The 51,285-nt window shown below is 36.6% G+C and overlaps 3 protein-coding genes, 1 non-coding gene and 2 pseudogenes across 5 annotated transcripts; 4 read left to right on the top strand and 2 right to left on the bottom strand.

The window, feature by feature from the left end:
- Positions 1-18,470: 18,470 nt before the first annotated feature.
- Positions 18,471-23,068, top strand: PPH (pheophytinase). The gene is made up of 6 exons (XM_021976774.2): positions 18,471-18,633; positions 18,984-19,752; positions 21,073-21,299; positions 21,450-21,641; positions 21,745-21,901; positions 22,717-23,068. Exons 2-6 carry the CDS (start codon positions 19,000-19,002, stop codon positions 22,954-22,956), a joined length of 1,569 nt encoding a protein of 522 aa, XP_021832466.1. The 5' UTR covers positions 18,471-18,633; positions 18,984-18,999; the 3' UTR covers positions 22,957-23,068.
- A 3,547-nt stretch (positions 23,069-26,615) lies between these two features.
- LOC110772328 (Excinuclease ABC, C subunit, N-terminal) lies at positions 26,616-29,007 on the top strand. The gene is made up of 3 exons (XM_021976759.2): positions 26,616-26,960; positions 27,361-27,467; positions 28,728-29,007. The coding sequence occupies exons 1-3, from the start codon at positions 26,743-26,745 to the stop codon at positions 28,919-28,921; spliced, it is 519 nt and encodes a 172-aa protein (XP_021832451.1). The 5' UTR covers positions 26,616-26,742; the 3' UTR covers positions 28,922-29,007.
- On the top strand, positions 27,597-27,773 carry LOC148296254 (small nucleolar RNA snoR137). The gene has a single exon (XR_015834241.1). It is a non-coding gene; the product is annotated as a small nucleolar RNA snoR137 (small nucleolar RNA).
- A 3,462-nt stretch (positions 29,008-32,469) lies between the features above and the next one.
- On the bottom strand, positions 32,470-33,683 carry LOC110772338 (acyl-CoA--sterol O-acyltransferase 1 pseudogene; annotated as a pseudogene).
- Positions 33,684-37,568: 3,885 nt separating this feature from the next.
- Positions 37,569-39,648, bottom strand: LOC110772326 (acyl-CoA--sterol O-acyltransferase 1 pseudogene; annotated as a pseudogene). Its single transcript, XR_015833821.1, has 2 exons — positions 39,585-39,648; positions 37,569-39,466 (listed from the first exon to the last, which is right to left on the bottom strand). The product of XR_015833821.1 is annotated as an acyl-CoA--sterol O-acyltransferase 1 pseudogene (transcript).
- A 5,704-nt stretch (positions 39,649-45,352) lies between these two features.
- Positions 45,353-47,340, top strand: LOC110772330 (Protein kinase superfamily protein). Its single transcript, XM_021947913.2, has one exon. It carries the CDS (start codon positions 45,625-45,627, stop codon positions 47,119-47,121), a length of 1,497 nt encoding a protein of 498 aa, XP_021803605.2. The 5' UTR covers positions 45,353-45,624; the 3' UTR covers positions 47,122-47,340.
- The last annotated feature ends 3,945 nt before the right edge of the window (positions 47,341-51,285 follow it).

Raw genomic sequence — 51,285 nt, 5'->3', positions numbered from 1 at the left:
CTGTCAACCAAATTAACATCCATAAATGCAAATCCCTCAATCCAGAAAACAGCAAAAATAAACAAACTAGTAAAATATCATAATGGGAACAAGACTCCCACTAGATTGCAGCATCAAAACTAGGAATAATCTCATGCCCTCAACATGTCTCAGAAAAGCCTCTAAAGGCAAAAACTTTGTGAATGGATCTGCAATCATATCTTGAGTTCTGATATGATCAAACCTGACTAGTTTGTTCACCACCTTCTCCCTCACTATTAAATATTTTCTGTCAATATGCTGAAGTCCAGACGACATCTTGTTGTTCATGCATCGAAAAACAACCGCAGTGTTGTCATTATATATCTGTATTGTTCTAGAGATCGAGTCCACCACCTTAATGTCTTTAATAAAATTCCTTAGCCATACTGCATGAGAAGTGGCTTCATAGCAAGCTATGTATTCTGAAAACATGGTTGAACTCGAAACACCAGTTTGTTTAGCACTCTTCCAAGAACCAGCTGCTCCTGCCATCTTGAAAAGAAAACCTGAAGTATAGATGTAATCATCCTCTGCTTTTCCAAGAATAGCATCAGCATAATCAACAAGCTCTAAATTCTCTATGCGTCTGTAAATCAACATATAAGCCTTTATTCTCTGTAGGTACCTCAGAATCTTCTTTCCAGCTATCCAATGTTGCATTCCCGGATTGACTAAAATCTCCCCATCTTGCTAATGCACAAGGTTAGGTCTGGCCTTGTACATACTTGTGCATACATAATGCTTCCAACAAGAGAAGCATACGGCTTCTTCCTCATCTCATCTTCTTCTTCTTTATTCTTGGGGCAATGCTCCTTCTTTAAATCTCCTTTAGCTAACGAAACTTTCTGTCCAGAACACATACTCATGTCAAAACGCTTGAGTATCCTTTCAATGTATGTTTTCTGTGATAAGCCTAGGAGGCCTCGAGCTCGGTCTCTCTGAATTTCAATGCCTAACACAAAGGCAGCTTCTCCCAAATCCTTCATCTCAAAATTGTTTGAAAGTAATTCCTTACTGTCCTTCAATAAATTGTGGTCATTTGTAGCCAAAAGTATATGGTCAACATATAGCACCAGAAAAATAAATCGACTCCCACACTTCTTCAGATAAATGCATTGGTCGGCTATGTTCTCTTCAAAACCATAAGATGAAACAGTTTGATGGAATTCGAAATACCACCTCCTGCTTGCTTGCTTCAGTCCACAAATTGCCTTGCCAAGTTTGCAAACCATATGCTCTTTTCCCTCCTTTGCAAACTCTTCAGGTTGCCTCATATAATTTTCTTCTTTGAGTTCACCATTCAGGAAGGTAGTTTTGACATCCATTTGATGCAAAAGTAGGTCATAGTGCGCCACCAAAGCCATAATGATGCGAAAAGAATTTTTGGTGGAAACTGGAGAAAACGTGTCAGTGTAGTCAATTCCCTCCCTTTGGGTGAATCCTTTGGCTACCAATCTAGCATTAAATCTTTCAATTTTTCCATCCTTATCCTTCTTTGTTTTAAATACTCATTTCAAGCCTACCAATTTCTGGCTCTTGTGAGGTTCAACTAATTCCCATACTTGATTATTCTTCATGCTTTCGAGTTCATTCAACATCGCTTCCCTCCACTTGTCTGCATTCTGACTCTCCATAGCTTCTTTAAAACTTATTGGATTAGCCTAATCTCCAATGTCAAAATATGCTTCTTGTAAGTACACATAATCTGAATATGCTGTGGATCTTCTTAGTCTCTCAGATCTCCTCGGTTGTACTGGTTCTTGTGGATTATCCAACGCAGGATTCTCGACAGCTTGTTCTTGTGGATCAACAAGTTCTTCAAACTAAAGATTTTCCAATACAGTTTCACTTAAAGGAATCAAGGCTGTAACATCTTGTTCAGCATCCTCAATCACAGCTACATCACCTTCTTCTTCAAAAATAAAATCTTCATTCCCAGTGGCATTCTCCTCATGCTCTATAAACTTTTCACAACCAGTCTCAACAATTCGGGTACCATAATTTGGACAATAAAATCTAAAACCCTTTGACCTTGCGGGATAACCTATAAAATGGCAGCTAATCGTTTTAGGATCAAGCTTCTTCTCTTGAAGGTTATAGATTCTAGCTTCAGCCTCGCAACCCCATACATGAAGATGTCTCATGCTAGGCTTTTTGGTAGTCCAAATTTCGAAAGGTGTCTTAGGCACAGACTTGCTAGGCATTCTATTAAGTACGTAGTTTGCTGTTTTGATTGCCCCATAGACTTTTAGGCAAATCAGTTTTCGAAATCATGCTGCGAACCATATCCTTCAAAGTTCGATTTCTTCACTCAACCACACCATTCTGTTGCGGAGTTCCTGATGTTGTGAACTGAGCAACTATTCCATTATCTTGTAGATACCTAGAAAACGGTCTAGCACGTCGTCCTCCTTCATCAAAACGTCCATAATATTCACCCCCTCTGTCTGACCTCACAATTTTGATCTTTTTCTCAAGCTGCCTTTCTCCTTTAGTTTGGAAAATCTTAAACATTTCAAAAGCTTGAGACTTTTCTACTATGAGATACAGATAACCAAAACGAGAATGGTCATCTATAAAGGTGATGAAATAACGATTTCCATAAATTGTTTGATGAGGGAACGGTCCACAAATATCTGTGTGGATGATTTCTAAGAGATCATTACTGCGAGTTGCACCTTTCTTCTTAGTCTTTGTGAGCTTTCCTTTAACACATTCAATATAAATTTCGTCATCACCGAAAGTCAGTGATGGCAAGATTTGTTCCTTAACAAGAATTTTCATTCTTTCTTTTGAAATGAGCCCTAAACGTCGATGTCATAACCTAGTGGATGTTCCTTCACTTCTAATCCATTTCTCACTCGATTCAGCCATTAAAACCTCACCATCTTTATTGTAATTGAGACAATATAATCCATTTGAGAGAAAACCAGTAGCAAGAACATTTGAATTCCGAGATAATGCAAATCCATCTTTATTGAATTGAAAAACAAAACCAAGTCTTGATAATCTTGAAACATAAATCAAATTCCTCTTCATTGAGGGTACTAAAAATACATCATCCAACTCTAAAATAAAACCATAATCCAATTTTAGCTGCACTACTCCAATGGCTTCCACATCTACTTGCTCTCCATTCCCCACGAACACTTTAACTTCATGCTTTCTTGGTTCCCTCCTTCTTGTGAATTCCTGCATATTATGAGCTATATGAATTGATGCACCCGTATCTAACGACCAAGAATCAGAAGGAACATCAACTAAATTAGATTCAAAACTCACTAAGGCTAATTCTTTATTACCTTTGTTCTTGTTCTTCTCAAACCACTTCTTGAAGTTGTTGCAGTTCTTCTTCATTTGACCTTCCTTCTGGCAGAAATAGCACTTGAATTCAGTGGTAGGGGTCACGCCAAGAGGGTTGTTCTTCTGAAACTGACTTTGCTTCTTTACTCCACATTTTGCAGCACCCTTATTCTCATACTTCCTGGCAATAAACACGTTAACCACACCTGTTGCGTCGATTCAGCTGCACCAAAATGGATTCAACTGCATCCTCAACTTGTGATACTCGCAAGTGCACGAGCCGTTCGGTAGTATAGCATATGTAAGTGCGAGGTCGATTCCACAGGGATTGGTGATTGAATAATCCAATTTAATTTTCCTACACAAAACAAAAAAACAAGAAAGAAAATAAATAAAACAAGAAAGAAAGAAAATAAAATAACTCAAGCAGATAAATTCCCAAATTCAATTAGATTAACGGATTGATTCTAGCTAAAGTATGATTAAGCCATGGTGTTTGGTCCTAACCTTGTATTCCTAATTCCCTAATTTGATCATTTGTTGTCTAACCTAAACTAAGCATTAGGAATCCATTAAGCATAGAAGAACATTTTAAACAACCAAGTATGTATCTAATCCTTGTTGTCGAATGTCCATACATACTCTTCCTATTCATAGTTCAATTCGAATTAAAGCATGGTGTCTACTCTTAATTCAAACAAAGATAGCTAACATGCAAGCCTAAATGGTGATCAATCATTCAAACTAGCATATTAACTTATAAGCATAATGAATAAGAACAAAAACCATAATTGAAACTTGGAAACTAATCAAACTTGAAACTAAAGAAAAGAATTTACATAACAATGAAAAGTAAAGTGGAGCTAAGAAAAACTTAAGGAGAATTTCAGCACAAAGATTTCATTACAACAATTGAAAACTAGAAAGAGAAACTAAGAGAATTTGAGGGAGAGAAGGGAAGGGAGCTCTAGAGAAGTGTTTGAGAGCTCCCCCCTTTGGGGGTGTTTTATGAAGCTTGAAGACTTCTCTATTTATAGGGCTAAGAGGGAGGAACATCATGATGAATTTCAACACCACCATTCCTCTTTTAATACAATCCATAACTCCCACTTCATCTTGTCTATGTTAGTGTGGTTGGAATCAATTCCATCCCATACTTCTTTTGCTGCACCTCAAGCTTTCTTCACATGGGAATTTCAAAGGTGTTCAATTGTGGCTGCCTTTTTCTGCCAACCCATGTGGGTTTTCTTTTGGTTGCTGGAAAAAACGATTCTTCTAAACCAGGCTTGGTGTAGGAAGGTCTGAGGTTTCAATATGTATCCAATGGGGCTCAAATTTGGATATGTCATAATAGACACCCATTGGAACAACCTTTATGAAGAATGTATTCCCATCTGAGCAGCACAAGTATACGTTTTGGGCCTTACATGTTGACTGCCGAAATAGACTGGAATTGACTCATGGTGTGCATTTTGAAGGGCCCACGGATTGGGTTTGGCTTCATCAATTGATACATTTGAGTAGTCCATCTTGCAGTTCAGAATCTCTTCTTTCCAACCACATATTAATTGGGCCAATACAAGTTGGGAGGAGGAAGCTAAGGCCAAAACAAGTTGCTAACTCAGTCTGCTCGTTTTTGCACCATTTTGCATCTTTTCCTATCCAAAGCCACCATTGCTACCTAAGACCCAAAGAACTGAATGATAAACATAAAAGGGATTAAAAGCACAAGTTTAACTCAATAACATAACCAAATCATAAGCTAGAGGGGTACAAAATGATATACAATTATGAACTGATCAACACCACCACGAGTTTTTATCTTATTCTCCTTAAGAACAACAATTGTAATCAGGTCATCCATTGTCCAATCTTCCTTCAAGGTGTTGTAGGTGGATTTCATCTTATCGAAAGGTAGGGATTCTAGCGCAATATGCACTAGATAATTTGGGGCAATAGGTACTTTCAACTTGTTCAAATTGGCAGCAATATCCATAAGTCCCATGAGATGTTCTCTTACGCTGCCTCTTTCATACTTCGTATTAGCCAGCCTAGACATGAGGTTCTTCGTTTCAGCCTTACCATATTCCTTAAATTTCGTTTCAATGAATTCCATAAATTGCTTGGCACTTTCTGTTTCTGGAACTCCACCAAAAAAAGCTTCTGTCATAGTCTTCTTCAAAACCAACAGACAAACCTTATTTGCCATCCTCCAAGCTTCATGCACCCTTTTAACTTCAGCAGGGGAATTTGCAACAGGTCTAGTCGGTTCGTCTTGGGTGATAGCATAATCAATATCACTCATGCCTAGTGAAATATCAAGACTGAACTTCCATCGTTTGAAATTCGATCCGATGAGAGTTTAAATTTGCAAGAAATTGATTAAGGGAGTGTTCAAAGCTATAAGGATTTGCAAACGAAAGCATATTACTTTCCTAGAAACCGATTCTCAATTTGTTAAGAGAAAACAGTTTAACTTCATTCACAAAACAAACAAATAACACATGCAAGCGTCCTTAATTAAGTATCACACCTTTGTGGCATGAGATTACTTATAGCTTACACAAATTACATGTTATCTTGTGCCATCACAAATAAATTACAAGATAGATTCTATTTGTTGAAGAAACGTATCAAGTAATTTATGTATGATGCAATTTTCGGTTATTTCTTTAGGGTTTGAGTATTTAGGTTTGGTTTTGTTATGAAAATTTTGTTGATTCTTAGAACAATGGCAAACACAATCTAGCTCAAAAAATAACCAAACAAAACACAGTTCAAGAAAGAAAACCCTAAATTCCAGTGAATAGTAAAAAAGTGCCATGAACAGTGTTTTGGTGTCCGTTTTTGACACAAAATACCTTTCTGAATAGGGAATGACCTAATTTACACAACTCACAGTTTTCTGTGAAATATAGACATTTTTAGGGTTTTAACGTGATCTGCTAGGACAAAAACGTGTTTAAAGTTTTGAAAATATGAAAAATAAATCAAAAACATGTTTTTCCATATTCTTTAAAAAATTCTTGATATTTTAAAAACATGTTTAATCCAACATCAAAAAATTTAAACATAACCAAAAAATTTAAACATAACCAAAAACATCACGGCATGAACAGATATGAAAACATAGTAGGCATGCTTGAACAACGATTACAGATTGTGTGAACAACCTTAAGCTATGATACCAACTGTTAGATTACTTTATTATATGTTTAATATCTTTCACACAATCTGTTTGTGCCTAATAAATCACGGTCATAAAGATGACTGAAGGGGCTTCCTCTCGGCCCTAGCACTTATTCATGAACTAGAACGTGGCGTTTTCTCTTCCCAAAGTCAAAAGAAAAGCCGCGAAGGCATAATCATCTCGGCCTCGACCGCGGCATTAAGGGCCGAGGCCGAAGGACGAAAGAGTCACGGCCGAAGGAATTAGAGTCAAATCGTCACGTGGCAACAGGGTCCCACGCTTCATTTAATGAAGTAACGCCTCTGACTAGCAAACCCACTAGCCGCAAAAAGACATTTAATGCACGAGGGAAGAAGGGAAGTGACTAAAGTCAGGATTTGGTGATAGAAATCAGAGTGGTTAGGCACAAACATACTTACAAATATTCTTACAACTTGAGGTCAGATCACCAACCACCAGACCAGGGCATTAAATGCGTCCCCACGGCTAGAAGCGCAGAGCCCACGATCAGGGCGGCAGCCGAGATTTACCATGATTTATGGGGTCACACCACCATGCTTCACGATCCCAAATGTCGATTGGACTACCCACTTGTTCTGATCAGGCTCCACCATGCAGATTTTCAGCCTCGATTACTCCTCCAAGAGCTCTTCCTATAAATACCAAACTCGAGCTACATTCAAAGGGTTCAAACACCAAACCAAAAGCCTCCCACGGAGCAAATTATATTTTCCTGTAATGCACTTTCAATACATTTACTTGTTTTCTTAGGAGTAGTGATAGATTGTAAGGAAAATCCATTCATCAATATATCATACGACCCTTGACTTTCAAGGTGCCGGAGCACCATCTCTGTTACTCTCTCATTCACCCCATATATCATACGACTGTCGCTCTCTGAGCAACGCGCCGGAGCACCGCCCAAAACCCGCCATCAACACCACCACTAAACGGCCTTGTAGCTCAGGCCGTGAACCTGACGGCCGAGATCAGTTCCTCTCTCGGCCACAATCGTTTGATTATGAGTCAAACTCAAAACAGGCGCACCACTTAACCATTTTATCCAAACCACATCACCATCTCGACGCACGGTAGACCGTGCTGGCACGCCCGCGCACAACCGCACCGCATCCAAAAGAAGGACGTCACGTGTTAACGCTTATCCCCTCGGCCCGGAGCACCAGGCCGTGAGATTTGCGCCGCCAACACAATCTGAAAGACGTATAAACATAAAGACATACCTAGAGCCATCTTCCTTGAGTACACGACCTCTGAACTCATGCAATCCGTAGCAGCAGCAATCCTATCAAGAACACGAATGGCTCAAGACTTCTGCTCTCTCTCAGAATCTGTTTCAGTTCTCTCTTTATGATGAGAATAGGGTTAGAGAACGTTTCTGATGAGAGCAGGGCCTTAAGCTTATATAGGGCTAGGTCAAGTCGTCTCTACTCATCACCGAGGGCCGACTTAACTAATCTTCCAAGCCCACCAAATCGATTCACGCATACAAGGAAATAAATAGGACCCCTTAATAGGCCTCAAAACCCTTCCTTATTTCACAAGGTTTTGGGCCTCAAGGTACAACTTAATTTAAACTCTTATCAAAACCTAATATAACTTAGTATCTAGTGCACCGATCTAAATAGGAAAACATAACAAACAAGTTGGGTTTTTGTAGCTTGAGTTGGCGTATAATTTATATTTGCTTTTTGCATGTGAGTGTTTTAATGGATTGGATCTTCTACTTGTATGTTTGTCAAATCTCAATCATGTTTCTGAGATGAGTTGTGCAATAGTGTTGGTTGAAATTAATATGTTATTTATTCATTGAAAGCATATTGTTTCCCGACAGTGAGTACTTGACCAAGTTATAATTTGTTGTAGTTTTGTCTTGATAATTTATGTTTCTTTCTCTTTTTCTTTTCAAATTGCACAAGGAAAATAAAAGCCGCACCCAACTCGTTTCCCTATGAAGAACAAATTTGAGGTTAACAGTTACACAATGTGTTTTAGCTGGTTTGTGCAGGCACTGATGTGCAAGTCATACACTGGCGTTGGAGACCATTTTGTGCATAATGTAATGTGTAGACAAGGAGTTCTTTGAGATGCCTTTTGAAGACAAAAGCAAAGCTTCTATTATGAAAATGCTAAGCAAACTTGCAGCAAACTGTACACATCACTGATTATGCTTGTTATTATTAGGCCCCAAGAATTAGTAAGGACATCTAAGACATTATGTATTCTTCTTGTGGAGCCGTATGTTTCTAATATTTGTGTAATGTACTTGATACTGTTTTTGAGGTCATTATTATAATGATATGAAATTTTCATACATGGTTATTATTTTTTATGTACTATTTATTATCTGTAGCAACTGAATATTGTAATAGTTCAACAATTAGAACATTATATAATATGGGAAAGAGAGTACAAAGACATCCATAAGGTACTTGTTTATTGCCATTTTATTTCTTTTGCATTGGTTGTCTATTGCTTGTTTATTGCTTTCATATTGCTTTTGTTTGCATGTCTATTGCCACTTTATAATCTACATGACATTATAATGGAGTGGAAGCAACTATGGATATCGTCAAAATTAACCATTCTAACATTGTCATCTTTTATGTTTCAAAACTGTCGTATACGTGACTGCCGTCTCTTGCTCAAGATCCCAAAGTTTTCAAGTAAATTGGACTAAAATTTCAGTTAATGGTATCAAAATAATTACATGGTCTCCTATACAATAATATTCAATACAAGTTTTTTATTTCACGTAATCTTAAAAAATGACAAAGTATCTCAAGAATTAACAAATTGAAAACATAAATCTCCTATTTAATTGTTGAATTTACATGAAGCATCATCCCTTTTACTCTTGCAGCTGCTCAAGCCTAGTCCCCCCTCAAAAGTCATGATTCAAAATCCACTAGCTGACTAGTCTCTCCAATCTACCAAAATATTTCATTCATTTATAGAATATAAGATACTTGATAAACCAGACCAAAAAACATGAAGCTCTCAAAGGCAAATATTTCATTCATTGATAGAATTTAAGATATTTAATGAGTATACTTCCATACAAAGTCATCAATTATTTTCATCAAATGCAAAATGACATGTCAACCATTGTGCTTTCACCCCACAAATTTGCTAATTTGAAGCACAATGACATCTTTCTAGATATACACTCTAGCTATGTTCAACTATATGTCTGTTATGTATAAGCTTTTCATAATTTCTTATCATTTAAAAACTTTTGTTGGTATTGAACTCAAGACACCAATGAAAACATTTTGAGGCAGTTTGAATATGTTGAGGCCCAAAAAATCCAGGGTTGGGGCCAAATAAATTCCCGGCCCAGTGCGACACCTTAGTAAGAAGAAACCCGGTTCATAGCATGCGAAATTCTTCATGCACGCTTGCACGAGCCACAATCCACGTGCCATGCCAAATAAATATGCAATCTACCACGCTATAGCCTATAAAATGCACTAGCTCTACAAGCCCATGCTAATTATCCTGTCAAGCATCATATCCCTTTTAAAGGCGACAAAATTCAAGCACGCCAAGCAACATGCCATGCCAAGCGAAAATCATTATTATTACACCTAGCCACGCTACAAGCTTAAGCGGGCCCAAGCCATGCAAATGCCCGGGGCTTGCTTGAGTGGGTTGTGGTATGGATGGTAATGAGCTTTCATGAGGCCCATTGATGAGCCGAGAAATGGAAGTTTTGGGCTGCTTGGGAGCCCCAAAACTCAAGCCCATTTCTTGAGCCCAAATATGTGGGCAAGCATAAAAGAGAGAGAGAAGGGAGCCAAATACCCTAGGAAATAAGCCCATCACCATAATAAGATAGCCCATCATTTAAGGAAATTAGCCCATTCTCTTAATGGGCTAACCTATCACATTAGCAAAAACCCAAGCAGCCAAGAAAATATCTATAGTCTCCAGCACTTAGCTGGAAACGTGAACCACGATGAAAGCCAAAGTGTATGTCGGTGAGCTGCTGAGAGGCTCCAGCACATGGGCATAGCAAACTTCAAAGAAGAACATGCAAAGATCCAGAGGATAATGGCGTGCACAGGTTGCTAGAGGGAGGGGCACTCTTCAAACCAACGCCCTTACCAATTTCTTTCTCCTACCAGCTCCTACCATTGAAGAGGGAAGGAAAGAAGGTGTGGAGGTGTTCAAAAAATAAGAGTTCAACGCTGGAGCCACTGCAGGAAGGCCTTAGAGCTCTCAAAAACCTTGTCTTGGTGTGTTTGGACTGAGGAAAATTGCATGAAAGATGATGAATCGAAAGGAGAGAAGAAAAAGGGAAGGGGAGACTTGGCAAAATTGGAGAAAAGCCATTAGGGTTTCTTGGGAAGGAGGAGCTTCCATCGGCTATAAAAGGGAGTGTTTTCTACCCATTAAGAACAACTCAATCGAAGGCAAGCAAACCAGACCCAGAGATCAAGCATCATCTCTCACCTCTGGAACCCTTCAATTTCGAGCCATATTCCTCCATCTCCTCCAATTTTCTCTTCTGGCAAGCTATTCCAGATCTTGACAGACTTTTCGTCAAGCTGCTGGAAATTACTCGAACCACTTCCTCCTCATCTCTCTCCCCCCTTAGCCAACCTTCTTAGAGTCACTTCCCTTTCCTTAGAACCCCTGTTTATCATAGGAACTCACAGCTCTCTCTCTCTGTTTATGCTAAACTCATGACGGTTTTGCTCCCATGCCACAAGCTTCTCATGCCAAGCTAAGAATCTACCTGTAAACAAACGTTGCTTTTGTTGGTGAAGGTAACCGAGGTGTTTCCTAAGGCTTCACTGTCCTTTTGAAGCATTCGTGGGGCTTGCTCTTTGAACTCAGACACAGGGGGTAATTTCACCCATTTTCGCTCCTTACGGCAGCCCAGCCCATTCGTTAGGCTGCTGGAACAAAAAGACCCTCACAGAATACATACAACAGAGCAAACTTTCACAATTGAAGAATACCTCTTACCCAAGATGTGAGACATAGATACACTGTTGGCATACAAGACTTTTCAAATTTTAGACAGCCAAAGTTTAAGTGCAAAAGTAGTAAACTGACACACATAAAGTCTGGATCTTGCTGATCAGAAAACACTCACCAAGAGTACCTAGTCTTTTAGATTACAAAAATAGAGTTCTTTTTCTCCAAACAAAAATATCTTAAAAGAAAGAAAAGAAGAAAATGGAGTAATAATTTCACAACAATCTTTTAAAGAAACAATGAGATTGACAATGATTATGGTTCCAAAATAATACCAGGCATTAAATTAACACACAAATATTGAGAAAAATACGAAAAGCAGAGAGAGAGAGAGAGATCGTAAATAATACTTCAGCCAAGAATAATCTCAACTCCTACACAAATCACAAGCAGATAAAGAAAAATGATATCAACATATATTCTTATTAAATTACAGTAACATATCAATAAAACACCAACAAAAAAAATCAATATAACAGCAATACCATAGCAATACAAAAGCAATACGACTACAATACAATCGCAATAAAATCACAATACAATTGCAATAGCAAATCAACGATGCTACCTCACTACAATATAATCATAAGTTCATAGAAAATTCCAATACCAAATGCAAGAATCAATCGACAAAGAACAAACACATTTGTTGTTTCAGACAAACAAAATCAATCCCAATACTTCACTTTCTATGCAAAATACAGACGAAATCAATCACAATTCCAATTTCAGTAATCAAATTCAATTTAACATCAAAACTTACATATTCCCAAAAATTCATTTTCTGGAGAGCTGTTCTTGAAGAGGGCATGTAAACCCAGACTTCAAAACCCCCCAAAATTGGACCAAAATGCTCAAACAATGGCCACCTAATGCCAAGACATGCTGTCATATTCAGAAAAGATGGTTTTGTTTGGGTTTGTTTAGGTTGCAGAAGGGATTCAAAGAGAGACGAAGTTTGGGTTTGGATTTGGGTAGAGAAGAAAACAGAGAGGAAGAGGAAGAACTGAGTTTTGAGGGCAAAGTTGTGGGTTTTGTAGGTTGTTCTTGATCTTCTTCTTCGTGAGAAGATGCATAGTTAGCTAGATGGAGAGAGAGAGAGAGAGAGCTAAGAGAGAAACCAAAAACTGACCAAAAGTGTTATCTGGCCAATAAGTGAGCAATAAGTATGTATTTATATGTGATATTTGCAAAATTTTGGGGAGATGTGGTATTTTTAGTTGAAATTATAAAAAGAGTGGCATTTAAAGCTATTTCCCTAAATTCTTATCATAAAGGCTCCAAAAGAAAAACAAAAGTAATTAGCACAGATTGCTTAATTTAATTTCCTCCGGGCTAGTCAACATCAATAGCAAGCCAGTGGTCTATGTTCTACTGAAATTGACTTGCATAACTTACAATTGGCTTACCTTCAAACAACAAGCTTCAATCCTCCCCATCCCCCATGATTGACCTCCCTTTAATCCTCAGTCATGGTTTATTGTTACCCATGGAGTATTGAGTAAGACTTCTGAAGCTGAAGGGTGTTAGAATATGTATGTGATAATTGGCTGTTTTTTCTCCTTAGTGATTTGATAAATTGCGGTTGTTTTACTCGTGGATTTTGTCATTTCTATCACACAATTGTCCTCTGAAACGAATGGCCCAAGCCTTGGTCGAGTGGATCCAATACGCCGACGGAGTTGTCGTGTCGCTGGGAGATTTCTCCGACGGTGCAGAAACAACAGCCAACTTTTATGACACTGTTTCCCATTCGAAATGAGAAAATAAGTGAAGGAATGTGTTTGTACCACAATCAACCAAGTGTATTCGGCATCAAGCGACCGGCACTCAGCAAGGGAGATACGCTAAAAACACACAAGCAAGCACTTAAAAGACAAATGATACCATCTCCTTCTTGGCCTACCGATGGAAGGCCCCCCCCTTCGGAAGCGGTAAAACACCTGCCGAAGCTCCCAACTACAGAACCTAGAGCTATGACACGTGTCACCTCCACAACAGTTTGCACAAAGTCCCACATTGAAACTTTGTGCGAAACTTCCATTTTCACTTCCCTATAAATAGGGAACAGTGCCCAAGTAAAAAGGGTAACTATTTTCCCACCTTTACTATTACTCTGCCAAAATTACCACAAATAGTTGACTTAAGCATCGGAGAGCCTTCAGCAGGCACCACACCGATGTCCGAAGCTTGACGACTGCTTCTTCCCATTGTCTTCTGCAGGTTCCTCAGTTGTCGAAAGTCTGCACCTTCTCCCTTACTGAAGACCCAAGACTTCCCTACCGAAGTTGATCCTCCCCAAAAAGAGCATCAACAGAATGAATTGAGTTTTGTTGATTGGAGTGCTTGAAAGTGTTAAATTTGATTGTTCATAGCTCTCGGCGCAATTAGCATCTCAAACAGAGGAGGGGATGAGGGAAGTCAGTAATAAATGGGTTTTGTTCAGGGAGAGAGAGAGAGAGAGAGAGAGAGAGAGAAGAAAGGGTAGGCAGGAGAGAGAGAGAGAAAGAGTTGACTTTTTTAATGGGGGCTTTCTTTCTTTTTTTTCTCTACTTATTTATTATTTTTCTAAAATGAATATGTAGGTTTTTTCCAAGTCCTTAGAAGTCATTTTTATAAAAGGGTAAATTTGTTTTTAAAATTTTGAAAATGAAGTGGGTGGGGAAATAGGATAGGAGGTGGAAATAGCAGCACTCTTATAAAATTATCTTATCATTATTAAAGGGAGCTGATTTCCCCACTCCCCTTTTCTCCACTTACACTCCGTTTTTCTTTTTAATACTTTTTAATCAATTTTGTTCTTTCTCTTTCCTATTCTATCCTTACCCTACATTAATTTCTTTTTTACTTCACTTTTATATTATTTCTTTTTCTTTATTCTTAATTTTCCAACTTACACTCCATTTTCAATATTAAAGGGGAAAAAAATTTAATTTCTTACTCAATTAAAGGAAAAAAAATACTGAAAATGGAGCGCAAGTTGGAAAATTAAGTATAAAGAAAAAGAACTAATATAAAGGTGAAGTAAAAAGAAATTAATGTAGGATAAGGGTAGAATAGGAAAGAGAAAGAACAAAATTGATTATATAAAAAAAAGGAGTGTAAGTGAAGAAAATGGGAGTGGAGAAATCAGATCCCTTATTAAAAAGTAACAAGTAAGTTGGTTGTATTTATCCCTATATTCGAGGTCCTAAGTTTGATTCCTCCCTCCCCAATATCACAAATGTTAGAAAGCAATAAAAAAAAGTTAAATACTTTGATTGTATTATCTTGACCTGGAATATATCTCTTTGCTATTGTTTTTATGTCGTATACTTTGACTGTTTGAGGGGGATTGTTAAAACTCGTTATCATGAATTAATTAAAGCATATTTTTAGTCTTAATTGATGATACTCCTACTATAAATTTTTAGCTTACAGTTTGCTTGTGTAAGAGTATATGATTTGCATGGCTTTTAACTAATTGTTTTTCTTCTCAGTGATCAAATTGAAATTTTATGCATAAATCAATGACCAAAAGAGTATTTAACCCAGCCAGTTAATGGAAAACTAAAGACATGTCTATAAATTGTAAACTTTAAATAATACAATGACTAATTTGGCTAAAAAAAATTCAATGACTAAATTGAAATTTTGTGTAAAACTCAATAACCAAAAAGGTATTTAAACCCAAAAAAAGAGTAACGAACAATTTTTCTCGAAAACAAAAAGAGTAACAAGTAATTGGCCTGTACAATTTTTTCCTACTTAGTTATTAAGAAATTAAGGGAAACTTTTCAACCAATAAAATCAACTCTCAGTTGATCATTCGTTATTCAATCCTAAACCAATATGGAAACCCACCATCCCTATATAAATATATGTGTTTGTTTGTTAGAACTATATCGATGCTATATATTACTTCTTCAGAATAACCAAAGCAATTCTGAAATTGAGTTTCCAGCCTTGACTAACTTCCATGGGAGACTTCCCTGCCATCCATCACGACCAACAACGCTTTGGCTTTCGCATCCAAGACATTACCGCAAAATTAGACAACCCTAATCATGTTCATAATCAGAGCCGTTCATCAGTACAGCCGGTTCAGTTTCATGTTAAGCTTGTGCATCAATCCCATTACAAATACGTCAATCATTCCTTAAACACTGAAACTGTTGAGAGTATTTGTCCCACATTGAAAAGTTAAGGGACCAAGCCTGGGTTTATAAGGAGTTGGGCTACTCCCCCCATTACCAATTGGTTTTGGGGTGGAACCTCAACTTCCTTCATGGTATCAGAGCAAGGCTTCACGTGTTGGGCCCAACGGCCACACGTGCTCCCACGTCACCCAATTTGTGTTGTCCACGTGTTAGGCTTGAAAGTTTGCCACACGTGCGGGGGTGTGTTGAGAGTATTTGTCCCACATTGAAAAGTTAAGGGACCAAGCCTGGGTTTATAAGGAGTTGGGCTACTCCCCCCATTGCCAATTGGTTTTGGGGTGGAACCTCAACTCAGAAACCACCGTCATAGAATTTGCAAAAACAAAGACAGCGAACCGCCGATTCGACATGGACATGTTAAAGAATTACCGCAAGGCGCACTTGATTCTTTGTAGCATGCTGGAGGTAGTTGGAATCAATAGAAGGGATGCGTTTAGTAGACATATTGTGGAGCAGATTATGGAACAGGGTCTCATAATTGGCAATAGGGTTAGCAACATGGGTCGTAAGGTATTGGGGTTGTGCGTTCACATGAAAAAAGTGCACCTCAAGCATCGTTATGAGCCGTGTATGCAACTAATAGAAAGAATATTAATGAGCAATGGTATTAACGAGGGCATGGTCCTGGCGAGCGATTCAGCGATTGAGAAGGTTTTAAAGAGGGTTAGAGTGGGTGATGGGGATGAGGAGGAGGAGGATGATGAGGAAGAGGGGCGTCGAGAGAGAAAAAGAAGGCAAATTTGTGCAAGTGAAAGTGATAGTTGCACTGTTTGCATGGAAGAGTTTAATGGAGGATCAGAAATCGCTTGCATGCCTTGCTCACATTTGTTTCATGAAAAGTGCATAGTGACATGGCTCAAACAAAGCCACTATTGTCCTGTTTGCCGATTTGAAGTGCCTACTGATGGATGAAATATTCTTGATGTTCCTTTAAAGTTCATCATTCTAATAAGAGATCTTTGTTGGATGAAAGTTGTTGTAATTGAATTACATATTATATATTTAAGAAAAAAATTTATTTTATGATTTAATTTCTTTGACTGTTCATGCATATTAATTTGTTAATTTTTTGTTTCCCTATTGGCTTGTTGTTATTTATTTTTAATGATCTGCACTTTTCTCAATTAATCCATTATATCATTGATCAAATTGCACCGTTGCGGAAGGAACTTGTAGCTCAAGTGGTTAAGAGTATTTACCATTGCACCAAGATCTTAGGTTCAACTCCCCTTTCCCTCAATATCGATTCTGAGTGCCAAGCAGGAGGGGAGAAGGAGGGCCACGACCACTATGGTGACCTCTTATTAGCATACTATACCCAATTTTATTCTTATGCTAGAAATAGGGTTTATTATAAATTTCCCTTATGGGAGATAGTACTTGATATATAATATGCCATATTTTCGAAAATAATAATTTCAAAAAATAATTGCAATCGTTTCGTTTTCCTAGACCAACATGAAGACAACGTTGAACACTCGATTTTCAAGCATTAACGTGTGAAGCAATACAGCGCAGGATAGCTCCATCCCATTTCCGTAAAGAGGTGGCTTGTTTCTGTTTCCACGCCACTGCAAGTGACTGGTCCCATCTGCGCTACACCCGGACACGTGTTTACAGTTCCACATGCCAATTCATCATACAAGCAATTAAACCTTGGATCTTCTGAAATAACCTTCCAATGTGGCCCACTACATAACTGATTGAGGCTGCCGCCCAAGTGCAGCAGGTAGAATCTAATCTCGGTTCCAGACAAGCCTAGCTCGGAAAAATCTAGTTGAGCCAATGACATTGACGTTAGCTTTTCACTTCCATGTGGTGAGAGTGCAGCTCCGTGGAAAAGGACAAACAAGTTCTCGGAGTCTTTCCACACACTTGTCTTTGTCAGGTTTTTATTTTCCTTCCTTTGTTTTTTTTTTTTTTTAAATTTAAATTTTGCTTTTTCTTCCCAACCTTGTTCGGGCATTCATATTTTCTAAAGTCAATATCTATTTATTTGTACATTTGTTTTAAATTATTAAGGGCTTATTTAGGATTACTTTTTATAAGAAGCACTCATAAACGCTTTTATTATAAGCGTTTTTCTTAGCAAAAGCCGAAATATAAATGCTTTTGAAGAAGCACCTACTAGGGAAATACTTTTATTATTGATAGGCATTTTAAAATTTTGGTATTGAATTTCATCGTAAGTGTTTTTGGTGGTTAAAAATCACTTTTAACCATTGCAAAAGTATTCTCAAACATTCCCTTACAGCAACATGTAAGAATTCACGTTGGCCACCACAAGTTAAAGACTGAATGCCATTAGATCAAATAACTAGGACTAGAAATTATCATTCTAAAATGAGAAGCACACCATTTAGATTTGGAATTATTAGAAACAGTATGAGGTGAGAAACGTAAAATAAATAAATAAGGGTACTAATTTTCTCACTCCCCTTTTATCCACTTACATTTCATTTTTTTTAAATTGTATGTTCTCACTCGTTTTTTGTTCATTTACACTCCCTTTAATTTTATAGTAAAAAGTATTAAAAAAAATATAAAAGAGTGTAGGTGGATAAAAAGGGAGTGGAAAAATCAACACCCATAAAAAAATAGCAAAACGCTTGGTACAAGCATTTACATCAGCAGGTACAAGACCTTGACAGCGTGCAAGCCTCAACTAATGTTTTGTCGTGTTTTTGGTCGGTTGATTGATATTTAGCAAAAGGATATGAAACACAAATTTAAAAGTTCGTTTTTTTTCCTTGGTTATTAAAGCAAGAAGAAGCGTGTAATCAACTGCCCAACTCTCTCTCTCTCTCTCTCTCTCTCTCTCTCTAGATTTTGCAAGCAGCTAAATACTTGGAGAAGACTGAGGATTCCACAAAGCATCGCAACTCTAATGACACTACGCTGCTCACTTTAGAGGTAACCCAGAACAATAAAGAAATCATTTTTTCTATAGTTCTTCTTTTGCTATAAATCTGTGTGTTTCTTTTAAAGTTGTGCAGCAAAGCTACTGGTTGCTAATTTTGTTTAATCTTTTTTTCTCAAATTAACTGAAGTTCAGGATTGGTAATTGATATTAAGTTCTGTTCATATCAGTTGTGGGTTATTATTTTTTTTTTTTTTGTTGGGGAAAATTTGGAAGCATGAGATGAAAGTTACATACAACATGTGATTTGAAAATTATTCTTTTTCATTTACTCAATTCGTCTCATGCAATAAAGGGTAAAGTCAGATTGTTGTTGAATTGTTGTTTTGATTGATCATTGCAGAATTCAGTTTCTGGGTATGGAACTACTCTCATACAATTCTGTATCATGCTGTGATGCTGTTAATTTAAGGTGGAAATTGATTGTGAAAAGCACAAGTTCACATCAATTCAGTCTCCCAGGTTTTAGAAAAAACAGAGTTTTCGGTGCTAAATTTGATGTCAGAAGGAAGTTTTTGAGCTGTTACAATTTAGATCAGCCTTTCTTGAAGCAACTAAATCACCAAGGAGGTTTTAGGTCATTAAACACCAGTGAAAACTTCAAACATGTTGGTCCAATTTTATCAAATGGAAGCTCTGATGGCTATGTAATTGGAGGGAAAGAGGATGCAAGTATTTCAGAAACAGGGGAACCAGTAACTAAAGTTTTGATTCCTGGTCTACCAGATGAATCCAAAGGAGAATCAGGTGCCACAGTAAGTAGTTGCTTTTGGGAATGGAAGCCCAAATTCAATGTGCATTATGAGAAAGCTGGATGTGAAAACTTAGGCTCCCCTCCAGTGCTGTTTCTGCCTGGTTTTGGGGTTGGTTCCTTTCACTATGAGAAGCAACTAAAGGATTTGGGGCTTGATTTTAGAGTATGGGCAATTGATTTCCTCGGGCAGGGTAGGTCATTGCCATTTGAAGACCCTGCCCCTCGTAATGAGGAAGAAGGTGTGTCGGACACGAAAGATTTGTTGTGGGGTTTTGGAGAGAAATCTGAACCATGGGCAAGTGAGCTCGTATACTCTATTGATTTATGGCAAGATCAAGTTCGTTACTTCATAGAAGAGGTACACAATAGCACTTAACTTTTTTCCTTGTTCCATTATCTGATGAAAGCACAGAGAATCATGTTTTATATGTTCATTTTGGTGGATACTGATATTCTAGCTCGGGTTACCTCTGCCTACCTCCGTGACTTGATCTATGTGTTCCCTTTCTTCACTTTGCATTGTTGTTGTGCTAATTTGAGCAAAATACATGGTTCATTTGGTATGGGATCGCTATGACTTCTACTTTGTTTTCCAGTGATATGCTGCCAAAATAACACCTTGCAGTTATGGCAGATCTTATGGTTTTCTAGATCCTGTTGAATTTCTTATGATGGCTCGTGTTATCATAATATTCTTCCTAAAAGTTAATATGTTCTTGAATCTCTGGGAAAGAAACTATCAAGTACGGCACTTAGATTCCACTATCGCACTCTTTCATATAGTTCTAGCCATGCTGACCCTCCTTTTCCCACAATTTGTATTATCATGGATAATCAGCATTTAGGTAGAAATTTAAATCATTCATGCATATTACTCCAGCCATTTTGACTCCTTATATCGTTTTCCTTCTTTATGCGTCACAGAAATCAGCATTATGACAAATGCTTCATGCACTGATATACTTTCTTGGTTGAAAGCTCTTATGAAACAAATAATATTCTTTCTTATTGTATATATTCTGATTTTATCATATGAAATGATGAGTTTTGAATTTACCTCAATGCTTTATTGCAAGTGAAGAAGTAACTACAAGTAATTAGATGACAGGTCTGCACATTGGGATAAGTCGAGAAGGGACTTAAACCAGTGTTTTACTTTGTTTTTCTGCAAGAAAATGTGATTTTGATAGAGGTTGGAGCATGGCTATGAGATGCAAGTTGCAATAATTGTCTTATTGTCCATTCTTATGCTAGTTCTAGTGTTAGACAGAAGTAAGCCTCTATGCTAATAATCTGTTTGGTACTGTATAATATAGTTATTGTAATTTGTGAACATCTTTCTGTGTGATCTTAGGTCCCATTAGTATGAGTCTATTCACCCGGTTAGTGATATACTGAAAGTTGGATTTAGAGATCAAAGATGTATGGAATACTGTTAAGCACTAACAAGAAAGATTGAAGTTTTATACACGATTTCTACATTATGTGTAACATGAATTGTTCTCAGGCATTGCTTATTGTTGTTGCATTTTGTTTCTTGCATGAAGATTGTTATCAAAGGGCATTGTTTGCAAGGAAACAACATGTGATTTTAGTTTATTTCTTAATGATGAGTAGCTTTCTCCATCACATCCTTGACACTAATGAGCAATATAAATGCAACCATCTTTCCATGCAGGTAATCGGTGAACCTGTCTATATTGCAGGGAACTCACTAGGAGGATTTGTTGCTTTATATTTTGCCGCATGTAACCCTCATTTGGTGAAAGGTGTCACATTGTTAAATGCAACTCCTTTCTGGGGATTTCTACCTAATCCCACAAGATCTCCAAGATTATCAAAAATATTCCCATCGGCAGGATCCTTTCCTTTACCTCCCCCTGTGAGAAAGCTCACAGAAATAGTGTAAGCATTATCCTTATGGATATATTTTACATTTCAGATTGTAATTTAGTAATGTAGTTAGGAGATTTGGATATGGCTGCTGCAATTTCTCTTTCCTTATTTACTGTTGATTGAGTTAAAACTGTTTGAGTTTGTTTCATTGCTTTTCAGTTGGCAGAAAATAAGTGATCCTAGGAGTATAGCGGAGGTACTTAAACAAGTTTATGCAGATCATTCAACAAATGTCGACAAAGTATTTTCTCGTATACTTGAGACATCAGAGCATCCAGCTGCTGCTGCATCTTTTGCCTCAATTATGTTGGCGCCTCAAGGACAACTATCATTTAGGGATGCTTTATCCAGGTAGGAAATATTAAGGGATTATATTCATGAAGACAATTTTGTATCTGCCTTCCTTTTTCTGGTCCAAGTTAATTGAGAAGCTCCAGTGCAACTTTTGCTGTAGATGTCACATGAACAATGTACCAATTTGTCTTATGTATGGAAAAGAAGACCCCTGGGTGAAACCCTTATGGGGCCTTCAGGTGAAGCAGCAGGTGCCTGAAGCTCCATATTATGAGATCAGTCCAGCTGGCCACTGTCCTCATGATGAAGTTCCTGAGGTAAGCACCCATTCACTAATTAGCACAGAACCCATTGAATAGTCGGTATTGCATGAATAGTTAGCCTAACTAGTAGTCTAACTAGTAGTTTCTTATATATGTTCTAATTTGGATATTTATAGCTGTTTAAAATTTACGAAAAGAAATAAAAGAACTAGACCTTATTTCTTGTTTTGCTCTACAGTTTAGCCATTTCATATTTGATTGTTTAGTTCATCAGGATGGAAGTTAGTTGCATACATTCAACTTTTTCCAGTTCAGTCATTTGACATTGTTTGTTTTGTCGAAAAATCAATGTGAATGAATATCAGGGTTCCAAATGCTCCAGAGGAAAAAAGATTTAAATTGAGTTGACCAATGGAATGATAATTTAATTTCCTTTTTAGTCGTCTCTTCTTCACTCAACGTTGAGGAAGAAAACATCACAACGGTTTTATAAGAACCGTTGTGTATTAAGTCTTGTCTTTTAACAATTTTGTAGTAGTGAACACGGAGTAAACATATTTTTTTCTTCTAACTTTTGAAGAAAGAGAAGCTGCAATCATCATAGAGCTCGAGTGGGCGGCCTAATGTTTGAGTTCTTATTTTCTGTTAAATCAAATATATGAACACGAATGGCTGTGCAGGCATAATTCCAGTTGTGTTTTTGGGTGAGACAGAAGGGTCTGTTCTTTCCTTCTGAAGTTCTAGGAAAAGTGGAACACACAAGAAATGGAATGTACTTAGGTTCCTGTTGTATATAGCAAGTTTTTATTAGGTTTCTGATTTCCTGCGTGCGCTTTGTTATTTGAAGAATAACAATCATTGTCATACAGGTTGTGAATTACTTATTACGCGGGTGGATTAAAAACCTGGAGACTCAGGGCTTAGTAGCATTGCCTTTGCTGGATGCCCCAGAAGGTATGCAGAACAACATTGCCAGGGACTTGGAGTTTGTCAGAGACGGAGCGAAAAAGGTAGTAAACGTACGATTCTTCGCATCCAAGTTCTCGGTTTGGGATTTTATCAGTTCTTATATCATATCTCGCTTTAGGAAATTAGAGCCCAAATCATGAAAATGTACTGAAGATGCCTTTCTTCAAAGATAATGTAGATATTGAACTGTCATATATTCTTTTGTTAATAAGACATCGTCTACGTATATAATGTTGCCATGTGTTACTTCAATGGTTGCAGTCACTTTGTCTCAATGAATAATACCTAAAGCAAAGAGTTAGGCCGTTGTCACTTCCAAACTACTCATTGTAGAAGAGTGTAAAATCCCATACACCAAGTACGTGGTGTATATGTTGGACTTAATGATTGACTGAACATGAATTACTCGGTGTGATCCTATGTTTACAAGTAGGAATGAGAACAATGGGAATGATTTCCTTTCCTGACTTCCGTTTACTTAACACATAAGGAATCATTAAAATACGTAGGTCTCATATAAAAATCCTTATTCAAATACCCCAAGGAATGAGAAATAGATCAACTACCCCTCTTAGTTGATTCCATTCCCATTCTTTAAACTATTTTTCTTCCCATACACATTGATGTTAGTAACTTATTCACTAAGAATAAGGCATTGTGGTAGGCCAATGAAATTTATTACAGTATTATAGTACTAAAAATACGTTTTTTATCATAAATGGTCCTTGACGTTTACGAAATTATCACGAATGGTCCTTGAGGTTTTTTTGTGACACTAATAGTCCTTAACGTTTGGACTTTTTATCACAAATGGTCACTGCCGTCAAAAATTTTGTTAAGTGTATGATGTGGAAGATAAGTGGAGCCCACATGTCCAATCACATCGTGACATGTGGATTAAATAAATAAATAAATATTTTTTTTTTATGAAAATCCATTAAAAAACCATTTAGCCTCTCTCTCTCTCTCTCTCTCTCTAAATGGTTTTTTAATGGATTTTCATCAAAAAAAATATTTATTTATTTATTTAATCCACATGTCACGATGTGATTGTACATGTGGGCTCCACTTATCTTCCACATCATACACTTGATAGAATTTTTGACGGCAGGGACCATTTGTGATAAAAAGTCCAAACGTTGAGGACTATTAGTGTCACAAAAAAACCTCAAGGACCATTCGTGATAATTTCGTAAACGTCAAGGACCATTTGTGATAAAAAGCCCTAAAAATATTGTGGTGGTAATATCCATATCCATCCTGCTTTATTATGATAATATTGTAATATAATTTTCGTTAATTAGCTGAGTTAAATTCCATTTTGATCGCTGGTTAAAAGAAATTTCATTTGGTCACTAAGAAAAAAGAAAAAAAAAGGCAAAAGCCATGCAAATGCTATGCTCTTGCAACTTTTTTTTTTTTTTGGGTCTTCAAATTCATATATTGACAAAGTTATGGATTTCAATTTTTGTGGATGTGGGAGTACGATTATGATTTGAACTTTTCTAAAGAGATGGATTTGCCTTTTTTTTGAAACTATTGTTGAGCTATATAACCTTATTTTGTTATGATATGATTTTTTTTTTTTTATAATTCTCTTTGTTGTTTTTATGCCAAATGACTGTTTGATTAATATGAATTAGTTAAATCTTAACTGATGCCACACCTACCATAAATTTTTAGCCCACAGGCTGCATGTGCAAGAGCATAGCATTAGCATGGCTTATGACTAAATTTTTTCCTATGTGACCAAATTGAAATTTCATGTAATATCCAATGACTACAAACATATTTAACCCATCCAAACCGATCCTAACATCATATTTATAAACTATAAACTTTGGGTAATTAGTGATAATTTGACTAAATTTCCTCAGTGACCAAATTGAAATTTTATATAAAACCTAATGACCAAAAAAAGTATTTAATCGTCGAGAGCAGTAACCAAATTGGTGGCCTCACCCTTCACCCTGCTTGACACCCGGGTTCGAAACCCCCAAGGGTTTCTTTCCTCCCAATGTAACCCCAAAAAAAAATGTATTTAACCATTTTGTAAAAGGAACAAATGGAATTCCTTTCACTATTAACTGAAAGAGAATTAAAATTTAATTGATTTTATACACATAAATATACATGTACAACCATTTTTAATATTTTGCCTTCTTTTTTAAAAATGGCCGAGTGCAATACTTAATAATTTAATACCAAAAAAAAAAAAATTAATGGCGCAATGTCTTATTAGATTAAACTATACACAAAGCTACAAGATGTTGCATTTTTCAAAATAAAAATATTCTAAAAATTGTTATATACATCAAGTATGGCTCTTTGTGGAACGAATTGGTAGAGGGAAAAATGAAGAATGGCTTCTGATTTTGTTATAAAATATATATTATTACTGTTATAGTATGAAATTGTGTTAGCATTTCCTAGAATTTAGTATTGGTTTGGAAGTGTCAGTTAGCTGTAAGGTTGAAGCAAAAATGTTGTCTCTGATTTCCAAAAACTGCAAGATTGAAACAGCTCAGCAATTCCCGAATTCCAGAATTGTGACTTAACACGTATGAGCCATTTGATCTGAAGGGTAAGACATGTCATTTTTCATGCACTCATAATAGGAACGTTTTTTGGAATCCAATATGATTTTATTTCCTTCATCTTCCTTGATTTTAATCAATTAGAGTCCCTTTAGGAGTGCATCTCATTTAGGCATATTTTTCAATATCTTTTGTTTATTCCTTGTTTCCTTTTATCATTAAATTCCTACTTGTCTTTCAAGTATTTTGATTGAAGATCACGTTGGTATTTCCCTGGGCCTCAAGGGTAATCTTGCTTTGGGGATTTCAAATTTGGGAGAAGAAGGAATAGTATCTGAAATTCCCTCAACCTAACCTTCTTCTCCCAAATCCCTCATTTCCTCCCAAATTTCCCTTTTTCTCCCAAATTTGAAATCCCCAAATCAAATTCCCTTAACCTAACCTTCTTCTCCCAAATTCCCCATTTTCTCTCAAATTCCCTCTTTTCTCAACCTGACTAATCCTTCCTCTCCCTTATTAAGAGATTGAAAAGAAGTGGGGGCCATATCAGCTAACGGAACTTCTCTCAAATATGACGGAATAGCTAACGTAAGACATTTATTGAAAGTATAGGTGGTATATTGAGATATTTTAAAGAACATGTGGTACTCTGAGACTATTTTGAAAGCACAGGGGTATATCCATAAATAAGCCTAAAATAAAATAAAAAGTTGAAAAGCAAAAAAACCCTCCTCCAAATAAAACCTGTAGCAAAAAACAAAAAAACAAAAAACAAAAAACAATTACAACATCATCAGTAGGGGTGGCAATTTCGGGCACAATTTGTTACACGACTTGAAATCCGCACGAGAAATTAGTGAGTCAACCCACACGATTAAAATTCAGGTCAATTTTCAAATCAACCCATCATGACCCGTTTAATAAACAAGTGTGTTTCTAGTCAACCCACAAACCCGCTCAAATACCTATATAATTTGTTTAACAAAATAAATCATGGCGGGTCAAACCGCCAACTCGCTAAAATACCTATATAACCCTTCAACCTGCTAAAATACTTATGTAACCCACAAACCTATTAACCCGTTTATTTGTTTATTCATCATTTTTCTATTTTTTAAATGTCTTTTAGTTGTTATCATTTAGTGGATCAACCCAACACAACCTGAAACACGCACGAGAAATTAATGGGTGAACTCATGCATGGCACGTTTATTAAATAAGTCGAGTTTCTAACACCTATATAATCCTGATAGGACACGAATCCGATAAGACACGAACCATTGCCAGAGATCACTTCAGATTTGCAAATATATATAAACAGAAAAGTTCAAAAACAGGCCGGCTTGGGATGGTTTTTTTGGGTCGAACGAGTTGAGATGTTCACCTGAAATGATGCAACGACTCTCAAGGACATTCCCTTCTGTAAAGCAGCCAAACCCTAAATCCCCAAAAATATCATCTTTCCCACGATCGCTGCCAATCAAATCAGAAGAAGCAACATCGAACTCTCCATCAAAATCAAGAAGATCATGGTCTGTGTATCTCATCCTTTCCACCAATACCCCCATAAAGACCTACGTTGGTGTCACCACTGATTTCTCTCGCCGGTATGTTGATTTGATTTCAAATTTTCATTTTCATGATTCATTTCCTACATTTATGAACAAATTTTTATCTGGGTTTTTCAAATTTATCCTTTCCTTGATCTATTTGAGAAATTTGTGAATAATTCTTAACTGGGTCTTTATGATTATGGGATAATTAGATGTTTACATGGGTTAGAAACTTAAGCAGTTTTCCTTTCTTTTTCTTTTTTTTTTTTTGGCTTTTCGTCTCAGAATTGGGGAGCAGAGATGGAGGTTGTTGTATGGCCTATTGTTTGTAGCTTGCATTTTTTGTTAGGCTGGAGTTGAACAGCAACTTTATTATGTCATTTCACACATTCATTCATAGTACACCAGTTGATTGTGCTTCTTTTCTAATTATTCTTCTTAAATTCTTTTGCAGTTTGAAACAACATAATGGTGAACTAAAAGGGGGTGCAAAAGCATCCTGTGCTGGAAGACCATGGATTTGTGCATGCCTAATACATGGTTTCAAGGACCAAAGTGAAGGTATTTTGTTCGAAATTTTGATAAAAGAGCTTGTGATTCTAATGTGAGTAGTGTCATAACCAGGCACTGGCCCTGAGTTATTCCAGCCCTTCTAGAAGCCTGTGTGGCTACCAATTAAGAAAGTCATTTTTTGCTTGAATTGAGGCCTTTTGAACAATATATTGGCTCAATCTTCATTACTCCAGCTGTAGCTGGTTGGGGATGTTCAAGTTTCCGAAGCATAGATTAAAAATCACACTAGTATTAAACAGCTCCGTGCTTTTGCTTTTTAGTTCTGCACTGTGCTACCTGTCGCCTGGTACATTGTTTATTCTCTTCAATTAGTTCCTTTCGAAGAAAAAAAGATTTATTGCTGCAAACAATGGTACACATATTTTGAAGTGTCGATATAAATTATACATAATTTTATATGGTCAGCACAAGGGTGATCAGTCAATGTTGTTGAATGATTTTCTTTATTTGGATGTGAATAAAGAAGTTCTGGTTAGTTGTTAACTTGAGGTGATAGGTAAAAGGATTGGGAACTTCTTTTCTTGATTTTTTTCTCTTCCAAGCTCTAGAGCGAGAGGGATAACGATGATGTTGTTTCCTGGTCTTTTTGTGGTGGGATAAGCTCTATTCTGAAGTTCTTTTATGGGTTTAGGGTTTTCATGGCAGTTTCTTTCTAGGGAAAGGAAACTAAACCACCTCTGATTTATGAACCAATAAGGTTTCTAATTTCATATAAGTAGCCATTCACACGAAAGTTTGACAATTTACAATTTGATTTGATTATTAGAGGGATGGTTTTGGGAATAGTGCCATTCACAGGAAAATTTCTTCAGACTATTTTGATTTGTGGAGTAAAATTTCTTACTCTCAATTCATTATAAGAATGGTCTTCATAAAGATAATATGGATGAGCGTTGTGTGCCCCTGTATTCTAGTAGGATTTTCTTGTTGATTCTCTTTGATGACTGACGCCATATATTTTCCACGCATTTGTTATAAAAGATTAAATTAGAAAATTAAATATCATATTCTCTGGTTTACTGAACTGTATGCAATGGAAATGGTTACGGACATTTTAACTCTCTTCTCCACAGTTTGATCTGGTCAGATTAATAATTGTATTCGCTTCCTGCTCCTTTTATCCTTAGATATTGGCTTGTGATGGACTTTGTTTGGTCGAAACTTGACTGGCTGAAAGCTAAGCTCCACATCTTCAACTCTAACAGCCAAGTAATTTTTCTTTTGTAAATTTTTTTGTTTTGTTTGTAGCTTGTGAGTTTGAATCCAAATGGAAAAGTTTATCAAGAAGCTTGCCTAGGAAAAGAAAGAATGACAAGAAGGTGGAGCAAGTAAAGGATTTGTCACTTCCATTGCTGCAGCACAGGCAAGCAGCTCTAAACAGAGTTAAAGGTTTGCTGGATTGCACTCATTTAGAAATTGATTGGAAACTGGGCCCTTTGTGATTTGATAATTAAATCGCATTGTAATTAATATGTTTATAACTAGAAATGTTGTAGAACTCAGAAAGATCAATCATACTTTTCAGGAACGAACTATTGCTAGTCAGAGTCCGATGGGCAAACTCATTTCTAGGTGAGGGCAATTCAAATGTATTATCTTTAGTTGTTTGGACCAAAATTAGCATGGCCCAATTTCTTGGCTATTTGGGGCCCAACAAACCTGAGCCATCTTAATGGTCAAGCATTGACCAAACCAATCGACCGTGTCCTAAGGTCCAGTGCCCATCGGACAGAGTCAATTCCAAGTAACAAATGTTGACCAACGCTTGGTCAACCAAGAAAACTAAAAGCTCATCAGACAGAACGCGTCCGATACAAATGGTAAGAAATCAGTTAATGAAATTATGACCAAATTAAATGGTTTGAATTTAGACAGTGGGAACGTGTCCGATAATGATTAAATTGCACAAGATACCAAGTTTATTCTTACTCCGCAAAATTATAAATTACAAACTAGTGTTAATTAAATTTTGACAAAAAGTCACTTTTTGTCTCTGTAGTTTGCCACTTTAATAACTTTAGTTCCTGTAGTTTCAATTTGATCAATTTTGTCCATGTACTTTCAATTTTGAGCAATTTAATGACAAAAGTGAGTTTATGTCAAATGTATGTAACTTCTGTTAGTTTTTTGTCATGTGCCCCTCACGTGGAGGGGCAATTTTGTCCAATCATGCATAGCTTAAGGTCTGCCTAGCTACTCTCCCTCCATTCCAAATTAGACTTTGGGGATTTTCTAGGTTGGGTTCGTCAAAAATTTTGATTTCTAGGTTTAGAATTGGTTCAATTCATCTTGCTCCAAAACCCCGCCCACTCTTCACAATGTTTAAAGTTATGATAAAAAATGATAGCAAGACATAAAACAACAAGAACCAAATCAGTTGTAAGTCGACCTATTGCTCTGCAATCTCACTCTCCTCCACCAATTTCTTCTTTAGAGCAACTCCACCCATTTGCCCTTTGCCATGGCAAGAGGGGAGCTAGGGCAGCCACTATTCACGTGAATAGTTGCTGCCCTTGCAAAAGGTTGTGGTGTTTCCACCAATTGCCATGACAACAACTATTCACATGAGATATAAGGAGAGAAATTTGTATAGAGTTTTGTTGTGGGAAGTAAAACTACAACTAAGTATTTATTTATTTTTAAATCTGAATTTTTTTCAATTTTTTTTGTTGCTAACGTCATCGATGACGTCAGCAAACTGGGGTTGGAACTAAGGCAGATCTTGCCTGAGGGCTAGCCTGGGTTCGTGGGCCCCATCTCCTGCCAGGGCTAGCTCTTGCCGCTGGAAACAACATTTTGGCCCAAACCCCCCCAGTCCTCCCCTTAGAGCAAGTCCACCCATGAAGGCAAAGGCAAGGCAAAGGCAAGGCAAGGGCTGCCACTATTCATGTGAATAGTGGCAGCCTTGCCTTTTTTGGTTCCACCCCAAAAGGCTAGGGCAAGGGCAAGAAAAAAAAAAAGATTATGCAACAAAATATAAACAATTTAGAAAGTGAATAAAATTGTTATGTATTTATAGGGAAAACATCCATAATATTTTGGTTTTTTTATATAAAAAAAAAAAAATTGAATTTTTTTGGATTTTTTTGATTTTTTTTTAATTTTTTTGCTTGCTGACATCAGCGTGACATCAGCGCTGACGTGAGCGCCTTCGGGCTTGAGCCCAGGCAAGATTTGCCCGTGGGCTTGCCCAGGCTGGTGGGTCCCATGCCTTGCCCAGGCTTGTTCTCTACCGCTGGAGTTGAATTGGGCTTGCCCGAGCAGCCTTTTGCCCGGTTTTGGTGTATGGCTGGAGGGGCTCTTAGGCGCATCGCTGGAGTTGCTCTTATGTAGTTGATCCAACCTCCCCCCTCCTTTCACGGATTTCACTTCCCCAACACTCTGAGCACCTGTCAACCTCACCAACACCACAAACCCTCCTTCAAAATTCATATCCATTTTCTTCCTCAGTTTTTGTTTTGGTTTCATTCAACAACCAACCAAGCCCCAAGGCACGAATAAACACCAGCCAACACCAAAGGAATCCTCAATGGCACACAAACACAAAAACCAAAAACAGAAAACATCCACAAAGCCAAAGGGGACCAAATCACACCCTCAACCTTCTTCCTCAGTTTAATCAACCCATTTGACAACAAAGTCCAACAAGCCCAGCAGCGAACCAAACAGTTGTGAAGACTGATTCGAACATGTGGCTAGCCAGGCAATTGGTGAAGATCGAAGGAAGAGTGGCAGCTGAAGCAGATAAAGTAGGTGCTAACAAATACATCAAAGTGAATTTGTGTATAGAGCCGACGACGAGAGTGGAGAAGACGAAGTCGAACTCGTTGATGGAATTTCTCACCCTCTCCTTGCCCTCAATAAAAAAATTTGAAGAGCTGTAACCTAGAAAATCCCCAAAATCGAGTCTAATTTGGAATGGAGGGAGGGTAGCTTGGCTGACCTTAAGCTGCGCACGATTGGACAAAATTGCCCCTCCATGTGAGGGGCACGTGACCAAAACTAATAGAAGTTACATACATTTGACAGAAACTCACTTTTGTCCTTAAATTGCTCGAAATTAAAAGTACATGGACAAAATTGATCAAAGTGAAATTATTTGAACTAAAAAGGTTAAATTGGCAAACTACAGGGATCAAAAGTGACTTTTTGCCTTAAATTTTGGAACACATTTATTCTTACTCCTCTAAAGCTTTTCAAGGTCCGTTGTATGCTCGAGGGAAGCAAGTGTTAACTAATTAAGTTATTTATGCCTCAGCCAAATGTAATAGGGACATTGCTAAAGCGAATTCTAAGAAGTGTATTGATGGTGCATGCAATAAGTGAACTTAGACAGTGGAGTTATGAAGTGAAAGATGGACGTGCTGTTTACGGGAGTTGCTACATCAGATTTGATATTGTTTGTTTTGGAGAATGAATTTTTTGAGAATTTCAATCCCGAACTCATTCTATAAAGAATGGTGATTTCCCCACTCTAATTTTATCCACTTACACTCTATTTTATAACTAAAAAAAAAGTGTAAGTGGATAAAAAGGGAGTGGGGAAATCTATAAATAGTTTATAAACTATTCCAATTACAGTATTTGGAAATGTTGAGTCTTGTAATAAGAAAATAATATTCGTTATTGTTGTCATGTTTGATTTCAACAAAAGCATAAATTAAAATATGTTTAAGTTTTTCCATAGTACATGTATTTCTTGCAATAATAATATTCATGTTAGCACTTTTGATGTTCAACTAAACATCATGATTTTCATTCGTTCCTAGTGGATTGAGCTCCTTCATGACCACTAACGACTTTTTTTTTTTTTTTGGTGAATGACCACTAACGACTTTTAACATAGTGAAAGATCCCTTTCTTTCAAAAGTAACATTTTCCAACTACACAAAAAGTTTTAAAACATAGAACGGAATAATATATAATATTAAAACAGAAAAAGGGATTCGAAATTAAATGAAACGAAATAAATTGATCATTATTTCTTAGGTGTTAGGTTGGATTCCCTCATTTCTCCAATATCACTTGTATGAAAATAAATCACCGACATTCTTCAAGAACACGACAAAAGCTCGGTACTCTTGAAGCATTCTGACATCAGCCTTACATCGAAGAAACTGGGGAAAAAATAGCCAGAAGCAAGTAGCTACCACAAATCCAACGGTCCAAACCACAGAGATCAGCCTCGGCAACCGACACCTGCCCTTCAACGCCTTCTTCAAAACGATCTCCACCATCAAACAAAACCCGTGCAAAACGAAGAACCACGTGACCTCCCACGTGGGCCTCACACGACCCATGTAGTAGTATATGAGCTCGTGCATAAGCCCGGAGACAAGGAAGCTTGCAAAGACAGCGGGTAGTGAGGCCCACCTGCGGCCAATGACGCACGTGGAGAAATTGAGGGTGGGTTCGTATACGGACTGGCGTAGGATACTGGTGACCACGAGGTTCCATCTTCTGCCCCAGAAGTTTTGCAGAGAGGTGGAGAGGTAAGGCTCGTTGAAATGGGGTTTGAGGTCTAAACCCAGAAGGCCCCAAGCGAGGGCTGCTACAATGATGAGTTGGGTTTCTAGAAGAAGGTATATGTACAAGCAATGAAGGACTAAGATGAGCTTTGGGTGGATTTCCTGACTGTAATTAAGGACAATAATTAGAATGGCCAAAAGAAAGCCCTTAATTACAAAATGTATGGTGTTTTTGGGAGATGGGTTGGTTTCAATTTGGGGATTTTGAGGTGGGTGTTTTCGGTTTTGGCCATTTAGATGGGATTTTGAAGGAGATGGGTTTTCTTGGATCTCAATTGGAAGGCAAGCAATGGCCAAGAAACGTCCAATGGGGATTGATGGGTCTGAAGCTAAAGGGCCTTTGCCAAAGGCAAAAAGTAGAAGCTTGAAGCTTCCAAGCCATGAAATGAAAAAGCCTGTGCCGCCTCCAAGATGGATGGAGGAGAAGTTGAGAGGAAGGTAGAAGAAGAGGCACACAACTGGGAGAGCACAGACAAGTCTGGTTGTACCTTTTGGGACTATTTTACCAATTGAATAGCAGTAGAATATACATACAAATACTGAAGTCCATACCTTAATGAAGCTTCCAAACTCACCCTCCATTTTCTCCCTCACCTTGTTTCAACTTTGTTGTTAATCTTTGTGTTTAAGCTGGAAATGTTTTGAACAAATAGTAATTGTAAAGGATGATTAGGAGAAATTAGAGACTCATGAACAAGGCCGGGAAGAGAATATTGAGGAGAGCAAAAGGTACAACTGTTCATGAAGAATATTTTCAGATTGTAGATATGAACATGGAGGAAAACTAAATTATATAATTTTTTATATTAAATTAAAGTCAGAACATCTTTTTTTTAAAAAATACACATTGATTCCTTCGTGGTGCTCTTGCTGTGCAATATGCGCATGTTATATAATTATAGGGTATTTTTGTAGAATTGTCATCTGAATTTATACTTCAGTTTTAATTTGTCACCTTAAAAAATAATTTAAGAGAAATGTCACTTTAATTTTTCAAAATTTATGATTTGTCATCTGACTTTAATACCATCCAATTTTCTATCCATTTTAAGGGTATTTTAGTTTTTTCATTTTCAAATGTATTTTAAGAAATGGAAAAATTATATATAAAAAAATATTGTATATCTTTTAAACAATTAAAATTGAAAAAAATAAGAAAAAAACATCACCTTCCTCTATTCCCCCACCGGCGGCTCCAACCAACCCTACCCACCTAGTGTTTTTTTTTTTTTGGGTACAGTGAGGGGCTAATGACACAAAATAACAAAAATTAAACAGATACTAAGCTAGGCCCAGCAACACCTCGAGCATCAGTATCTAAGATGGCACTAAGAAAGGCAGGAGTTTCTTAAAACATATAGAGACAATGATTAAATTCATAACTTTTGGTAGCAACGGCATCAGCATCATAATACCTAGCTCCATTTTCAAAGGAGTGTAAGATAATTTGTTCATAAAACTTCAAGTGGACTTCCATGTGCGGTAATTAATCAAATGTTTTGTGGTAGGACTTATGGTGATTAATCAAATGATTCACACCATTTTAACAAGTTTTATTATATAAAAAAAAGAGTGCTGCTAAACGAATTCTAAAATTAACTGAGTACACCCTACTATCAAACTATTTATTGAATTACTAATTTACCCTAATATAAAATGACCAAAAAGGATATATTGAATTGTGTACCCCAATATGTACACTATCCTTAAGACTTGACGCATGTCCATTGTTATAATTATAGTCAACTCTTTAATTTTAATCTTTTAAAGTATTTAAAACCAAAAAATAAAATAAAATTTTAAAAAGAGAAAAAAAGCTCTCTCTCCTTCCCGACCCACCCCACTCTGAGACGAGTTGAGATATGCTGTACTCAAATTCCCAAACTACCAAATCTCCCTAAATTAGATTGAAAACTCACACCTCTCTCGAAAGATTGAAGACAATATATTTAATTAAGAATTAAAATCTTTGTTTTACTGCTTGAGCTTTTGAACCCATGCCTTCAAATAAATTGACTTAATTTTTAACATACAACTCAGAATCCAGGAGAAGTGTATTGATCCCAGTTGATTTTTGTATGCATAAAACTTAAACAATCAATAACACAAACCAGGTGATGGTGATCGCACAGGAGAGAGATAAAAGAAGAAGAAGCAGGAGAGAGAGAGAGAGAGAGAGAGAGAGAGAGAGAGAGAGAGAGTTTTGTTAAAATATTATTTTATTATTATTTTACTTTATTTCTTTATTTTAAATACTTTAAAAGATTAAAAATTAAAGAGGGTGTACCATGGATATTTTTGGAAGTTAAATAGGGTGTACTTAGTTAATTTTACATTTTAATTTAAACATTAGGGTGTACTCAGTTAATTTTAGGATTCGTTTAGCAGCATTCATAAAATTGGGGGGATTGTGCCAATACAGTGTACCTTTCGATTTTGTGTATTCGATACACAAGATGATATGATAATTTGGTAAATATAATTCATTCAAATTGTAGGACGCGCAATATTTTTGATACAAACTATCATAATTTACATGAATCGAATTCACCACATCAAAATGTCGTGTGTTGTATTTAATACACCCAATAAGTTCTCTTGGCTTAGAGATTTTGGTTTGTGTTTGTCATGTGTTGAACTGATATCATGACTCATACTTGAATATTTGTGATCCTTAAGGGTAATATGTGTGGTCACTAATAGTCATTGCCATTAGGTTCTATCCAAAAATTTATTAAACTGATGACGTAGAACACATGTGGGCCTCACATATCCAATGATATAATGCCATGTTGGAAGTTTCAATATTGAGAAAGCTTGAAGGACCCAAATGGGGAATTGGGTTTTCTGAGTACTCGGGTTTGGGATGGTCGAAATGGCTGTAATGGGAAATGACAAAAGGTGTGGGCTTGGGAAAAAGATGGGTTTTGAGTGATGTTATTGTTCGTAGGGGATGGTGTCTTTTTGTTGAGTTTGTGAAGAAAGCTTGCCATTTGGGAGCAGAGAGAGAGGTATTGAAGTCCACGAAGAAGAAGTTACAGTGTTACAGAGTAACTCACACCTTGGAGTTTGCTTATGCCGAAAAGAGTTTCATTTCGAAGAGGAGAATGGCGATGGAGGGGGTGAACATGGGACGATGGGTTTGTTGGGCTGAGGAGGGGTTGGGATTTTTTAAGTTGATTTTTTTTAAATTTATGTTATTTTATCATTTTATATAATTTTTTTTTAGAAACTGGTTGGTTAGTAGTTGGGTCTCATAATAGACACGTCAGCATTTAACGATTGACCACACGATCAACTTAATGGAAGGATGAAATTGGATGATGTTGCAAACGTAAGGGTGTAAATTAATAAAATTGACACCCTGGGGTCCATATTGAGAACTACCCCAAACCTACCGGGCGTCTTTTGTCGTTAGCCCAAAAACTTATTTTCATGATCTTATGATAGTTTTGTTGAATTTGTTATATTCAATTTTTTATTGGCTTGCCATTGTTGTCTTTATTATTTTAAAATATTTTGGGCCTTGCCAAGTTGGATGAATACTAAAGATAGTAAATGAAATTAAAATTCATCGTTGAACTATGCTGATGTTAAAGTAAACACAAATTGGACATATAAAAAAAATTAAATGAAGAACGTATAATTTTGTTATCCTTGATCAACTAATGACATTAGGGTCATAACCTATAATTTTCATCTCCTTAATAGTAAGGTTGGAGTTTTCTCTATGGTACAAGAGAAGAGAATCGGGTGACCGAAGCAGTATGTGAGGGTGGCTGAAGTCGTGAGAGAGAGAGAGAGAGAGAGAGAGAGAGGGGGGGAGAGGGATTCAGCTAGGGTTTTGAGTGTGAGTTTAAAATTACCTCATGTGTGTGTGTGTAGCCATGTATTTATAGAATTCTTGTTTGGCTAAGGTTTGAACAATAATCCTTATTTAATTAGGATTATTCTTGCCCAAAAAAATTATAGGAATTAATCAAAGAGATTTGTTGGAAATTGATTCCTTGATTTAGGGAGATATTCCTATCTTAAATCAAAGATAATTCCTTAATTAAATTGGATTTAATTAGGGTAATTATTTGACCTAAGAAATATCCTTTATTTTTCCATGTATCACCTTCTTATTGATCACCAAAATATGTGTTCCCACATATATCATACCTCAAGTGAGTTGGATACACCACATCAACATGTCATATAATACAGTATACTAGATATAGTGTATAAGTTATCTTGGTTTTTAGACATTCGGTTGACGTTTATTATGACTCAGACTTGCATAACTATATACGCTAATACATTATTCCAAATATTGCTTTCTAAGGCAAATGAACATTGTTTTATACAATTTGTATATTCAAAGAGCTCAACAAGTTTGACCTGACCCAAAATTTCGGGCTTGGGCTATCCTAATCCGTCTGTTTCATATTCAATGGATGTTAGTTGGATTGGCCCATGTCTTTGGTGTGCTCTTAAGTAATCATAGATTCAAATCCTCATGGTACTCGTGTGTGTGAATTTTCACTCTCCTCTTCCTAACTTTGGCGCGCAAAAAAAAAAAAAAAAAAAAAACTATATATCTCACAAATATAAATTCAAAATGAGAAAAGAAAAACTGTATCTAAAATCATTTTACAACAAATATGTGTGTAAGAATAGCAAGTGTCAAACTGTAATCTATTTAAGTCGGGTCCCGTTAGACTGCTAGGCCTACCCGACCCAGACCCGTTAGCCTGCTAGGCCTACCCGACCCGAGAGACAAATGGGCTGATGAGATCCCGGAAAAGTTCACCTAATGCAGCATACTCCTCAAACGCTTTGACATGAGCCCCAAATCGAAAGAACTGCGGAAGAAACAACCAAAAGCAGGTCCCCATCACGAATCCAACGGTCAACAATCCAGAGACCAACCTCGGCAACTGCCACCTGCCGGCCGACCACGCCTTCTTCAAAGCAATCTCAACCGTCAAACAAATCCCATGCAGTAGAAAGAAGCACGTGACCCCCCACGTGGGCCGCATCCTCCCCATGTGATAAAACACGATTTCGTGCATCAAAGCTGATACCATAAACGTTGCGAGCACTGCGGGCAGCGGTGCCCACTTGCGATCAACGACGCGTCGGGAGATGTCGAGGGTGGGCTCGTAAACGGTGGGTCGTAGGATGCTGGTGACCATGAGGTTCCATCGTCTGCCCCAGAAGTCTTGGAGTGAGGTGGAGAGGTAGGGCTCGTTGAACTGTGGCTCCAGCTCGATGGCTAGGAGGGCTCGAGCCAGGGTTGCAGCGACGGCTAGGATGAGTTCGAGGAGCAAGTATATGTGCAAAGAATGGAGAAACAACAGGGCCTTTGGATGGATTTGGTCACTGTAATCATAGGCACGCAACAAAAGGCCAAAAAGCAGACCCTTTGTTACATAATTTAGAGGGACTCTATGGCCTTGTTTTGGCTTTTGGGGAATTGGGTTTTCTTTGTTTTGGCCATTATTATGTGATTTTGGTGGAGATGGATGTGGGTTTTGTTTGAATTGGCCATCAATATGTGATTTTTGGGGACCATTTTGGTGATTTGCAGGTGTGTTTTCTTTGTGTTGTTGGTCTTGGGTATCTTGGTGCGATTTTGCTGGAGAGGAGTTTTCTTTGAATTGGTTATTTTGATTTGGTAGAGATGGGATTGAATCATTTTGGGTGTTTTTGTGTTTGCCTAATGAATTTGGGGGTGGGTTGTTTTGTTGGATCTTGATGGGAAGGCAAGCAACAGCAACAAAGCGACCAAGAGAGATTGATGGGTCAGAAGACAAAGGTCCTTTACCAAAAGCCAAGAGGAAGAGCTTGAAGTTGGCAAGCCAAGAAATGAAAAACGATGTAACGCTCACAAGATGTATGGAGGAGAGAAAGAGAGGAAGATAGAGAAAGAGACACACAATTGGAAGCAAACAAATGAGTCTTGTGCAACCTTTGGGGACTAATTTGGCAATGACAAAGCAGTAACATAGACAAAGATAGACAGAGAGCCATACCTTGAAGAAGTTGCTCATCTCGCCCTCCATTTGCTCTTTTTTTTTTTTTTTTTCCCCTTTCTGATCTTGCGTTCTTGATGAAAAATACGTAACGAGAGTGTTTTGACTTAACAAATGTAGGGTTTTGCGAAAGATTAAATAGAAAAAATCTCAAGATCTTCCGCTAATAGTATAAATATGACAGCAACTCTGCCCCAATGAGGGCGAAGGAGGTCTATATTGACCCCTTTTTTTTATTCTTCAATTGACTATGAAGTGTCCCTTTAGCACGCCATGTGCAAAAGTTTCTAGCTCCACTACAAGTCAACGATTATGGCCTCCATCCATCATAATTAGAGATCACTGATCAGCAATTGGTGGCATAATGCAGAAGAGTCAGCCAGCTATGGTCATTGACCCCAACCATGGCGTATCAAGAACGCTATTCTCTTGTTTTCTTCTGAAAAGTTCATACTATCTTTGAGAGTCATGATATTATTGAAGCATATCACAAGAATTTGTACTCAATTGATAATTACCAATACCTAATGTCGGAAATGAATGTGATAAATAATTACCTGAGTGAGTATCAAATGAATTCGGGCTGGTAATGTTGCAACATATTCAAGTTTTGATCCAAACTCCTAAAATACTCATATAATGAATTTCAATCAGATACCAAGGAGATATGGATAAAGCCTATCCCAATATACAAATAGAGCCATCTTTAAGTTATTTTTTTGTAGAGATAATCTCTGAAAGAGTAATGCTATTTGGACACACAACATTGACACACTTAGTTGACACCCGTTGTTGTGTCAATGTATCATTCACTAAACAGAAAACGAAGAGAAAAGAAGAGCAAATGATACATTGACACATCAACGGGTGTCAACTAAGTGTGTCAATGTTGTGTGTCCAAATAGCATTATTCTAAATGTGTCAATGTTATGTGTCCAAATAGCATTACTCTCTTTGAAATCACTTTTAGTGGTATGAAAAACTTGCCAGTATAAAAATAAGACTACATAAGCGCAACTCTTTCAACATGGGCGGAACTAGGTTAATGGCTACAATAAGGCCTGGGCACGGTTCTGTTCGATCCAGTTCTTAGGCAAAATTGGAATTGGAATTAGTACTATTCATCTGATTCGGTCCGATTCGGGTTTTAACTAAAATGCCAAAGAAAACCAGACCAACTCAGACCGAAGAAGAAGAAGAAGAAGAAGAAGAAGAAGAAGAAGAAGAAGAAGAAGAAGAAAGAAGAAGGAGGGGGGGGGGAAGATAATGGAAGAAAGAGAGAGAGAGAGAGAGAGAGAGGAATTGGATTTGGCTGAGGTAGTATTAAATATTAATTAAAAAGGGTAGGCTCCTAAAAGAATTAAAAATATAAGGAGTTGGGCTTGAGGTATAATTGATAGGTTTAGGCCCAATTCTTTGGGCTTCAAAGTAGGAGTGGAAGGTTAAGGTAAAATAAGATCTAATGTACATATAAAAATTAAAAATGAATTATATTCAAGCTCGTTCGGTTTGGCTCGGTCTGATTTTTGGAGGCATGGAACTAGAACTGGAATCGGTCTGAACAAGTTCGGTTCAATCTTTTGACCGATTGTTGACTTTTTAGTCAACTCAATTTTTTCTCAATTTTTTCCTTATGCTCGGGTTTCCGGTTTGCCGGTTTGAATGTCCACCCCTAGCTACAATGGGTTGTAGCCTAGGGAGGTTTTTAGGGATTTTTAAAAAAAACATATATATATTTGACTTGTTTTAAATATAACCAATTATATATTCAGCTATTAAAGTCCAAAAAAGTCGAATTCTTTATGAAAATACACATTCAAATATTTACACTTTCAATTATGTTGTTGAACATATTTTTATTTTGATAATATGTGTTTTTTGATTGCATTTAATATATTTTTTTTAGTACAAGCGATTGGGGGAGGGGGGTTTACACAAATATTTATTGGGTGCCTAGGGGTTTCGAACCTCTACCCACATGGGTAGAGGTGGAAGAGCTCAATCCAATGAGGTATACCCCACTGGCATATGTATTTGTTTTATGCTAAAGCACAATATCGAGTATAAATTTTTTTATTAGAAATTAGTCAATGGAATTATGGTTTATATGATTTATTGTATAGTTTTATTTCTAGAAAGACTATAGAAATGGTAAGTACCAAAAAAATTGTCATTAAAATTTTAAGCTAATAACTTTAGCTAGCCCACCCATTAAAAATTCATGATTCTGCCCCTTGTCTTTGAAATTAAATCCAAGCATGAAAATTGAGAAACCCATTACCTATAAGGATCAAGAGCGGCAAAAACCCATTTGATGACCAAATTGGCAAAACCTCTTTTGAGGCAACATTCATGAAATATTTCAGGATATGCATAAAATTAAAAGAAAATAGATGAATCATACCCAAAAAAAATATAAGAGATATAAGGGTAAGACCAAAAGGGATAATGAAGAAATCGTTTTCTCAAATTTCAAAAGAGTGCTGCTATTTCCACTTACCTGTCATATTTTTCCACCAACCTTATCTTCAAGGTTTTATAAACAAATTTACCCATTTGCAAAATGACTTTTAAGGACTTAAGGAAAATACCTCAACCCTTAAATAAAAACTCAATTTCATAAGAATTAAAAAGGAAAAAAATTCCTTAGTTAAACAAAGAGACGCCAAATAATGAATGAGAGAGGGAATTTTTGGGAGAATGTTCTATTTCTATATATTGTTCCTTTTTTTAGAACAAGGAGTTCATGAATTCCAAACTGAAATTGAGATGCTTTCAGAGCTTAGACATAGGCATTTAGTCTCTTTGATTGGTTTTTGCGAAGAAGACAATGAGATGGTTCTTGTTTATGATTACATCGCTAATGGGACTCTAAAGGAACACCTGTATAAGAGCAACCAACCTCCCATGGAAACAAAGGTTGGAAATTTGCATTGGAGCTGCTAGAGGTTGACACATTATCTTCATTCTGGTGCCAGGTACACTTTGATCCATACAGATGTGAACCACAAACATTCTATTGGACGAGAATTGGGTAGCAAAAGTGTCCCAATTTAGGTCTATCAAGGCCACGTAGGGACTAGAGGGGTCCCAAGCCCCTTCTCAACTCTTCTCTCTCTCTCTTCTTCTTCTTCTTTTGGGGGGGGGGCCGTAGGGACTGGAGGGGTCCCAGGCCCCTTCTCAACTCATCTCTCTCTCTCTCTCCTCTTCTTCCCCGCCATTTCACTTTCCTTCTCTTTCTCTCTCTCTCTCTCTATGTAAATAATTTAATGTTTAACAGTAAGTAGCCTATGCGATATTAATTTATTGTATTATCTTTATTTAATGAAAAATTTTAATTCTTTTTTTAATCAAATTTTTTTTAAAATTCTTAATAAATTCATTAACCAAGGGTAATTTATCATATTTTGAAAGTTTCATAATTTTCTGTCTATACTTTTGTAGACGTGGGTTAAGCTAGTTGGTCAGGACAATGAGCCTACTCCCCTTACACCAAAATTCAAATCTCCCTCCCCCATAGATTACAGGGTTTTCTACCGAATACCAGCATGAACCATCACGCTTGTCGAAATAAACACACTCAATTATTTTATCAGCCAATTTAGCCCTCATACTAAATTTAATCGTCAATTTAGCCCATGTCATTAGTTCTTAGCCAATTTCATCAAAATCCGTCCAAAAGATCACATGACTAACATATGCCTCAACAATAAATAATATATTTTTTTTAATGTTTTATTGTTTAACCAAAAAAAAAAAATCAATCATCAAATATGAACCTCGTCTTCTCCTAGCCTCGATTCACACCCAAAAAAAAACCCTAAATTCCATCTTCTTCTTCTTTCTCTTCCTAGGATTACAGTTACCCAACAATCCCATCTCACAATCAAATGCGAGTTCAATGGCAATGAAGCCAGACAAACCCGAGCTCAAAAAGCGACTTTGCGGCGTCTGCGGCTCCACAAAGCGGTGGTTCCTCCACTACGTCCGCCACATAGGGTGGGTGGAGGATGAAAGGGTGAGTTGTAGCAGGTGGGGTAGGGCTGCGGTGGGCTATTTGTTTTATAAATGTTTTTAATTTATAATTTTTTTTAAAATTTAATTATTATTATTTTGGCTTTTATTATTTCTCTTTTATTTTTATGTATTGGACTAGATTACCCTCAAAAGTTCAGGCACATGACATTCACGTGATTTTTTTAATAGCGATTTGAATGGAATGTGCTAAAAACTAATAGTGGAAGGTAAATTGACGATACAATTTAATTAGAGAGCTCAATTGGCAGGAAAAATAGCTAGGGAGGTAATTTTGACAAGCTTAATAGTTCAAGAGGTTATTTGGCAGAAAACCCTTAGATTAATTTAGAATAATTTAGACTATCACTTATATTAAAAAAATAAATAAATAAAAGCAATAAGTCAATTTTGACAAGATTTTCTTTCTTTGGGGTTTTTTTTTTTTTATAACAAGGTTTTAATGAGGCCACCCTAGGAGAACCTCGTTTGTTTCCACTTTTTCTGGTTTACTGGTTTCCCTTGATTGGCAATTAAGTTTCTTGTTTTTTATTAAAAAAATAATAAATAAATAAATAAAAAGACTACTATAAAATATAATAACTTATGATATGGAATGGTCAATTTTGTCACTCAAATCAAGTTATAAACATAATGAAAGAGTGGAAACAAACCCTAAAGAGTGCTGTTAAACGAACCCTAAAATTAACTAAGTACACCCGATTATTAAACTATTTATTAAATTACAAATTTACCCTAATATAAAATGGCCAAAAAAGATATGTTGAATTGTGAAACAAATGTAATTTTAATAAGTACACCCTACTCACCATATTCAACCCTAATCAAACGTAAGTGAAAAATATCTACATTTTTCAAAAGGTTAAAAACATATATATATTATATTGTATCATTATTCTTTTCGGAATTTGATGAAGCCAATTGATTTTGAAATATGAATCCAGATTTAAGCAACATACCACTCAATTGCAATAACATAATGAAATGTATATATAGAATTCAGCAAACCTTGGCTGCATTAGGGAACTTGAATACTTTGGAAGAAGCACTCTGGCTGAAACCTCCACTACAACTTCCACCAAGTCCCAGAACATCTTTTCCGGACGAGGAGAACTTTTGAAAAGGAAATGCATGACTAGTTTCTTCAGCTTCCAAAATAGCAGCATGAGTCATGAGTGGATGGCCCTGGACCTCGCGGACTATTTATTCGGGTGGCAACAAGACCTTGGTGTGAATCAGAAATTAGATGAGTTGGTGGCAAGCCTGCATCGCTCCCAGTTGATTGTGCATCAATTCAGTTGAGCTTTCCCTGTAAGGATGCTTAGAGAGGAGGCAACCAATGCTTCAAAGTGTATTAGGATATACTATGGGTTTTTTTTGTAGTTAAATAAGGTATACTAAATTAATTTTACATTTTAATTTAGAGATATTTAGTCATATACCCATTCTTAGCATTAATAATATAGATAAACTCTACACCATTTAATTTCTATAAACAAACCCAAAAAAAACCCAAAAAATGACTGGCCCTATTGAATTTAATTTTGATTATTAAATTACTTTGATGTCCTATTGAATGTTTCGGGCTTTTTTATGAGGTTTTGGGGTTGGGTTTGTTTTAAGAAATCAATTACAGTTTTGTAATTTAAAAGAAGTTAAAAACTTTTTTGTTATGTTGTAAATGATCTTTGGGTGTGTTTATAAAGTCCATTTAATATAGGGTTTTTTATATATAATAATTTGGGCTCCTATATTGGGTATAAGAGTGAATCTCCCTTTAATTTAAACATTAATTTGTGTGCTCAATTAAATTTAGAGTTCATTTAGCAACACTCTAATGGAATTGACCAAAACTTTAAACTTTGTAATTCGTTTGTTTAAGTTCTATAACAGTTTGTCTTTGGTCATTGTATTTTAAGAATTGGCAAAAATAATTTTAAAGTTACAAATTATTACATCATTAGTCCGGCTTTTCGTCCAACTATTTTAAGTTAATCGCCATTTTTTCACTAGCCAATGAGTGACTTGTATGGACACCATTTTCCCCTCTCACTATATTCTTTTTTTTGGTCGACTCCCTCTCTCTATATTCATAAGGTTAAGATTTTCTCCATAACCCAGCCGTTAATTATTGTTCTGATGGTCAAATTTAATTCAAATAGAATAAAATGGGAATAGTCAATAAGAGTATAAGCTGACCTTTATAACTTATAAACATACATATTCGTGAATCGTGATGTGTACGTATCCTCTTGGATTCCAATTGCAATTTACAATGGTGGGCTCCTAAGACAAATAACCCAGAAAAGAAACCCATCTCTCTCTCTCTCTCCCCCTTTTTTCTCTCTCTAGACATATCCCTTATATACAATACAGACACCGCACAAACAGTTGTAGAAGAAGACACCAAGAAAACTCAACTCCAACCAATTTTGATAGCAATTCGTTTGTATGATCACGTCATACATATATTATCAAAAACCACCACAACAAACTCTCTTTCAATCCAGAACTCCAAAACTCCAAAACCCAAAAGCAAAGTTGAAGCCTTGATTAGATTATATGGGGTACCTTTCTTGCAAAGCTGAATCAGCCATCTCCGTCTCCAATTCCCAAACCTCATCGTCCAAAACCACCACCGCCACCAGCCCAGAAAAACCCATCAAGATCCAACACTTTGACTACAGTGATATTGAGGCTGCCACCAATGGCTTCTCCGACCAAAAGCTTTTAGGCAAAGGCAGCCATGGCTATGTCTACAAAGCTGTACTCCGTGGCCGTCTTGTTGCTGTTAAGAGACCCTCCAGAGCTCACAGCCAAACTCTCCGACCCACCTCATGTTCTGGGCCAGAGACCACCAACGAGGTCGACAACGAGATCGAGATCTTGTCTAAGATTCAGAGCCCAAGATTGGTCAATCTTTTGGGTTTTTCAAATGATTCAAAGGACAGGCTTTTGGTGGTGGAGTTCATGAGCAACGGTACGCTGTATGATGTTTTGCATTCTAGTGCTAGGCCTCCCAATTGGGGTCGTAGAATTAGATTAGCTTTGCAAACTGCTAAGGCAATTGACACTTTGCATTCATCAAACCCGCCTGTAATTCATAGAGATATTAAGTCTGCTAATGTTTTAATTGATCGTAGTTACAATGCCCGGCTGGGTGATTTTGGGCTGGCTCTAAGGTACTGCCATTTTGATGACTATAGACTCCGGTCAACCCCGCCGGCGGGGACTATTGGGTACTTGGACCCTTGCTATGTGACCCCTGACAATTTGAGTACTAAAACTGATGTTTTTAGCTTTGGGATTTTGTTGTTGGAGATTCTAAGTGGTAGGAAAGCCATTGATGTTGCGTATTCTCCACCTTGTATTGTCGATTGGGCGATTCCACTTATAAAGAGAGGGAAGCTGATAACTGTTTATGATCCAAGAATTGAACCTCCTAAAGACCCTATTGTGAGGAAGCAGTTGGCTGTCATTGCAGCCAAGTGTGTGAGGTCTTGTAGGGAGCGTAGGCCATCGATGAAAGAGGTGGTGGTTTGGCTTACTGGGTTGAGTAAGTTGGTCCCCCTGCATTCATGGAATGGTTTTAATAATCCATGTATAATGGTAGAGACTATGGGACAACCGGTTGAATCAAGGAATGCCCATTTCCGTTCAAAGCTAGAGGGTGTTGGTGAAGAGAATTTGGAAGCCTTGGATGCTAAATTGACTAGGCAAGCCCTGAGGAATTCCCGCAGAGTTTACTCTGATTTGGGGTTTAGTAGCAACCTGATGGAGCTTATGGCAGGTACTGATGGAGAGTCTGAATTTCGGGGTAATGCAGATGGAGATGAGCCCAATTTAAAATCAGGGAATCGGGTTTCTAGATTTGGTAGTGAAAGATATGTTGGTAGAAGGAGTGCTCAATCAACTCCTGGTCGTGGGAAAGAAGTGCCTGATTTGATCCGAAATCCTTCATTTGGGAAAAGATCATTTATATGTTCAAGGAGAGATGATGCAATGCCTCATGTGAGTGGTAGTTCCCATCCAGCTGGTGGTATACTGCTGGCTGCATAAATATTATTTGAAGTGAATAGAATGGATTGGAGTTCATGTAAGCTTTCTTGCTTGCAAATTTTACATTGATTTAGATTTGTTGGTATCTCATTTATTCTGGGTTTTATTGCCTGACCTCTTGTGTATTCATTAATTTGTTCATGAGCTGTTAATTACATGACAGTAAAGGGCACATTTCTGATGTTCCAATTTTAAGTTGTTGATCGTTTTTGTTTTTCATCTTTTTAAGTTGTTTAATGATGATCTATGATACGAATGCCTCTTACTAAGTACTTAATGATGATTGCATTCCCACCGGTTGGATACTGAGTTGATTTTGTACTTCGAAGTTCATATTTACCACTTAAATACATACAGTAATACTTCTTCTTTTCCTTGCATTTCTGCATTTTTTACACCAGAAATTTCAAGTGGAACACAACACATAAGTTCTATCTCCACAATTTCAGAGATCATTAGAATTTGCCAAGTAAACAGTATTTTTGAAATAGAATGAAGGATAATAAACTAGGACAAGATTTTAGCATAATGAGTTTGAAGATTTCTTGTAGCCGGTTGCATAGGGCGTCAAAGTCTGTACTTTCTTGTTTATGATGCACAGAAGAACTTGCAATCTGTTTTGGGTACTTCTGAGAAATGTCTCCTACATTCTCATATGTCAAGACGTTTCGGAGAGTCTACTGTTCGACAAGCAAAAGCTGCAGCAGCGTATTTGTGAGGCTTCTGCCAAATAGCTTCTTGTGTGGTTGATTGTAGATTTTGGAATATATGATCATCGGAGTCTGCTTCTTGGTTCTGTAATGAAATGAAGAATACTCAGCAAATCCTTCCTCAGGAAATCGTATCAATATACAGGATGTACTTGGATTTTTAATTCAATATTTTCTGTGTTTTTAACAAAAAGTATTTAATACAAGAGCACTCTCTAAAAGAAAAGCATAAGAAAAAGGAACAAAAATAGAGGTTGGCTTAGATGAAATGTACATATTCTTGTAACATAAGCCATGATGGACCAATAAAAAATGTAACAAATATATAAAGTTGAAAGCCTGTCATATATAATGGACATCTTTAACAACCAATCTTGCAGGTTAAAAATTTCCATCATTCCATTGATTTGTTCCGCACATCATTGCAATCTGAAACTAACTAAATCATTAACATTTCCAATCACTAGTTTCCGAATTTTTCTTAATCTTTGACCTAAAGTAAACACCCAATACCATGATGAAGTTGGATTTTTTATTTATGCAAATACGTATCACATCAGAACGTGTATAAATCGAACGTATTTATATCCATTAAATCGACGAGGTCACTCTTCTGATAAGAGATCATATTTTCATCTAGGAAGTTACCTCTGCTTATATTCATGATCATATATTGGAACAGCTTATTAGTCAATTAGTGGCTTCTAGATGGGTTTGAAAGTAGGTCGACAGTACAAAATTATCTTTTATTAGGAATATATTGGAAGTTTGAACTTAGATCATCACTTTGAATTCTTGCTTGACTCTCTTAAAGTATCGCACTGTTGCTTTGTTTCTCCATCATGAAAATGGACTAGATTGGTCTCATCTGTGATCTTTAACCTCAGAGCATCTTTACTTTTCACTTTTCCTCCCCTTCGTTTCCCTAATCATATGAAACAGTATCAAGTTAAATTTACCAAATTTATTAGCCACCTAAATCCTACTTATGTAAAATGCGGTCTAATAATTGTATGACAATCTATCACGTTCAGTTTTATAATATGAGATGATAAGCTTATCAAATGTCACATAGGTTGGGACAAAAAATTGGGGTTTTAAGCATTTTTCATATGCATAACGCATCTTTCGATTACATTAGCTAGCTAGACATGTTTATTTTTTATTTTTATGATAAGCGATAGAATATTATTGATGTGAAAAAGCTAATACAAGAAGTTTGAACTCGTATTAAGGGCAAAGGAAATTACTTGGTCACGAGTTACAATCCTCGTACAGTACATCAGAAATAAAATAAGGGGGTTCCTCGAACCAGTATAGATAACTCCCGATATGCAAGGCAAAATGCGCTAAACGATGAGCCACACTATTGGCAGTACGATGAATATTGGTAAAACCTTTCCCAGTGACTTGTGTCAACAAGCTCTTGGTATCCTCCACCACATGTTATGTTGGAATGAGAGTCCACTTATTACATTAATTATTATCGTCATAAACTCATCACTTGTCATATAATGTGGCCTAGGATGGTCCAAAATATTATCCTTTAGCATTACTCATATATTATTGGTTTAGCTACGATCATTCTATACAATCTATTTTCTTTCAAATAAATTACTAACTAGCTCTTAGTTTAACGGTATTTCTCTTTCAAATATTAAAAAGAAGCTTCAAGTTCAAAACTCCTAAAAAGTATATGTTCAAAACGGACTCACATAACCTTTCATCTAAGGCTTAATATAAACTAATTCAAACCTTGATCCTTGATGGACGCATTTTCCGGGAGCACTCTGCTGTTCAAGAAAAGGACAACACCAACAACTGCACAGAAACCAAGTTAACTTATTGCTGCAGCCAAACATTCTCTTTATTAATCACTATTTTAAATTCTGTGGACTGTAGTTGTGGCATAGCTATTGTTTGTTTCCTATTTGGAATGAATAAAACAACAGTTTAAGTACAGACAAATTGAAGACCACTAGGAAGGATTCTGGCTCAAAAAAGAAAAAACATGGTTTCAAAAAAAACTGAAAAAGACCTAGAAGAGGAATTGTGTCTTTAGCTCTTAGCATCAAGTAGAAGCAATTATATTCCTTTCCATATGTCAAGGCTTTACAGCTCACTTTTTTTCTTATTGCATGTGCCTCTCGGCCTCTCGTTTGAAATTCTGATATTTGAATAAAAAGGAAAATTAAAACAATAATCAGTTTTCTTAATTGAAAAATAATTAAAAGAGTTATTTGTTCTCTCTTTTCTCTTTTTTAAACTTGAAAACCGAAATGGTTATAAAACGGACTTGATCTGGTAACCTAACGTGTGACAATCTTTTGGCCTTGATGAGACCATTTGATTAATTTCCAAAAACTTGGGTTTATAAATTTTACAATTAATGTAAAATTCACTAGGATGTTTTATTAGTTAATTTCTCCATGTGTTCAAACAAAAATATATCCATGAATTAAATGTGTAAAAAGAAAATTACGAAATCATTACATGGGCCTAGTGATTATTACAATTTTGTTCTTTTTTCTTCTTTGAAAACAAAATCATGAGAAGAAATGCTACTTTTGGAGAGGGTAAAGGGATACCATCATCACGGATTGTTCTTCTACCAAGATGGGGAAAAACATCAAATCTTGACAAACCAACCAAATGACATTGATGGAAGTTAGCTTAAAATTCTGTTGAAAGTGAAATTTTTTTAAAAAAAATCTTGATAGAAAATGAAGATGATATATTCTATGGGATATGTGCATTCTTGGACTGCCCGTAGCAATTCAGCACATCATTCATTCAACCATATTTTGGAAAGGCTAAAAGTGCACTACTTTTATTGGAGCAAAATGTCTTGTTGAAAAGCTGAAAATATGTACTTTTTTTCCTTTAAAAAAAACTATATCATAAGACTTCAATTTTGGCGTCAATTTGCTACCTCCATCCATTTCCGTTAAACTTTTTTTTGTAGATACTTCTAAAGACACCCATGAAATATATTTAGACACCCCAATTCATACAAATTTATCTGGAAATTCCAATTGTACCCCTTTAATTTGAATAGCAAATATTCAAAAGAAAAAAAAAACAGAATCACCCTGACCAAAAAATCAATTGGTATTCAATAATACTATTCTGTAAATCACCGAAATCCCAATTACCAAATTACATTCACAGATTCTTATGTTTTGGTTGTCTTGTAGATTCATTTCGATTAAAATAAATAAATAAATATACAGTGGAGAGAATTTAGTAAGTACACGCCGTGTGAATTTTCTTGGGTACACCTATTTACTAGGTACATAGGCAGTATCCGCCGTTGGATGAATATGGCTGAACCAATCAAACATTTCTAGGCTGGAAAAGGGACCTTTTATTAATCATTTACTCTAAATTTTTTACTTGAAAATAGAATATAACAGAGATCAAACAAAATGATTACTTACTAAAGGTGCATCTC

This window comes from Prunus avium, chromosome 2, assembly GCF_965620075.1.
Source record: "Prunus avium chromosome 2, drPruAviu1.hap1.1, whole genome shotgun sequence".
Lineage (NCBI taxonomy): Eukaryota > Viridiplantae > Streptophyta > Magnoliopsida > Rosales > Rosaceae > Prunus > Prunus avium.
This window is presented reverse-complemented; position numbering and strand designations above follow the sequence as displayed.

Excerpts from the sequence above, each read along its gene's own strand:
- LOC110772328 (XM_021976759.2), top strand. The coding sequence starts at position 26,743 with ATGATGCAACGACTCTCAAGGACATTCCCTTCTGTAAAGCAGCCAAAC. Across the intron at positions 26,961-27,360 it reads ACCACTGATTTCTCTCGCCG|TTTGAAACAACATAATGGTG; the intron begins GTATGTTGATTT and ends ATTCTTTTGCAG. Across the intron at positions 27,468-28,727 it reads TTTCAAGGACCAAAGTGAAG|CTTGTGAGTTTGAATCCAAA; the intron begins GTATTTTGTTCG and ends TTTTGTTTGTAG.
- LOC110772330 (XM_021947913.2), top strand. The coding sequence starts at position 45,625 with ATGGGGTACCTTTCTTGCAAAGCTGAATCAGCCATCTCCGTCTCCAAT.
- PPH (XM_021976774.2), top strand. The coding sequence starts at position 19,000 with ATGGAACTACTCTCATACAATTCTGTATCATGCTGTGATGCTGTTAAT. Across the intron at positions 19,753-21,072 it reads TTCGTTACTTCATAGAAGAG|GTAATCGGTGAACCTGTCTA; the intron begins GTACACAATAGC and ends CTTTCCATGCAG. Across the intron at positions 21,902-22,716 it reads CTCATGATGAAGTTCCTGAG|GTTGTGAATTACTTATTACG; the intron begins GTAAGCACCCAT and ends ATTGTCATACAG.